Below are 72,089 nucleotides of genomic sequence, written 5' to 3' on the forward strand. Positions count from 1 at the left end.
CATTGTCAAAATGGCAATACTTCCCAAAGCACTGTATAAATTCAATGCAATCCCTATTAGGATACCCAGGACATTCTTCAAAGAAGTGGAGCAAACACTCCTGAAATTTATATGGAACAATAAGCCCCCACGAATAGCTAAAGCAATTCTTGGGGAAAAGAAAATGGGAGGAATCAACCTCCCTAATTTCAAACTGTACTACAAGGCAGTAATAATTAAAACAGCATGGTACTGGAACAAAGGCAGAGCTGTAGACCAATGGAACAGGGTTGAATATACTGACATCTCCCCCAAGCATACGAGCATCTAATCTTCGATAAGGGGGCAAGAAAAGTGAAGTGGAGCAGGGAAAGCCTCTTTAACAAATTATGCTGGCAAAACTGGACGGCTACATGCAAAAAAATGGGCTCAGATCTCTGCCTAACGCCATGTACAAAAGTAAGATCTAAGTGGATTAAAGACCTCAACATCAGACTGGAATCTATAAGGTACGTTGAGGAAAAAGTTGGCAAAACCCTCCATGACATAGAAGCTAATGGTGTCTTCAAAGATGTCACACCGCTGGCCAAGCAAGTGAGAACAGAGACAGACAAATGGGACTATCTTAAACTAAGAAGCTTCTGCACCTCAAAAGAAACGGTGACCAAAATACAAAGACAGTCTACAGAATGGGAAAGGATATTCGCCAACTACACATCTGATAAGGGGTTAATTTCAAGGATATACAAAGTACTGGTTGAACTCCACAGAAAGAAAACATTCAACCCCATCAAAAAATGGGGAGATGAAATGAATAGAAACTTTCACAAAGAAGAAATCCGAAGGGCTAAAAGACACATGAGAAAATGTTCCACATTATTAATCATCAGGGAGATGCAGATCAAAACCACAATGAGATATCACTTCACACCACAGAGACTGACCCATATCTACAAGAACAAAAGCAACCGGTGCTGGTGCGGATGTGGTGAGAAAGGGACACTCCTTCACTGTTGGTGGGAATGCCGACTGGGTTCAGCCCTTTTGGAAAACAGTATGGACGATTCTCAAAAAATTAGAAATTGAGACTTCAGTAGCCTAAAGTTGCAGCTACTTCTCCCATTTGATCCAGCAATACCACTCCTGGGAATATATCCCAGAGAGGCAAAAAAGTATAGTTGAAGAGACATCTGCAATTGCCTGTTTATTGCAGCACTCTTTTTTTTTTTGATTGTTTACATATTTTATTCTCTGCAATATTTCTTTCTTCGGTTTTTTTTTAATTTTTTTCTATTTTTTTTTTTAATTTTCCCTCCAGTGGTTTTTTTTTCCCTTTATTTTATTTTATTTTTTTTTAAGTTGTAGATTTACAATTTTTTGTGCTTTGATTTCAATTATACAATGATCATATACCCATCCCTCCACCAGTGCCCATTTTCCACCACCATGGATAATATCCCTCCCACCCCCATCCCCCCACCCCCCCTGTCTCTGTGGCAGGGCAATCCCCTGTGTTCTCTCTCTCCTTTTGGGTGTTGTGGTCTGCAAAAGAGGCATTGAGTGGCAAACATGTTCAGTCCATAGTCTACTTTCGACATGCATCTACCCTCCTGGGAGGATCCTCCAAACATCCTTTATTTGGTGCTCCCTTCTCTATCTGAACAGCCCTTTCCTCTAGGATACCCGGCTGGCCTCTAAGTTATGGAGTAATCCTCCTGGTGCTGATCTCAGCTATTCTTGGGTATTAATCTCATACTTTGTTACTTTATATCCCCCAGATGAATGCAATCTTTCTATGTCTATCCCTCTCTTTCTGACTCATTTCGCTTAGCATGATACTTTCCATATTGTACCACTTGTATGTAAATTTCATGACTTCATCTTTTCTAAGAGCTACATAGTACTCCATTGTGTAGATGTACCAAAGTTTCTTTAACCAGTCATCTGTTCTTGGGCACTCAGGTTTCTTCCAGTTTCTGGCTATTGTAAAGAGTGCTGCAATGAACAAACAAGTGCAGATGTCACTTCGACTATACATTTTTGCCTCTCTGGGATATATTCCCAGGAGTGGTATTGCTGGGTCAAATGGGAGCTCAATTTCTAATTTTTTGAGAATCGTCCATACTGTTTTCCAGAAGGGCTGAACCAGTGGACATTCCCACCAACAGTGAAGGAGTGTCCCTTTCTCGCCACATCCACGCCAGCATCGGTTGCTTTTGTTCTTTTGAATGTGGGCCAGTCTCTGAGGTGTGAGATGGTATCTCATTGTGGTTTTGATCTGCATCTCCCTGATGATTAATGATGTAGAGCATTTTCTCATGTGCTTTTTTGCCATTCGGATTTCTTCTTTGAGAAAGTTTCTGTTCATTTCATTGCCCCATTTTTGGATGGGGTTGGATGTTTTCTTCTTGTGGAGTTTAACCAGTATTTTGTATATCCTGGATATCAACCCCTTGTCAGATGTGTATTCGGTGAATATCCTTTCCCATTCTGTAGACTGTCTTTGTATTTTGGTCACTGTTTCTTTGGAGGTGCAGAAGCTTCTTAGTTTAAGATAGTCCCATTTATCTATCTCTGTTTTCACTTGCTCGGCCAGTGGCGTGGCATCTTTGAAGATACCATTAGCTTCAATGTCATGGAGGGTTTTGCCAACTTTATCTTCAATGTACCTTATGGTTTCTGGTCTGATGTTGAGGTCTTTAATCCATTTTGATCTTACTTTTGTACATGGTGTTAGGCAGAGTTCTGAGCCTATTTTTTGCATGTAGCCGTCCAGTGATGCCAACACAATTTATTAAAGAGGCTTTCCTTACTCCACTTCACATTACTTGCACCTTTATCAAAGATTAGATGAGCATATGATTGAGGAGAGATGTCAGTGTATTCAACCCTGTTCCATTGGTCTGCAGTTCTGCCTTTGTTCCAGTACCATGCTGTTTTAATTATTACTGCTTTGTAGTACAGTTTGAAGTTCGGGAGGTTGATTCCTCCCATTTTCTTTTTCCCAAGAATTGCTTTAGCTATTCGTGGGGGCTTATTGTTCCATATAAATTTCAAGAGTGTTTGCTCCATTTCTTTGAAGAATGTCATGGGTATCCTTATAGGGATTGCATTGAATTTATACAATGCTTTCGGTAGTATTGCCATTTTGACAATGTTAAGTCTCCCGACCCATGAGCAGGGGATATCTTTCCATTTCCTCATGTCCTCTTTTATTTCCTGAAGTAGCGTTTTGTAGTTTTCTTTGTACAGGTCCTTTACTTCCTTAGTTAAGCTGATTCCTAGGTACTTGATTTTCTGGGGCACAATTGTGAATGGGATTGTTTTTTTCATGTTGCTTTCTTCTCTCTCACTGTTTGTGTATAGGAAAGCCATGGACTTTTGGGTATTGATTTTATAACCTGCAACTTTACTATACGAGTCTATTGTTTCTAGGAGTTTTTTGGTGGAAGTTATTGGGTTCTCTAAGTAGAGTATCATATCATCTGCGAATAGTGAGAGCTTGATTTCTTCCTTTCCTACCTGAATGCCCTTAATATCTTTTTCCTGCCTAATCGCTATTGCAAGTACTTCCAGTACTATATTGAACAGCAGTGGAGAGAGTGGGCATCCCTGTCTCGTCCCTGATCTTAGAGGGAAGGCTCTCAGTTTTTCCCCATTGAGGATGATGCTTGCTGTAGGCTTGTGGTAGATGGCTTTAATTATGTTGAGGAAGGTCCCCTCTATACCCATTTTGGCTAGGGTTTTCATCATAAAGGGGTGCTGGATCTTATCAAATGCTTTCTCTGCATCTATTGATATGATCATATGCTTTTTATCTTTTCTTTTGTTGATATGGTGGATTATGTTGATTGATTTCCGAATGTTGAACCATCCTTGCATCCCTGGGATGAATCCTACTTGGTCATGGTGTATGATCTTTTTAATGAGTAGTTGGATTCTATTTGCTAGTAGTTTGTTGAGGATCTTTGCATCTGTGTTCATCAGGGATATCGGCCTGTAATTCTCTTTCTTTGTGGTATCTCTGTCTGCTTTTGGTATCAGTGTGATATTTGCTTCGTAGAAACTGTTTGGAAGTGTTTTTGATATTTCGATTTCGTGGAAAAGCTTAAAGAGCATTGGGAGTAAGTCCTCTTTAAAGATTTGGAAGAATTCACTAGTGAATCCATCCGGGCCAGGACTTTTGTGCTTGGGGAGACTTTTTATTACCATTTCAATTTCCTTGATGGTGATAGGTCTGTTCAGGTATTCCAGGTCTTCTTGGTTCAGCCTTGGGAGTCTGTAGGAGTCTAGGAATTTATCCATTTCCTCGAGGTTTTGATGTTCCGTGGCATAAAGCTTCTCAAAGTACTCCCTGAGGATCCTCTGAATTTCTGTGGTTTCTGTTGTAATGACCCCCTTTTCATTTCTGATTCGGTTTATTAGGGTTTTCTCTCTCCCTTTCTTTGTGAGTTTTGCTAGAGGCTTATCGATCTTGTTAATTTTCTCAAAGAACCAGCTCTTGGTTTCATTGATCTTTCGGATTGTTTTTTGGGTTTCCATCTCGTTAATCTCTGCTCTGAGTTTTATTATTTCCTTTCTCCTGTTCGGGTTGTGCTCCTTTTTTTGGTCCTTCTCCAAGCTCTTAAGCTGTGAGGTTAGGTTCCTTATGTGTGCTCGCTCCTCCTTCCTGAGGAATGCTTGTAGAGCTATAAACTTTCCTCTTAACACAGCCTTTGCTGTGTCCCATAAGTTTTGGTAACTCGTGTTCTCATTTTCATTCGTTTCTAGGAATCTTTTGATTTCCTCTTTGATTTCCTGTCTAAGCCACTCGTTGTTCAATAGTGCACTGTTTAATTTCCAGGTGTTTGATTTAGTTTTCTGTTTTTGTGTGTGATTTACTTCTAATTTCAGCGCATTATGGTCTGAGAAGATTGTTGATACAATCTCTACCTTCTTAATTTTATGGAGGCATGTTTTGTGGCTCAGCATGTGGTCTATCTTGGAGAATGTTCCATGTACGCTTGAGAAGAATGTGTATTCAGCTTTTTGTGGATGAAGCGTCCTGTATATATCTACTAAGTCCCTTTCTTCCATTGTTTCCCTCAAATGAAGTATGTCCTTGCTAAGCTTGAGTCTGGTTGATCTATCAAGAGGTGACAAAGCAGTGTTGAAGTCTCCCACTAGTATTGTGTTGCTATTGATGTCTTTTTCCAAATCTATGAGTAGTTGTTTTAAGTACTTTGCTGGTCTCTCATTAGGTGCATATACATTTATTATTGTAAGTTCTTCCTGTTGTATAGATCCTCTGATCAATAAGTAATGGCCTTCACTGTCTCTTATGACCTTCCTCACTCTGAAATCGATGTGGTCTGATATAAGGATGGCTACCCCAGCTTTTTTATGGGAGCTGTTTGCCTGTAGGATTGTTTTCCAGCCTTTGACTCTGAGTCTGTGTTTGCTTTGACTATTGAGATGCGTTTCTTGCAGGCAGCAGAATGTTGGGTTCAATTTTCTAATCCATCCTGCCACTCTATGTCTTTTAATTGGTGCGTTTAGCCCATTGACATTGAGAGAGATTATTGTTATGGGATTTTGTCCCATTGTTATGTTAAAATTGGGTGTATTTGAGGGGCCTTTCTTGCCTTAAAGTAGCCCATTTAGTTGTTCTTGTAACCATGGTTTTGAGTCTATGAAGTTCCTGAGCTGTTGTTTGTCTGTGAAACTGTGTGTTGTTCCTTCTATTATGAATGAGAGTCTTGCTGGGAAAAGTATTTTGGGGGAGGCATTTATTTCATTGAGTTTTTTCACTATGTCCCACCACTGTTTTCGGGCCATGAGGGTTTCATCAGAAAAATCAGCTGTGAATTTTAAGGATGCTCCTTTGTAAGAGATTTCTCTCTTCAATCTTGCTGCTTTCAGAATTTTGTCTCTGTCTAAGGTTTTGGTCATTTTGATCAGAATGTGTCTTGGGGCATTTTTATTCGGATTTCTTCTAGCTGGTACCCTTCGGGCCTCCTGAATGTGGTCACAAGTTTTCTTCAGCTCTGGAAATGTTGTAGCAATGATGTCTTTGACAGTTTCTTCTTCATCAATGTTTTCTTCCTGTCCCTCTGGGACTCCAATAATTCTTATGTTACCCCTCTTGGCTTCATCACGATCTTCTCTTGCCATCTGTTCCCGAATTGTGAGTCTCTTTTCCATTTTCTGCTCTTTTCTGGAGAGTCTCTGAACTTCATCTTCGAGCTCACTGATTCTGTTCTCAGCCGCTGTTACTCTGCTGCTGAGGCCTTCCACTGAGCTTTTCAATTCGCCTACGAGATTTTTCAGGTCTGACATTTCTGATTGCATTTTCCTCATTTCTGCCTTCAGATCCTCTTGTCTTCTATTGGCATTGCTTTCCATTGTTTCTTTTAATTCCCTAAGCATCCTAAGTAGCTCCCTTCTGAATTCCTTGTCAGAGAGGTTGTCTAACACTACAGTACTGTTGGTGTCATCTGGGCTAGACTCTTCAATGTGAATGTTTGGTGGGCTTTTGCGTTGCTTTACCATTGTGAGAGGTGTGGTTTAGTCCTTCACGTTCAGTGTTACTATTCTGCTTGATATGCAGTGTGAGTTAAGATAGGCTTATGAGTTATTGGCAACTGTGTTTCTAGTGGCTGAGGTAAAATAGAGAAGTTTTCATCTAAGAAGTTAGCTTATGGTTCCTATGGCATATGTAGTGGGAAAATATTTCGCGGCCGCGGCTCCGGAAAGAGTCCCTGGCACTGGGCGAGGAGTTGGGAATGTCTCCTGTTTGGAATTGGAGCCGTTCAGCTTTGTTGCCCAGAGCTGGGCCTCTGTGCCCGTCCCACGCAGATCAGGGGTTGAAAACTGGCTGTCTAGGGGCTGTTTCTAGCTGCGCGTGCCCAGAGAGGAACCCAGGCCCTTGGGGGCGGGCTGTACCTGTTGGAATTGGAGCCGTTCAGCTTTGTTGCCCAGAGCTGGGCCTCTGTGCCCGTCCCACGCAGATCAGGGGTTGAAAACCGGCTGTCTAGGGGCTGTTTCTAGCTGCGCGTGCCCAGAGAGGAACCCAGGCCCTTGGGGGCGGGCTGTACCTGTTGGAATTGGAGCCGTTCAGCTTTGTTGCCCAGAGCTGGGCCTCTGTGCCTGTCCCACGCAGATCAGGGGTTGAAAACCGGCTGTCTAGGGGCTGTTTCTAGCTGCGCGTGCCCAGAGAGGAACCCAGGCCCTTGGGGGCGGGCTGTACCTGTTGGAATTGGAGCCGTTCAGCTTTGTTGCCCAGAGCTGGGCCTCTGTGCCCGTCCCACGCAGATCAGGGGTTGAAAACCGGCTGTCTAGGGGCTGTTTTTAGCTGCGCGTGCCCAGAGAGGAACCCAGGCCCTTGGGGGCGGGCTGTACCTGTTGGAATTGGACTATTGCAGCACTCTTTACAATAGCCAGAATCTGGAAAAAACCTGAGTGCCTGAGAACAGATGACTGGTTAAAGAAACTTTGGTACATTTACACAATGAAGTACTATGTAGCTGTTAGAAAAGACAAAGTCACGAAATTTACATACAAGTGGTACTATGTGGAAAGTATCATGTTAAGCGAAATGACTCAGAAAGAAAGGACTAGACATAGAAAGATTGCATTCATCTGGGGAACATAAAGTAACAAAATGGAAACTAACACCCAAGAATGGCCGAGATTAGTACCAGGAATTTTACTCCATGACTTGGAGGCCAACCACACATATTAGGGGAAAAGGGAGCTCAGATAAAGAGGGGAACACCAAATAAAGGTGTTGGGAGGATCCTCCCAGGATGGGAGAAGCATGCTGAAAGTAGACTATAGACCAAACATGATTGCCATTCAATGTTTCTTTTGCAAACCACAACACCCAAAAGGAGAGAGAGAACAGAGGGGAATGCCCTGCCACAGAGGCAGGGTGGGATGAGGAGGATGGGGGGTGGGAGGGATACTGGGATCCATGGTGGTGGGAAATGGGCACCGGTGGAGGGATGGGTATTTGATCATTGTATAATTGAAACACAAGCACAAAAATGTGTAAGTCTGCAACTGTACCTCATGATGTCTCACTATTAAAAAAAAATTTTAATAAAAAAATCCTCCATATAAAATCTATTTATTTCACTGCTTGTCTACTCCTGAAATTCCTTTCTGCAAGGCGAGACAAGAACCCAGTAACCCTGGGTCCTGGGTGGCAGAGGGAGTTGGGGAGAAAGTGACCGTCTTTCTCCTCCCCACTTGACATAAGTCACCCGTGGGGCCCACTGACATCACTCTTTTATTAGTATAATTCAGGTTAATTGTTAATAATAGCTGTCACTGTCCTCCCGTTGTTCATCGATTTGCTCGAGCGGGTCTAGTAACATCTCCATTGTGACACTTGTTACGGTGTTTGGCATATCTGGAACCATATCACAGCTGTAGGGCATTTACCTAATGTGCAGTCAGGTTGGCCAAGCTGCGTTTGATTCCTCCGTCCCTCTTGAAGAGCCCGGCAAGCTACCGAGAGTATCTCACCCACACAGCAAAGCCTGGCAAGCTCCCTGGAACATATTCGATATGCCAAACACAGTAACAAGTCTCACAATGGAGACATTACTGGGCCTGCTCGAGCAACTCGATGACCAATGGGAGGACAATGCTACAGTTAATAATTGTTAATCTAATTAAAATATAGAAAATTCTCTGGGTATAAAAGAATGATTGATAAATCTTTATGCATTTTAAAGATTATAAGTAGTAATTTATAAACATGGAATAAGATTATCAGTGGTAATAGTAATAATACCAAAGCATTATTAATAGTAAATGAGGAAATTCAAGCAGTCTCCTATGTTTCTGTACCACCCAGGCATACCAGAGAGCAATTAGCAGGATGGATGCCATTGTTTAGCTTTTATTTTAGGATTTGGGGAGAAGGTTCTTGACCCACTGGTACAGTAGGCAGAACAAACACCTAGAAATAGCAATTGAATATTCTATCATAAACTCAAAGATAAAAAAAAAAAACAGAAAAAATTTGAATCCTGTCATCAAGGGCCCTCTGGAATAATAGGGTAAGGAACCCATAAACCATAGCCATAATCTCAAGGTAAAAGCCATAGCATTTTCTCAGAGAAAAATGTTTAAACCACATCTCTTCCATCTCTCATTCTCATTCTCTCTCACCTAGCTTATATGTCCTTTGTGTCCATTGTCACAATTCTATGTCTTTATCGTTTTAATTTTAAAATTATGTTTTTCACAGTACCCAAAAGAAGAGAGAGAGAACAAGGGGGAATGCCCTGCCACAGCGGCAGGGTGGGACAGGGGGGGGATGGGGGGTGGGAGGGATGCTAGGACCCGTGGTGGGGGAGGATGGGCACTGGTGGAGGGATGGGTACTTGATCATTGTATAACTGAAACCCAAGCACAAAAATTTATAAGTCTATAAATATACCTCATGGTGTTTCACTAATAAAAAATGATTAAATAAAAAAAATAAAATAAAAGTATGTTTTTAGTTCCTTAGCTGTCCCATCTCACTTGACAATAATTTCCTCAGGCTCAAGATCCCATCCACTCTTCTTACTACTAAATCCCAATGCTTAGCACAATGCCAAGTGCACAAGTACTTTAGAATAATTGTTCAAAAGGAGTTTCCTGCTGAGCAGCGTGAAGAAAGGAACACAGAAGAAGAACTGGGCTTCAGGGGCCTAGAATAGGATTTAATAGAGGAAATACTTAGTTTCACATCTAAAACTGATGGAGCTCTTTAGAACTAAACCACTTAACTTCTTACTACGTGGGCCCATAGTTTACCTAGAATGTGTCATTGTTTTGGAGAAATATTTACTAAGCAGGATAAGCTGATCACTATTTTTTAATATATTTTATTTTTACGAAGTTGTTCACAATAGTTCATTACAGATAACATTCAAACACCAATCCCACTACCATGCACCTTACTACCACCATAAGAAGAAAGTGTGTGAAGATTGTTGTATTTCATCCTGGAGACATTGAAGCCCTTATATATGAGAATATAAAGCATGCACGTTAAAACCAAACAAATGTGTGCTGCTTTTGATACATTTTTGGCTAGAGTATAAGAGGTTGCACAGCCGCAAATGCAGCCTCAAGCTCTAGAATGTTCTGTATTGCTCTCCTCCTGGAGCTTTATTTCATAGTCTCGCAATCTCAGCCATTGATGACATTATATGGTATGAGGGGCAGTTTGTAGGTGTGACTGCCAACCTACTGGAAAACTGGGGAACTTGGGGGAGAAGTCCAGTCCCATACCAGGCAAGTTTGGAGATCTCAGTCACGGGTCCCGCATACCTGGGTTTTTCTGCAGGTTCCCTTATAGGTGAGGCTCACCTGAGTTTGTGGAGAGCGGCCTTGATCATGGCTGCAGTTGGGTTCTGGAGGCTTTTGGCGGTTGGGGTTCTGCCTGGGGTGGGGGTGGAGAGGGAAACTCAACCTGCCCCTCTCTGAGGTACGCCAATAAAGACAGCCTGGAGTAGGGTCAGGACGTTCTGCTAATCACTATTACTGGGCCAGACATCTCAGTTTAAATCCTATTTATTTCCATTTTGATTTCGTTCCTTATTAGACGCTTTGCACATGTCACTTAGTGCATTCAAACCTCAGCTTCCACATCTATGTATGTGACAGTAACAGGGCATTCATCTCCCCTGAGCAACAGAGAAAATTGAGTCCTGAGGGGGAAACCTTTGTAAATTGCAAGCACTGACAAGATCTGAGTATGCTAAATAATAGCAGGCAAGGCCATTATTGTATCTGTAAAAGTAACACTAACACAATGACACAAAACAGCTCTCGCACTGCTGGTCAATAGAGGTAGCACAGAGGCTCCCGGAAAGGCAAATAGATGTGTTTCACAATCCTGTATTCTCTGTTCAGGAGAACCAGCATATCAACAAGACAGAAGCTTGTCAACCTTCCCTCCCTCTGAATCAGGGCCAGGTTCGTTGCCCAAATTTTATGTTAAGTATTAAAAGCACTGACATTAAATGTGTTGCCACGAATCAACAACCTATTCAGAGGAAGATATTGTGGCACAGCAGTCCCCGAGCAATGTGTGCTTTAAAAAATATGCTTAAAACTGCAAGTGCTTTATGTGACTGCTTTGCAAAAATCACTAGAGCTGAAGTATTTGTATTTTAATGTTTATCCCCAAACTGGCCTGCTGTTTTCAAATTGCCCAGGAAACGAAATGTTGGAAGTGGAAGGAAACCAGTGCAAGCTAGATTTAGAAATGCAGTGTTAGTAAAGCAAGCTGTGGGGTTCTGATACCTTAACAGTATCATAAAATGCTTATAATTAAATAACTGTTTTTCTTAACACAACTATTTCTATCTTTTCCCCAGCTACTTACATAAAAGCATTTAATGTTCATTCTTTCATTGCCAACCAGAGATTCTAGTAAAGAGGTAACTGGTCCCAGAATTGTAAAAAAAATATCCTAATAATGGGGCTCTTTACAAAAGGGGAAAATGTCTAAGAAAACAAAATCCGGCTGTAGATACTTCCTGTGGTTATTTTCATTGGCAGTTGGCCCACAAATAATGATTTATATGGAGGAATGTCATGCCATGGAGCTGCTTCATGAGCAGCAGTCATAAAAACAATAACAAAATGCATTCTGCTTATCAATGTCCCAGACACAATGGCAGGGCATGAGGCGACCGGCAGACGAAAAAAGAGACAAGTTTGCTGGGAACCATGACATGGAGCAGCCAGGCTTCCAAATAATTAAATGGGAGGAAAGACAAAAAAATAAAAAGCTCAGATTTATAGTTGACCTCCCTTATATCAGCATAATTTTAATATGTGAGGTATTTTGAAAGCTTCACACCAGCTGTGTGAGATGAAAACAACATAGCCTAAGATAACTTAAGTAATGATCTCAAGGTTGCACAGGAAGGAAGTAGCAGAGCTAGGACTGTGTGTCATGTATTATGTGATCTCTCTCATTCTATGAATACTGATGTGGCTAGTGAAGCTATAAGGAGAATAAAATGGGAATTATTCTAAAATGAACAAAATCCAAAGAAATTGGGAAAATTCTATACAATGGTGTATTTCCAAGAGACCCAAGGTTCTGGATCGTTTGTCTCAGGATCACCTCTAAAGCTTGACTTGTTAGGGGCTGAAGTGATAGCACAGCGGGTAGAGTGTTTACCTTGCACGTGGTCAGCCTGGGTTTGATTCCCAGCATCCCATATGGTCCCCTGAGCTACCACCAGGAGTAATTCCTGAGTGCAGAGCCAGGACTAGCCCCTGTGCATTCCCGGGTGTGACCCCAAAAGCCAAATAAAATAAATAAATAAATAAATAAAGCAAGCTTGGCTTGTTAAAAATGAAAAACCTCACACCTTTTTTCTTTAGACTATGGAGTCAGATTTTTTGAGATGAGGTTCAAGGATATTAAGATATTTATTTTCTTCCAACTACCTAAAATGATAATATGCACCCAAAATATTTCAGTTTATTCTCTGTATTTAATCTGATGGGAGTGTTGTCCAAGGAGATACCTCCCTAGGCACCTCTCTATAGTTCAGCAAAACACCTATTACGTTTTTTTGCACTTTGGGAGGGTCACACCTAGCGATGCTCAGGAGTTATTCCTGGCTCTGCACTCAGAAATTACTCCTGGCAGTGCTCAGGAGACCATAAGGGATGCCGAGGATTGAACCCAGGTTGGCCATGTGCATGGCAAACATCCTACCCACTGTACTATCACTACAGCCCCTTAACACACCATTTAGGAAATTTTGGCTTATATTTATATTTATAAACTATTCTGACTCATCCATAATGTGAGCAGTCAAGTCCTAGGAACAGGAGTTTGAGGTTATTATAAATTTATTTTCTGTCATTTGATGGACAGTTATAAGAAACATTCACTAAGTGCTAATATTCCTATACCCATGGGGAAAGCTGTTTTCAGTTCATAAGCTAATCAGGAAATGTTTTCTCCCATAAGAATGCTGTATTAGTTATCAATTGCTTTATAAAAAATCACTACAAAGCTTAGTGGCTGAGAACAAAGACCAGATTGATATCAAGGACATTGTACTGAATGAAAAGTCAATCTCAGAAGGTCTCACATCTCATGATTCACAGCATATAACTTTTTCAAAACAACACAATTCTAGATATAGAAAACAGATTAATGGTTGCCAGTGTGCCAAGGAATGGATAAAGGGAGTAGCACAAGGGAGCTCTTTGGGTGATATAGCCGTTCTATATCTTGATTACTATAGTGCAGACATGAATCTACACTGTGAGAAAGATGGAATAGAAATGTACATACATATGGTACCTGGCTTTATTTATTTTATTTTTTTGATATTGTACTATAGTTTTGTAAATAGAGTCATTGGAGGAAACCAGGTAAGTATGTATGATGCATCCTTGTATTGTTCCTGTAATTTCCTGTGAACCTATTATAATTTGAAATAAAAGGTAAAACATGTTTGAAAACTCATAGGCAGTTCTTATCTTTCTTAAAATCCTTGTGGGTCAGTAATACATTGCTACTACTTCTAACTCAAGGTGTTTCTTTAAGCTTCAGAGAAGCTTTGGATTGGGGGTCACAGAGTTATCTGAAGACTTAGCTGGAGGATAATCTGATTCTCATTTTATTCATGTGATTCTTGGCAGAATTCAAGAGAAACTGAATTGGATTGTTGTGTTGAAAACCTGAGTTCCTCGCTGGTTGTTGACAAGAGTCTCCCTCAATTCCTCAGTTCCATCATAAGTCACCTCAGAGCATGGCTGTCAGTAATGCTCAAAACAAATGAGAAAGAATAGACAAAACATCAAATAGCAGCCATGACTCATTATAAATTTGAACTTCAAAAAAGCAACCATTCTTTCTTCCACATTAATTAGAAGTGTGTCAAAAAAAATCCAGTTGACAATACTTGAGGGGAAGGGGTTTCTAATTCAGGAGGCAGGTTTCAGTGAGAGCTGCCTTTGAGGTTATCTACCACAAGAACATTGAAAAAGGGCTTCCTTGTAACACAATTCGAGGAAATGACAGACTTCACACTGATCACATAACTGTAACACTGAGTAATCATTCTGAGGTTAATAACTTAGACAAGCAACTGATATTTTTTAATTCATTAAAAAAAGCAAGATTACACTGAAGGGGACATGAGTTTATGCATAAGCAAATTCATAAGCAAATATCAAAGAATTTTTTGCAAATGCTATTATAAGCCCTGGTATGAAGAGTAAAGATTATAGATATTTATTTTAAGATATGACTGGATGTGACTTTGAAGATGGAGAAATCCAAAGCCAGGGTGAGAATAACCAGCAAACACTTTATCTCTGTGCCTTATTTGCTGGGCTCTTTCTCACAGGGACTAATCTTCCCAACAAGGACATGCCAGTTGCCCAATTTGATCAAGTTGAGAAACTTCTTAAGTTGTATAATCTAGAGATCTACTCCAGGTCCTGATGAAATATCAAAAGCAATTTGCCATAGCCAGGATGAAATATGTGTTGAGAATTCTAAGAAGGGTGCCACTGGTAGGTGACATAGATCTCTAGCATTTAACATGCTGCACCTTTGGGCTGTTAAATAGGGTATCTAAGACTATCTCCAGAAAGCCCAGAGTTGCAATGTGTCTATTCCCTTGGAAAAGTCCTTTACAATTCCTTATCCTACAAGATGCTGTACCAACAATGTGACAGTCTCAACTAGCTGTTACCTTAACTCTGAACAGCCTGCTGTGGAGTGATTACCTTTGAGGATTGGATAGTGAACTTTTTCAAAACCAAGCATTATCAGATGCAGTTGGTAGAGTATACTGGTCTTAATGGGGTTCTGGAGTCGATCTTTCCTTCATTCTGGTGGTGCTGCAGGTCACTGGTAGAAGGGACTTGCTGGACAAGATAGCCAGAGTCAGGGCCATTATGATGGCAATGTGATAACTTGATAAGTGATAACTTGAGCATATGTATGTAAATGTGCTTGTCCCATATTAGGCATTGTACACTATATAATAGGTGGTAAGTTGGAACACAACTCATAATTTAGCTCTTATAAACTCCCAATTATGCCTGGAAATTTCCTGTAAAAAATGCTTCTGTTTATCTGTCCAACCATATGAAATGCCCCTTTCACCTCACTTTGGTGCATTATTGCTTCAGTTACACAACACTGGACTTAGTGCATTGGACATGTCAAACTTTCTCTAGTCTACAGGCTTTTCCATACCATATTCGATTGTGTATTTTCATCATAGCCTTTATCACAAGATTTAGTGTTCTTGCTTGAGTGCTTACACTCATTGATATGTGTGTGGAAGGATAGGAGACACAATTACTCTTAGACTATGAACTCTGAGCTTTGGTTCATCATTGTGTTTTGGTATATAGTAGACATTTGGTAAATAATTGGTATATGTTCTTGGAAGTTTCATACAGTTTCCAGTCTCTTGACATGCAAGAACTGTAGTCAGGACCAGGTAGACCAAGCTAACTGTGCTAGTGAGAATAGGGAATGAGAGAGATGGAAGGAATAAAATTAAATGGGGGAGACTTAATGAAAGAGAAAGCTGTACCTCTATTGCCCGGGTGTTTCCTTAGCCAAAATGTAGGACACCAGCTTTAATTTCCTATAACAGCAGCTATAATTGGGACGGGGTTGTGCCATACCCAGTGGTGTTCATGGGCTATTTTTAGCTCTCTGCTCAGGAGTAACCCCTGCAGTGCTTCATAGACCATATTTCCAACCAGGGGATTCAAACTGGCGTTGTCAGCCTGTAATGTATGTAAGCCTTACCTTCTATAGTCTTTCTCTCTGTCCTCTGTGATGTGTACATCACATGGTTACATCACATGGAAAAGGAATGGCCAGAGCAAAAGAAATTGACAATTCAGGCAGAGATGCTTCCGGACCCTGCACCAGGCTCTGTCATCCAGGTCACCCAGTCACCATCTAGATAAAAATTTAATTCCAGTTGTATTACCTCATTCAAAGTTTTTGAATTCCTGGAGCACATGGCCACGTTTGCAGCCAGTGACATTTCAAACTCTACAGGTGACATTTCAAACTCTACATCACTGATGAACCAGGAGTAGTACACCACCTTGAATGGGATGTAAAATAGAAGGCAATCAATCCCAACTGAGAAAATATAAACACAAGAGTCTTAATTGGTAACAATATATTAATAATCTCTTCTACAAGACCTTAATGGCTCTATAGCGAAGTGCAACATTAACACACCTTCTTCTAAGTAAGTTTTGATCATATCTAGAGAATTATAACAAGCAATATAAAATATTCAGGACCTGATATAGGGGTAGGCTTGAGGGGTAGTTTTGGAATATCAATTATAGTAAATCATAAACAAATTTAAAAAATAAGAAATAAATAGAAATTGGCAGTTCCTTTCATTCAGACTGTTGCAAGCAGTAGTAACTTATTTTGTTTCAAACTGTGCTGAAACAAAGTACTGAAAATAGCAGATATAGAAGAGGTACACTTTCCTGTGTTGACATGTTGGCAGTTGTGAATGGTGTTTACTGATCCATTAACAACTATTATGATCAGTGGCACAAAAATATAATACACTTCAAAAGTTTGAGAGACTAATAGGTTACCTGTAGAATTTTGTTTCCAGAATACTGTGTGTTAGAAACACCAACTGCTGAGAAATGCTTGTCTTCATAAGAGGTGGTGAACTAGCTGCTGTGCATTGCCATGGAAAAGATAGTTGTGTATTTTGGAGAAGAAAGAATCCGTTTCCCTAGAGGTCCTTTCTTGAATGTATCTGGAGATGCAAAGAAGCAGAACACTGGAATGGAAATTTCACACTGGCAGATAGAGTGCATGCTAACTGATATCACTGCCTCTCCTTTTTTCCCCTGGCCACAGTGCTAAATGATGTTTCTCAGGCCCTTTTAATGTAGTGTGAATAGAAGTGGAGAATGCCATTTTCAACTCTAACCTATAAAATCGTCCATACACAGTCCTCCTCTGTGTGGTGAATGAGAAACAAACTGCTGAATACTAAGTCTGAGAGATTTGAGGACATTTGTGATGACAATTAGCTTTCCTGAATGATAAATACTTCGTTCCATAAAACAAAATCTGAAGCCCAGAATTTTCCCCACAATATCTTATGGTTCTGAGGACATACTTCATTTCTTTGAACATAGGAACACACTACAGGATGGACCCCAGCTTGTGTTTACAAACAGAAAACTGTTGAACATAAGTGAGTGGAAAAAAGACAATTCACACTTGAACACTGTCAAGTCACCCAGGGCTTCATTTGTGTGTATATGTGTTTGTTTGTGTGATGCCAAAACATTGGATTGATTAAAATGTACACATTTCAGAGTATTTGGTTACAGGCCTGTCAGCTATAATATTTAGTGTAAGAGATATTGTTTCTCTTCAAAATGTCCTTTCATCACTTCATGCTCTTGTTTCTATGACAAATACAAAGTTGCATTTAATCTAAAATGCAGGGATGTGGTGTGAAAATATAGGCTTAGTCATTGTATAAGAGGGAATGGACAATTGTTGAAAAACCCTTAGCAGTGAATGTTCTTGATAAATAGTTTTAGAGGCCCACAAGCATTGAGAGATGAATAACCTAGGTTAGGCAGATTTCATGAAACCTGAGTCTGAGGTAGAGATTCTTTTGCAAGTGAGCTCTAAGTCTTCTCTCTCAAAGAAACCTATGAGAAGTGAGAGAAGCAAGAGTAGGCTGAGGATGACGCTAAGAAAATATATGGTATCAGAAAAGATCTAGTCTCATCCTGATTTTCTTGAGTCCATGATAGTCTAAGTCATACTATAGAGTTATTCCATCTTGAAATATGAGCCAATCATTCCTTGTAGATGATTACCCAAGGTGAGATATACACACACACACATATATATATGTATATATATATATGTATATATAACTTCCCAGATATGGTATAAGATGACTTCTCGTGACCAGTGAAAAGCAATAGCCATTCTTCAGAGAAGGATATATCCAGGAAAAATCAGTAGCCATAATTTGCAGTTTCTGGGAGTCAGGAGCACTCTCCCTACTAAAGGGGTATCATTCACTCCACTTTCCTGCATTCGTAGCTTATATTTATATAATTACCACATTATATATAAATATATTCAATAATGCATACATCTTCCAGAATTCTGATCTATCATTGTTTCTAGGGGAAATTTACAAGACTGAGGATTAAGGATTAGTGAAGGTAATATCCCAAATTACCAATCCCAAAGTAATTGATATGCATTGTTACTCTTCCACTACCCTTTCTAGATTCTTCTCTCTCTCTCTCTCTTTCTCTCTCTCTCTCTCTCTCTCTCTCTCTCTCTCTCTCTCTCTCCTCCCTCCCCCCCCCCCCGAGAGGTCAACTATTCTGTCCACATTCTATGCTCTGTTTATCTACTGGTACAAGAAGTCCAAGTGATAGGACAGAATAAATACTTTTAAATTTAATGTGACTCTTGGGCTGGAGCGATAACACAGTGGGTAGGGCGTTTGCCTTGCAAGCAGCCAACATGGCCGACACGAGTTCGATTCCTCCACCCCTCTCGGAGAGCCCGGCAATCTACCAAGAGTGTCTCGCTGGCAAGGCAAAGCCTGGCAATCTACCCACGACATATGCGATATGCCAAACACAGTAACAACGAGTCTCACAATCGAGACGTTACTGGGATCACTCGAGCAAATCGATGAGCAATGGGAGGACAGTGACAGTGAATGTGACTCCATGTAATCTCAATGGAAACATCCTTTCTCTGGAAACTAGAATTTCTATAACCTCACACATTAAAATCTATGTCTAAAATTCCACATAGATAAGAATCACAGATCTTGACTTGGTCACTGAGAATGATGGAGAACAAGACCATTCCAATTTTATTTCTTGTGCCTTGGGCCTAGGTGAATACTACAGATATCTTTCTGTCCTTGCCCTGGGATTTTTATATTGTGCCTTAAATAACTACCTTGGTTGAAACTATTCTACCATTTGTAAAATATCTGTTCAGATTTTACATTTGAGAATAAGACAAATAACACTAAATGGCTTGATGTTTCTAAGTGTGAAATTTCTAACTGTGAAATTTCCGTATACTTAGAATGTACTTACTAGTGGTTCCTCATGAAAAGTTACTCTGCCGTGTAATCCACAAAAACACTTTTAGTCTTCAGGAATCAGTATAATTTTATGATCCCGGCACCCAACTACCATCAAAGGATCTGAATATTTTTCTTTTCTAGTACACTGTCACTCATGGAAATAAATCAGCCACTTTGAGTAAGGACAGTGTATATTAGTTCTGGTGTTATAGAGTCCCTCCTCTTTCATTTTTGGAGTCTAAGTTTAGGAAGTGGCCCAGCTCTAGAAACTGAGAAAAGAATTGCAATTTTCCTGTGGGGCAACTGACCTCAACCTTCTGCTCTCTGCTCTTGATTTATTTTGATGATTTATAATAAGCAATATCCTTGTTAGTTGTCCATCTATCTTGCCCTTAGTAACATCACATACTTTTAGCTATGTCTGTAGGTTATTGTGGTTCACAGCTTCCTGGCAGCAATTCCTAGTTGAATGCCAATTAAGGTAATTATGCCCACCTTCTTTCTGATAGGTAAATGCTGCCACCTGGCCTCTGTCATTCTGGACCCTTATCATCCCCACTGCCACCATGGATCCGGTTCTATAAGAGCATAACCTACTGTCAGTTCTGATCTAAACAGGAAAGATACTAATGAGCTTCTCAAAAATACCAGTATCCTTATCCTTAGAGCCTTGGAAAAACAAATGATTCCCTGAATCCTCCAGAGGAAATTGACTGATGTGTCCCTGGTTATAGGTTATATGTATTCTTGTATGTTCACTTCTCTGCACCTTTTCATCCTTTTCCCTCTGCTAGTCTGCTGAAATTCTGGCATCGTTTTTGCATTTAATGTGGCCATAACTTTCCTCAAGTTTCTGAAAGCCATTGAGCAGTGCATCAAGGACAGGGTTGGTTCTCACTGAGATGCTAAGTCCTATGTCATGAGAGGCATCCTGAAAGTAATAAATCGTTCCTTATCTAGATTTATATATCACCTTTCATGACAACTTTCTTTCTTTCTTTCTTTCTTTCTTTCTTTCTTTCTTTCTTTCTTTCTTTCTTTCTTTCTCCTTCCTTCCTTCCTTCCTTCCTTCCTTCCTTCCTTCCTTCCTTCCTTCCTTCCTTCCTTCCTTCCTTCCTTTCTTTTCATTTTAGATTTTGGGTCACACCTGGCAATGCTCAGGTGTTAGTCCTGACTCTGCACTAAGGAATCACTCCTGAGAATGCTCAGGGGACCATATGGGATACCAGGGATTAAACCCAAGTTGGTGTGCAGGGCAAATACCCTGCCCACTATACTATCTCTCTGGCCCCTAACTGAGAAATTTTCAACCCTTCATGTCAGATGAATATTTTTCATTTGTCAGCGACAAGAACAAATGAAATATTTCCTCCAAACGTAGGGTTTAGCAGGTCCTTCCCCACCACCACCCCTTTCCCACATGAGTGATGGTAGGCCGGAAGGAACTGGTATCTTCTAGGAATTTCCATCCCCCACCCTCCCCCACCCCACCCCAGTCTAAGTTAACAATCATGTCAGATAATGCTAACTTTGTTTTCCTATATTGTTTTTTTTTAAGAACTCTTTTAGTTTCACAGCAAAATTGAGCAGAAAACAAAGACTCTCACCTAGCCTCTGTCTCCACATACCCACCATCATTCTGCACAAATAAAGTATATTTGTTCTAATCAGTGAAGCACTATTGTTTCCCAAAGTTTGCAGTTTATATTAGGGTTCTTCCTTTGTGTTCTACATTCTAGGAGTTTGGATAAATGTATAATGACGTATGTCTTCTATGATAGTAGCATATATAATATTTCCACTGCTCTAAAAATTCCCGAGCTTCCCGAGTTAATCTCTTTGCTTCAAATCAGCTCTGGCAAGCACTGAAGTTTTTTCTGCATTCCTACTTTTGCTGTTTTCAGAATATCATAAGGTTGAAATCAGATAGTGGCTAGATTTTTTTGAATGGACCTCATTCACTTGGTCATTTGCATTTACCTCCTTCCACTATTTTTCCTTTTTTTCTTTCCTTTTTTTTTTTTAATTTTTGAGTCACACCCGGCGATGCACAGGGGTTACTCCTGGCTCTGCACTCAGGAGTTACTCCTGGTGGTGCTCAGGGGACCATATGGGATGCTGGGAATTGAACCCAGGTCGGCCATATGCAAGGCAAATGCCCTCCCCGCTGTGCTATCGCTCCAGCCCCTCCTTCCACTATTTTTTCAAGTGCTGAATACTATTCCATTGCATGACTCTACCAGCTTATTTATCCATTTACTTAACTGAAGAACATCTTGGTTGCTTCCAAGTTTGGGCAATTATGAATAAACTTGTTATAAGTAATCTACATGCAGGTTTTTATGGGAACATAAGTTTTAGTTCATTTAGTAAATAGAAAAGGGCATGGCTATGATAAAAATCATATGGCAAAAAAAGTGTGTTTAGTTTTATAAGAAACAGCCAATTTTCTTCTCCCCTGCCCCAATGAGACCCCGAGTTGCTGCCCACAAATGGCTCCTTCGACTACTTATTGAGCTCCTTAACAGCCATAATCCCAGAGGCACACAAACCATTCTCAAAACCCAGCGACTTTTGGCAGAAATCCCTCAGCTTTTTGCAGAAATGCATCTGGACTCGGCATTAAGCCATAGCACCAGGCCACTCCCCGTGGGAAAAGGTATTGTCCTTTCCACCTATTCCCCCCAGCGACACAGTGGCCACCATCTTTCAGAGCCTATTGGACAGTCAGGTAGGAGCCCACAATGACAAGAAACAAGGGGCCTCAAAGGATGGGGGGTGGAACCAGCCCTTCTCTACCACCCCGATGAGACCCCGAGTTGCTACCAATGAATGGCTCCTCTGGCTACTTATTGAGCTCCTTAACGGCCATGATCCCAGAGGCACACAAACCAATCTTGGAACCCAGCGACTTTTGGCAGAAATCCTTCCAGGCTTGGGCTGGAGTGATAGCACAGTGGTAGGACGTTTGCCTTGCACGCAGACAATATGGCCGACCCAAGTTCGATTCCTCCGCCCCTCTCGGAGAGCCTGGCAAGCTACCGAGAGTATTCTATATGCCAAACACAGTAACAACAAAGTCTCCAATGGAGATGTTACTGGGCCTGCTCGAGCAAATCGATGAACAACGGGAGGACGGTGACTGACGGTGACGGTGACTTTCATGACAACACCCTGAGGGCTATTTCTCTGACTTAAATTCAGTATCAGGATCTAACTTTTCCCTTACTGATGTTCTAACTATGGTTTAGGAGACTTGTCAAAACAAATTATCCAAATCCCTTTGAAGATTTCCAACTTTTACAATTAGATTCTGTGCTTGCTTTTCAGTACAGTTCATCTTTTATCCACAGGAATTGAGGATTTATTTATTTTATTTATTTACTTATTCAATGGGGGGGAGCCACACCCACTGGTGCTCAGGGCTTACTCCTGTCCCTGTGTTCACTACTAGCAGTATGGGGATCAAATGCTGGACCATATGGCGTGCTGGAGTTCAAACCTGGGTTGGCCCTGTGCAACGCAGGTACCGTACTCACTGTACTATCTCTCCAGACCCTGACAGTCACCTTGATTTAAATGACGGATCAATCTATCTAAAGCTGAATTTTCCCCCCTTAAGAGGCAACTACTCATTTCCATGGTTCTTATAATTATAATGATAAATATTCAATAATTATATTTATAATTATTCAATACCTCTAAATTTCCAGAGCTCTTAGAGGCCAGTGCATTCTCTTCATCTACCCCACCACCCAATTCACTTTAAGCAAAAAAAATGTCACTACATATCACATGTGCCAGAGATGCTCAATAATCCACCTACCTCTGGGGATGAAGCTTTCATTACAATTTGGACCTGAAGATGGGATTCTTGTGCAATTAATTTATTAAGAGTGCTCTCAGGAGAAACTTTTAAATAGTAATGATGCAGTATGTGACAGGGCACGAAGTCGAGTGAAGATGAAAATTCAGCTTAAATCCAGTCTATGCCTGTCCCATAGGGTGATATGGTGCCAAATGAAGACACAGAATAATCCCCCCATAAGTCAAGGAGACCAGGTTTCTGTGTCCTTGAATCATGCTGTCATTTATTGTCATTGTCCCGGAGGGAAGAGTTATGTAACCTCCAGATATCTACAGATGAGAGATCTCTCTTGTCAGCTGAGGACAGGTTTTCAGGCAATGCACAGCTATGTACCTTTACAGATTGATAGTCACAAAAGCTAGAGGTTGGATACACCAGTCTTGTATATTTATTGGGCATTGATGTCAATAGATAATCTTTTAAATGCGAGGGAGATTTTTATAAACTGATAATCTAGAAAATTTTCGTAAACATGGAAAGACCTTAATTACATCTCAGAAGAGTTAATATTATAAACATGATCCTTGGTGTACTAGTTTGGTGACACATGAACTTACACATAAATTCACACGTGAGTTCGCTTATGCATATATTCAACAAATATGTATTGCCTGCCTATTTATAGTAGACTCTGTCCTTTTAGACACTCAATATACAGCAGTAAAACAGGAGGTGGTCCCTGAAGCCTAGCGAAGATCTACTATTACAATAGAACTTGTCCTATGTGTGCACTCACAGTCACTCTTTGAATTATGTTTGCTCTAAAATAAAAAGAATGAGTCATTTGAATGGGATGGACTTTTAATTTTGCCCTGAATGTATTCAGTGAATACATTCCTTGACTTTAGTAGGAAATAAGAAATGTGAAATAGTCATTTTCCCAGTCAGAACTTAGCCCAAAGAGATTCTAACTTAGGTTGCATTATACTTTGCTGTAGCTCATTTCAATTTTTTTTTCAGTTTAGATTTTTAAGTTGATTCAATACCCATACTATTTTTAAAACATTAGAGTACAGATTGTGAATGGGAATGTAACAATTTATGGAAATTTCTGGAAGGTCTAATGTATATAGTTGTATATAAAAATTAAGCTTTGTCTTAATTTCCTAAATCTAAGTTAGCAAATTTTCACAGGTGACAACTGTCCTCAGAACAAGATTACATTGACCTGCCCCTTTTTTTAGTGTGCTCTTTAGAACAACTTGAACCCTCAAGTGAGAAGACTTTAGGGTATAATAAATGCTGCTTCTTTAAGAGACAACATATGGGGGCTGGTGTGATAGCACAGCAGGTAGGGCGTTTGCCTTGCACGCGGCCAACCCATGTTCAATTCCCAGCATCCCATATGGTTCCCTGAGCACCACCAGGGATAATTCCTCAGTGCAGAGCCAGGAGTGACCCCTGTGCATTGCTGGGTGTGACCCAAAAAGTAAAAAAAAAAAGAGAGAGCGAGAGAGACGACATATGAATAAGCCCTATTAAGTTTCAGTCTGTTGAAGCCCAGACCAATTTGTTGTTTCTCTGCCTCTTTCACTGGAGGGAGAGAACTCAGTCTTTATATTGATTAAAGGCAAATTTGAGTCAGCTGATATATTGCAATGGCAGTATTGAGTTGTTGGATTATATTTGTGGCTTGCCTAAATATGAAAGCTTTTATTGGATTATTGTGAGGATCGGTAATGAAAGCAAGTAGTCATTGAAGTTATTGATAGCTTTATGTTTGAAATCAGTAACTAGAGCATACAGGGCTAGATGATTTGTCAGATTTGGCCATAAAGTGTGAATGAGAATTAATTGGTGGAATGCTTATTAAAAGATCTTCATAATGCATTTTTTCCTTGTCTATTGGAGAAAATTTCAGTCTTTGTAAAGGAATATAGAAAGATCAATATACTGTTTGAAGAATTTTTTTTTTAGAAAAGCTATCAGGGTCAGAGAAACTATGGAGTTACATGACATCTACTGACGGTGGGGAGTATCACAATTCAGTCGCTGCTGAGAAATGATGGTCCCTATCTATAAATATTTGTAACAAATATCTGCATGTAAAAATAGTGTAGTTCTAGTCCATAGAACCAGAAATCTAGTGCCAAAGTTCCCTAGTCAGCTCTTACTCTTGCCAGGGATTGGATGGGAAGTGGTTGGACCCAGGAGCTAGTATTCGATTTAGTTTCTTTCAGGATGAAGGATGATGCTAGCAGTCTGCTTCTAGCACTGCCAGAGAGCAGCCTGCAAGAGATTTGTGAGCTCTTTTGTACACAGGAGCAAAACACATCACTGTCCTTCTACCAGAGGGGTGCTGCTCACTTCCAGAAGCTCAATAATTCAAATAAAGCTCCAGATTTTCTGTATTCTCTGCAAAGAAATCAGTTCCCCAACTTGAGGATGAGAATAAGGTATTCTCTATTGTGATTTTTCCAATCTAGTATTGCCATAAACCTGCTGCATATAAACACAGAGCCTGAGTGTTACATTATTAAACATGTATTTCTGTTCACTCATTCATGGATGGATGTTGTGGTATTGCTCATCTGGTCAAGCTTACTCACCACCCTGCTGGGCTCTTTCACATGGTTGTAATCAGCTGTCAGGACAGTGGCTGTATATATGGAAACGACTTTAGTTTTGCTCCAACTGATCTCTCATCTATCAATAGATTAACCCAGGTTTTCTCACCAAGTTAGATAGTATTTGAAGCAGTAAACAACAAAACTCAAATCCTTTTGAGACATAGGCTTGGAACTGGCAGACTTGCATTCTATTGGCCAATGCAAATCACATGGATGTCCCAGATTCAAAAGGACAAGAAATGTTTCAATATCCCATGTAAAGAATGTACATGAATAGCTTTAGGAAAGAATAGAGAATTGAGTCATCTTTGCCATCCATGTACTATATCCAGGAGAACATAAAAGCTCCAGGGGAAGGTAATTTATTGCTAACTGATTCCTGAAATTCAAATCAAAATAGACATACATAACCTGTACATCTAAATCACAGTCCTTCCTGAACTGAATTTGTGACTGGATGCATACTGACATGGCAGAATTTGTCTTTAGTATTCATTCACCTGACATTGAGTCATCCTTTAGTTACTTTCCACTTTTCAAATCCACTCTTCAGCAGTGTTTAGGAAGAAGCTTTCATGTTATTTCCCGTTGGGATTTCAATGACTAACAAAAGTCTCACAAAGGTTTCACTGTACCTTTTCATGGAGTGATCCAAAGAGACTGGAGTTTCCAGGTACAGGAATTAGACATTGGACAGTAAGTTGATGCTGTGCAGAAAGTCTCCTGGAATTGCATCTCTGAGGATGAGCAGTACTCTGCTTTCAGAGGTTCCAATGGAATTATGCTGCTCAAAAGATGCACAAGAAGGGCTGGAGTGATAATACAGTGGGTAGAGCTTTCCTTGCTCGTGGCTGACCTGGGTTCTACCCCTGGCATCCCATATAATTCCCTGTGCACTGCCAGGAGTAATTCTGAATGCAGAGCCAAGAGTAATCCTGAACAACCCAAAAAGACAAAAGAAAAAAAATTATAAAATTTTAAAGATGCACAAGATTTGGCAACTTCCTTGAGATTTCTAAGTCCTTTTACTTTAATCAAAAAATATAAAATTATATAAAATAATATAATGATTATTATGTATAATATATTATATATAATAATACTATATAATAATATAAACTTTAACAAGGAGATATAGTGAATTCTTTGCTATGCCTGTTGTTATTGTTTTTAAAGTGGATTAATGGTTAAATTCATTCTTCATTGCCCCATTGCATATGCCACTCTTATCTTTGGTTCAAAGTGAAGTCTGATTTTACTGTTCTTGCTGAGAATCATTGACAGGGCCAGAGGAAGCAGCCTAAATTGACTATCTCTCAATGGGTGAGCACTGTGCTTATTGATCAGTAAAGATTATGATGGTCTATGATGAGTTTCTGCCAAGAAGGAATTTATAATGTTTTGATGCTTAGGAGTTTGAGAATTTAGAGCCCTACAGAGCTATATCTACTTTTTATATCACACTTTTCCATGATATAACTAAGAATCATATTTTCTAGAGAATAAAATATATCATATTGAGAACTGGTCAAGCTAGTTAATGGGTTCAGCAATAAGCAAGGTCATCCAGTTGGAAGAGATTTGTTAGATAAAAATGAGTCAATATGATAGAGCTACTAACAAAATACCAAGTATATAGTAAGTGATCAAATGCTAGTTTGTTTTTTCACTTTTTCCTTGTAGTCTTTCAGCTGAGTCTTGGGAATGTTAACATAAGCTTCAAAGTAAATAGCTCAAAGTTTATAGGCTAGAAAAATAGCTCAGAAGGCTGAACACATGATTTCATGTGGCAGGCCCCGAGTTCCATCCCCATAGATCCCCAAGCATTCCAGGAGTAGCCCCTAGCACTGCAGAATGTGCACCATCTCTCAAAACATAATTCAATGTTTAAAAAGTACACCCAATTATTGTAGCACTCCCCTTGTTCATAGATTTACTCGAGCGGGCACCAGTAACATGTTCATTGTGAGACCTGTTGTTACTGTTTTTGGTATATCGAATATGGCCACAGGGAGCTTGCCAGGCTCTGCTGTGTGGGCTGGATATTCTCGGTAGCTTGCCGGGCTCTCCGAGAGGGATGGAGGAATTGAACCCGGGTTGGCACCGTGCAAGGTAAACGCTCTCCCCACTGTGCTATTGCTCCACTATACCCAATTATTAAAATAACTAAACTGTGATTTCTTTTTTGGTGCAGGCACATCAAGCAGTGCTCAGGGAATACTCCTGGCTCTGTGCTCAGGAATTATATCTGGTAATGCTCAGGGGACCATATGCAGTGACAGGAATCAAACTGGAGTTGGATGCATGCATGCAAGGCAAGTATCTCAACTGGAGACTCAGGGTCTCCAGTATGGCAGTGTTGGGAAAGACAAGTAAGAGGTTTCTAAAATCTTAAGGCTGGGATGAATGGAGATGTTACTGGCGCCTGCTCGAGTAAATCCATGATCAATGGGATGACAGTGATACAGTGACATAGAGATGTTTACTTTCATATATATATATATATGAAAATGTGTAGGGAATGTCTCACGATGTGTTGTGGCTTTCGTGGCTGCGAGGTCCAGGAATATGTTCCTCATATGTGAGGCTCGACCCGAGCATGTGGAAAGCGGCCTGGAACATGGTGGTGGTGGAGGTAGTGGAGGTCGGCTGCTGGGGCTGGGTCCCTTGGGGCAGGGAGGGTTCTCACCCGCCCACCTCTGGGGCTCCCCGAGGTGAAAGCAGCCAGCAGCGTGGAGGCAGTTGTTACATAAAGTAAACATAGAGATGATAAAATAGCACAGGTCATGCATGACCTAAACAGATGAGGGTATGTAAAAATTGGTGCAATCTGATAAGTTCTATAGATTATAATAATGTCAACATTTTGATAATGTGTCATAGTTATTTAAGATATTACTATTAGGGAAAGCTGGGAAAAAGTTACCCTGGATGTATCTGTACCATTTAAAAGAGAATTTCTATGAGTCTAATTATTTCAGAGTGTAAAGCAATTTTTCAATGTTGTATTATATTATCTATGTATTATTACAGTAACTATTAATACTCATTCAGTACGACTTAGTCTATTGTTTCCGTATCTTTTCCTTAGAGGATAGGAGCCAGTCTTGCTTACTATTGTACCTCCAGGTCTTACTCGCCACTTAGTAAATAGTTATTAAGTTATTGAGTGGGCATTAGCATGAATGAATGGCTCTCCCTGTACGAGATATCTAAAACTTGACTGAATTAGCTAAGACCAATTAAGTAAAGTTAGTTAAGACTTCTTGACTACATTCACATAATTAGTGGAAGGTTTGAGCGTTCCCTGACTTTGTGGTCTTCCACTGTCCAGGAAATGACTATGTTGGGAAGGTAGGTCAGGCACACAATGTGTAATGACAGTGTATTAAAGTGGAATGAGTGCCCATCCTGACTGCTCTCCATGGGAGACACTTATCTGAGATTAAAGTGAAGCAAATTGAGCCTTGCTCAAGCTGTAGACTTTCTCTCTCCTGGAACATCTGAGCTTCTCTGTGGCAGCAGGGTCAGGTGATCTGATGTGGAGAGAACCACAGAAGAAAAGCTTGCCCTGAGGCTCCCACTGCCTGCTTCAACTCATGCAGATCATTTTAATATTTTCCTGCATAAAACACTTTGCATCTGTTAACCAATTTCCCTGATCTGAGTCGATAGATGTCCAGTGCACTGCCTTTAAATATTTAACAATGCTCAGAAAGGAACAACAAATTCTACAGAATGCTAAGCACAGGACATCATCAAATGCCAGCTAGCACTTTCCATTTTCCTTTAACCAGGAAAATGATGCTTTGGAGAGCAATAGGAGAGGAGATGCTAAAAGAAGCAGAGAAATAATGATCATGCCACTCTCAGATTAAAACCTAGATCTTCCTTTTTACGATGCCTTCCTTAGGTTTTTGGATCACACCTGGCAATGCTCAGGATTACTCCTGGCTCCGTGCTCAGGGACTACTCCTGGCAGGCTCACGGGACCATGTGGAGTGCTGCAGAGCAACCAAGTCAGACATGAGCAAAGCAAACATCCTACCATTGTACGTTTGCTCCAGTCCCTGTTCTTTCTGCATTTCTAACCAACAATCACAAGTCATAAGTTACACAGTCTTTGCCTTCAAAGCCAAGTTTTTCTTGAAGTTAGCTCCCAGTTGCTTTTCCACATTCAGCCACATTCTGACACCCCACATACACTGCATCCTGTCCCGCATCTGGTGCCTTTCCCTGAGATGCTTTGCTGCCTCTTTTTTTACTCACTGACTTTTCAGGCTTTGCATTCTAGCTTACGCAGGTTAAGTTTTCCAGAGAAACTTTTCTGGCTCATCTGGTTAGATGAGCATATTCTACTTCTACTCTCAAAGTACTGGGTACTTATTTTTATAGCCATGAATGTAATTAATATTTAAACAAAACTTAATTATATAATTATCAATTGTAAAATAATTGTTGAAGAAAATGAATCAAAGAATAGACTAGTGAATTCATATCAGGGTTAAGAAACAGGGTAGGTAATGACCTTAAAGTAATACTTATATATCCTCTTAGGCTGCTGAGTCAGCTACTTATAGAAAGGTCAAACCGATTCCCTAGTGAGTGACCAAAGAAAGTAGAATACCTGAGTGTCCAACAACAGATGACTGACTAAAGAAACTTTGGTACATCAATAAAATTGAATACTATGCAGATGTTAGAAAAGATGAAGTCATGAAATTTGCTTATAAATGAATGGTCATGGAGAGTATCTTGCTAAGTGAAATGAGCCAGAAAGAGAGGGACAGACATAGAAGGACTGCACTTATTTGTGGAATATAAAATAATATAATATGAGACCATCATCCAAGGACAGTAGAGACAGAACCAGAAATATTGTTCCATAGTTGGAACCTGCCTTCTGAGCTGGGGGAGAAGGCAGTTGGGATAGTGAAAGGATCACTAAGCCGATAATAGTGGGATCCCTAGGGATCCCTCGAGATGGGAGATGTGTGCTGAAAGTAGATAAAGGACTAAACATGATAGCCTCTCATTATCTGTATTACAAACTAAAATGCCCATAAGTAGAGAGAGAGAGTAAAAGGGAAACTGCCATAAGGCACGAGGAGGGATGGGATGTGCAGGGGGGCGTAGGGAGGGATACTGAGGACATTGGTGGTGGAAAATGTACTCTGGTGGAGGGATGGGTGTTTGATTATTGTATTACTGAAACTGGGATGGAGCAATAGCACAGAGGTAGGGCGTTTGCCTTACAAGCGGCCAACATGGCCTACCCGAGTTCGATTCCTCCGCCTCTCTCGGAGAGCCTGGCAAGCTACCGAGAGTATCTCGCCCGCACAGCAGAGCCTGGCAAGCTGCCCGTGACATATTTGATATGCCAAACACAGTAACAACAAGTCTCATGATGGAGACGTTACTGGGCCCACTCGAGCAAATCAATGAACAATGGGAGGCCCGTGATTACCGAAACTAAAACATGAAAGCTTTGTGTTTCTCACAGTGATCAATTAAAAAAAAAGAAATATAATATGTGATGGAACAGGAAATAATACCAGTAAAAAAAAAAAAGAACGTAGAACACCAAAAGTAAACTGCAGGGGCTGGAGCAATAGCACAGCAGGTAGGGCATTTGCCTTGCACGTGGCTGACCCAGGTTTGATTCCCAGCATCCCAAATGGTCCCCTGAGCACTGCCATGGGTAATTCCTGAGTGCAGAGCCAGGAGTAAACCTTGTGCATTGCTGGGTGTGACCCAAAAAACCAAAAAAAGAAAAAAAAAAGTAACTGCAATGGAAACTATGACTTGGGTAACTGTGATGTATACTATATATGTATTACTTTTAACACTGTCACTGTCACTCACTGTTACTGTCCTCCCATTGTTCATCGATTTGCTCCAGCAGGCCAGTAATGTTTCCATTGTGGAACTTGTTGTTACTGTGTTTGGCATATCGAATACATAACGGGTAGCTTGCCAGGCTTTGCTGTGCGGGCAAGATACTCTCAGTAGCTTGCTGGGCTCTCAGAGAGGGGCAGAGAAATAGAAGCCAGGTCGGTTGGGTCAGCTGCATGCAAGACAAATGCCCTACTGCTGTGCTAGTGGGAATATTTTTAAGGGGGCAGGATACTTATGATAATTTTTTATAATACTTCTATGCATAGACAAGAATAGGAGATAGGATATCTCCATCTTTCTCGATATTTTGTTTTAAACAAAAGACTACTTAATAATGTCTTAGTCGGTTCCTCCAAACCGTGGGGAAGAATGGAGAGTACCTGTGAGCAGATATGGAGTCGACTTTGGTAATGCTGAAAAAGTTCTGTTAGGGGGTATGGTGCCGCCAGCAGGTCATTCTGTACCTGTGAGGCGAGTGCATCAGCAGCCTAATGGCACCGTCAGACTTTCAGATACCCAAAATTGCTGCTGTGCCTTTGGCCAGACCCCAAAAACTTGGGGCAAAGTTTACCAAGAAAGTAAACGGCCAAAAGTTAGGTATGTGGGAGACACACCCACAAACCACCTCCAGCTCAGCTATATAATTGGAGGCATGGCCTCTCTGGTTCCTGATCGAACTGCTTAACGGCATGATCCCAGAGACTCAGAAACGAATCTCAGACCCAAAGGCTTTTGGCAGAAATGAGTCCTGTTCCTGCAGTAGGTTACTGGCACTGGGCCAATCCAGGTGGGAATAGGGTTTATGCCTTGGCCTGTTCCCCCTGGTGGCCCGGTGACTGCCATCCTCCAGAGGCCACAGGACAATCAGGTTTGAGCCTGCAGTGACGATACACTTGGGGCCTCACCAGATGGGGATGGTACCGGCCCTTTCCTCCCCATCCCAACGAGACCCCGAGTTGCCGCCTACAAACGGCCTCTCTGGCTCATGATCAAGCAGATTACTGGCCATGATCCCAGAGACTCAGAAACAAATCTCGAAACCGAGTGGCTTTTGGCAGAAATGCATCTGGACTGCATACAAGGTGGCCGCTGCCTCAGAGCTTATTGGGAAGCCAGGTATGAGCCAGCAGTGATGGGTTAACTGCAGTCTCATGGGAAGGAGGATGATACAGGCTTGTCCTTCATGCCCTACCAAGGTCACGAGTTGCCCCCCACGAGCAGCTGTCCAGCACAACCATGGCTCCAGAGGCAAAAGAACTTAATCCAGAGCCTGGCAGCTTGCCATAGAAAAGTGAATGGACCATGTGTAAAACTACGGCACCATGCCTCCCTGGGAGGGATAGGGTGTTGCTGCCTTCCACCTCCCCTCCCCCTACCCCCAGCAGCAAGGTGGCCACCACCTCAGAGCTTATAGGAAAGCCAGGTATGAGCCGGCAGTGACGGGGCAACTACAGTCTCATGTGAGGGGGGCGGTATCATCCATCTTTCATGTCCTACCAAGATCACGAGTTGACCCCCACAAGCGGCTTTCTGGCATGGCCATGGCTTCAGAGGCAAAAGGACTTAAACCAGAGCCTGACAGCTGGCAGCAGAAAAGTGAATGGACCATGCGTTAAACTACGGTGCCATGCCTCCCCAGGAGGGAAAGGGTGTTGCTCCTTTCTGCCTCCCCCCACCCCCCTGGCAGCAAGGTGGTCGCCACCTCAGAGCTTATAGGAAAGCCAGGTAGGAGCCGGCGGTGACGGGGCAACTGCAGTCTCATGGGAAGGGGGGCAGTACTGGCTTGTCCTTCACGCCCTACCGAGGTCACGAGTTGCCCCCAAGAGTGGCTTTTTGGCACAGCCACAACACCAGATGCACAGAAACCAATCTCGTAATGATCTGGCTCTTTGCAGAAATCCCAAATCATTATATAACATTATATGATTCTCATAACAGCTATAGAAAACAAAGTATTTCACAATGCCTTTTCAGCAATTCTGATTGTTGGGGGGGGGGGGAAATTCTAAACAATAATGGTGCATCTTTTGTCGAAATAATGAATCTAATCAATGTAGAGAAGAGCTAAGTAGAAAGCATCTGCCTCACAGGCATTGGGAGGGGTGGGAAGGGGGTATATTGGGGTTCTTGGTGGTGAAAAATGAGTACTGGTGAAGGGAAAGGTGTTTGATCATTGTATGACTGAGACTTAAACCTGAAAGCTTTGTAACTTTTCCCACAGTGATTCAATAAATAAATATAGGAAGAAAAAAATAAATAAAATTATGAAAAAAAAAGTAAGGTGGAGTTCATGCCCAATTCAATCAGCTAATCACTGGCTGAATAAATAGCAGTACTCCTACATAAAACAAAAAAAAATAAAGAAAAAGTTCTGTTAATGGAGGTGATGCTTGCACAACATAGTGGACAATCTAAATGCTATGAAATTGTGCACTCTGCAATGGATAAGTTTCTATTTATGCTACATGAATTTTACCTTTATTGTACTACCAATGCTGTTGGTAACTACCACTTCTACAACTACTATTCCTACTAACTGCTGGTATTACCACTCATACTGCTACTTTTTCCCCCCTTTTTTGGGTCACACCTGGCAATGCACAGGGATTACTCCTGGCTCATTTACTCAGGAATTACTCCTGGCAGTGCTTGGGGGACCATATGGGATGCTGGGAATCAAACCCAGGTCAGCTGAGTGCAAGGCAAACGCCCTACCCACTGTTCTATTGCTCCAGCATCCATCCTGCTACTTTTAACTACAGCTGCTATTACTAGTACATGTCTGCTACTGCTACCACTACCATCACTTTCCCCAGAATCCTTCCCGACAAAACTTACCTATGATAACCCAAGTTGACACATGCTATTGTATACATAGAAATGAGGTTAACTGAAAAATGTTAATCAAGTCCTCTGTGGTTCCAGAGCTTCTGGTCTCTTGTCCAAGGACCAACCAATATTCTCACAATTTTCTACTCAGTAAAATAGATATTCTTAGGTGTAGGAATATAATTTTAGCTTATCAGTTATCATTTAAATATCAGTTATTTTTATTTTGAACCAGAAAATGCAAAGCATATAAATTTTTATTTCTCTTGGATTTTTCTTGAATGCAAACAAGATTGATTGAAAACTGTACCTTCTTATTAGTTAGTTTCCTCCTGATTGTTTTCCTTTGTTCCAGCCTCACTTTGTAGCATGTAAACCTTTTACTGAGTTCTCTACAGGGTGCTTCATGTCACCAAAGGCATATTCTCTGTTTTTCTCTGTCTCCCTCTCTCCCTCTCTGTCTCTCTGTCTCTCTCTGTCTCTCTGCCTCTCTTCTGTCTCTCTTTCTTTCTGTCTCATCTAAGCATCTGTTGTGTTTTTTTTGTAACTTATTTTTTGCTTGGGGGCCACACCCAGCAGTGCTCAGGAGTTACTCCTGGCTCCTTGCTCAAGAATCACTCCTGGTGGTGCTTGAACAACCCTAATGGACGCCAGGGATCAAACCCAGGTCAACTGTGTGCAAAGAAAACACCCTCCCCACTGTGCTATCTCTCCGGCCCCTCATCTATGCATCTGTAACTCAAAAATGACTTTACTCCGAAAGACAATTTTTATAGCAAGTTCAGCTTCCTTCTCATGGTTAACCAGCTTTTATTTCTGAATGCCCTTCATCAACTGTAAATATATAAATAGAAGTATGGATAATATTAACATATATGGAAATCTTAGTCAGCACAGACTGACAGCAAAACAGCACAGACTGGATTGCTGAGACAATAAACATTTATTTTTGCATAGTTCAGGCAACTGGAGTTCAAGATCAGGGTGTTGGCAAGCTTGGGTTCTGGTAAGAGCTCTCTTGTTGGCTTACTTTTTGTCCTGTCCTCATATGGCCTTTCTTCGGTGCTTATGATTTCTCTCTAAGTTTCCTTAGAGGAAAGTGTGTGAAAATTGTTGCATTTCATCCTGGGGCCATTAAGCCCTTGCATAAGAGATTCCTAACATGTTTGCTAAAGGTTGAGTCTTGTGTGCACATATATATATATTCTCTTCTCTTTCTTCTCTCTCTCTTTCTTTCTCTCTCCCCTCTCTCTCTTCTTCATGGCCCAGTTCCATAGGATGAGAACCCAATTCTGACTTTTTCTCCTAACCTTAATTACCTACTAAAAACCTATCTCCCTACCTAGTCACAATGGTTGTTACTGTTTCAACATATGAATCTAGGAAATAGAACTGAATTCCTACAGTGTATAAATAAAGCTTCTTAATGAATTCTTAATGTATTATTGTTATTATTATTATTATTATTATTTGTTGACATTTCTCTGTGGTAGAAGTTCTTTCTTTAAAAAATTATTTTTGTAAAGTTAATTCACAATAATTTATTATATTTAATATTCAAACATCAATCCCACCACCATTGCACCTTCCCACCACCTATTTCAAATGTTTCCATCCCAAATCCCAAACCGTCCCCCCCAAAGCAGAACCAAAACATTGAATTTGTATTGCTTATTATGAATAATCTGCTAAAAATGGTCCAATAAAGTTTCCTTAGAGGAAAGTGTGTAAGAATTGTTGCATTTCATCCTGGAGACATTAAACCCTTGTATAAGAGATTCCTAACATGTTTGTTAAAGGCTGAGTCTTGTGTATATATATATATGTATATATATGTATATATATATATGTATATGTATATATTCCTCATGAGATCAGTTGCCTTCAACTTTAAACCCCATTAAATGTTGTGTGCTACTCTTGGTACATCAGTGGTATAGAGTATGAGAGGTCACGTGGCCATGAATGTAGCCTCATGCTCCAGGAATTCTAAAATTTAGAATACAATTGAGGCTTGTCTGAGCCTGTGGAGAGCAGCTGTGAGCATGGAGGCAGTTGAGTTCTGGAGGTTTTTGGTTGCCCGGCTCTATTGGGGTGGGGAGGAAAATTCACCTGGCCCTCTCCAAGTGGCCCCCTGTTAAGACTGCCTGGTGCAGGGTCTGGGGGCATATCTGTGGCATGTTGTTCTATGTTGCTCCCTACCAGGAGCTTTATTTCTGAGTCTCAGTATATTATTTAAATGATTTTGCTTCATGATGTATTTTCAAAGCCTATACATGCATTATCCCATTTAATTAATGATTAATGTTTATGCCTTTCACATTTCAAAATAAGAAGAACTGAGTTAAAAGCAACAAATAAATGGCAAGCTAGGGACTCAGGTTCAGATTTTCTGATTTCTTACCCACAATTCCTCCTAGTGCAGCCCTGTCTTCCAATCTTATTTGACCATGGAACCATTTTTATTGAAATAGCAATTAATGTCCTGAAGAATATGCTTAGGAAAATATGTATCTAATTCCAGAGCTGTGAAACTTAATGGAAAGAGACTCAACTAGGATCCATCCAGGAAAATGAACACATGAGAAGCATTGATCACTTGGGAACTAACTATGTTGTCATTACAAGAAACAGGCAAATCTGTTATCCAAATCCCTAGTATATGTGACAGTTGTTATTATTAGTAGGAAGGTCGTTTATAAAATAGAGAAGATATTTCTTTGTTCAAATTTCATTCTTTTTAGTTAGGCATGCTGACAGATATTCATCCCGTTAAAAAGATTTCATCCAGGGATCAGAAAGATATTACAGGCTAACCTGGGTTCAATCCCTGTAACCCCATTCCTGAGCACTTCAAGGAATAATCCCTGAGCAAAGAATCAGTAGTAATTCCCCCTCTACCCCAACAAAAGATTCCATCATATTCTGGAACTTCATACACAGGGTTTCTGCTCCTGAAATTTTACCACTTTCCTTCAACACAGCCCTTTCCAGCTGATGTCCCTATCCCATCCATATCCCCACCCCCCCCACCCCCACCACACATGTTACACTCATATATCTTAGCTTTCACAGTCTTCTAGAGCTTGATTGAATCCCAACATTTCCTTCCAGTGTTAAATATCTCCACAATCATCTCATCCAAGACACCCATCTTTATTCAGGGTACATATTTCTCTATGAGAATCACTCAGGTCTCATTAGTGTCTAAAACTCCCACTTTTCCTAAGGCCTTTTGTTCACTTCAGTAGTTATCACCCCCATCCCTCTTCTGGCACATCCATTGCTCAGTGTTGAAAAGAACCTTCCTCTTGTCATTTCAGTGGCTGTTGGTGAACTTGATTCAACACCCCCCATTGTATATTCAGAGCGGAGAGCACAGTGGAGTCCTGGGGCCTAAGCAATACTCATCTGATCACTAGTGGCATCGAATTCAGCTTTCTCTGGAGGTATGAGGTTCTATAAACCTAACCTTCCCATATACCAAAAATAAATTAATATGTACATCTATGCACTAGAATAAATGGAAAATAGTTTCATGCACTAGAATAAATGGAAAAATAAACACAGTCCCTTTATTTAAAGAGATCAGCTGCTTAGCAGTTGATACTGACCTGGAGACAATACATTTATTTTTTACTCTGCTGCAGGCAGAACAATGCTCTTCCTGAGTGAGTGAGATTGTTGATACTTAAGTCAGACTTATTAGCAGCTATTTCATCTATTAATCAAATACCTCATTTCTTATGCCAAACATTCTGTTGTCTTTTTCTGGGGGGAGGGGTGATATCCAGCTGCTCTCAGAGTTTATTCCTGGCTGTGCTCAGGTATCACTCCTGGGAGGGCTTTGGGTACAATATGCAACACCAGAGATGGAAGCTGGGTCAATTATCTGCAAGGCCTTACCCACTGCACTATTTCTCTGACCCATACCAAACGGTTGTTAGGCTATACCAACTCAGATATAAGTAGAACAAAGGCTTCCTCTTCCAAATTAAGAGTTGGATTTTTGTTTTTATTTCTTTGAAGCTGAGATAAGTCATGGTGCCTGGCATGAATGACACTTATATAGATGAATAAAGTACTCTAATATATAGTTTTAGATTATGAATGTAAAAGTAATGCCTCTCGTGTCATTTGCAACCTTGCTCAAGGACACAATGGTATCTTTATAAGACACTGCAGAGTAATTGTTTACGATCACTTCTGCACTAGTCTGGTTACCAGGTGTGGCTTCACTGCTATGTGATCTTTGGCATGTGCTGTGTGATTTTCCTATGCCTCAGTATGTCCACCTGTAAAATGAAGATAATAGTAACAATGCTTGGTATAAAGTGTCTTTGGGAAATGATAGATTTTGCTATTAATATTAAATTATGCTTGTATAACTTTTCCTATTAATAAGAATCTCTCCAGTAGATCTGGAAAGATTCCAATGCCGATGTCTTATTTGACCCATATCCACTGATATTTTTTCCTTTCTCAATTCCAGAAAATTTGCTAACAGGACTGTTGAATTTTGCCCTGTTTTAACTATTGGCTTAAAAAAAATCAATGACTGAATTCTGGATTGCTTTTCTCAGCATCTACTATCTATATCCTTAAGCACTTTAGTTAAAAAATGTTGATTGGCCTCAGTTTCCTCTAAACACAGATAAAATAGCAGGTCTTCCTGTGAGATCAAAATAATGCTGAACATCAAGGTAGATCTGCCTGTTTTGGCGTGGGGGTCCCAGTAGTAAAGTAGGGGTATAGGGAGAACCTCTTCATCTCACCAGTGGAGGTGACATGCCAGGTTCCCATATATAGAGGTCCCTTTGCTCTTTGCTTTGCCTTGAACTAGAAACTTACAAGCAGCACAAAACACCTTCTCCCAAATAAAATGTGTTCTGTGATGAATAATTGGTGAATAATTGATTCTGTCTTATAACACTGATTATCCAAATAACTAGATATGTAAATTAAGCATTAGGATTGGTGACAGAATCCTAAGGACTCCTTTTTTGGGCTCCCAGTTGTATCTTTCCTGGTCTGGGACTCAACCTTGTTCTTGTTATTTAATGATCTTGAGTTGTTTTTCTTTTTCGTTTGTTTTCAGTTTGGGGGACTACATCCAGCTATTCTCAGGGAGTACGCCTGACGCTGTGCTCAAGGGTCACTCCTGGCAGTGCTTGGGGGACTCTGTGTGGTGTCAGGGGTTGAACTAGGGTTGGTTACCTGTAAGTCATTAACTCTTATATTATCTGTACATCGCTTTCTTGTTCAATCAAATGTTATTGATTTGGTATTGGTTTATAATAATATACCATTTTAATGGCACAACTTCTGCTGCTATAGATATAAATCTCACTGCACCTACACAAAAGTTCTAGAACTCTCTCATTGACAAAAAGTTCCCTCTACCCACTCCTCCATGCCTGCCACTGTAGATCACCACCATATCTATCCATCGAATCTGTTACTTTAGTTGTGATTTTCTATTTCATTTGCTCTGATCATTTATACCCCACATCATTGAAACTACCCAGTCATGTCTTTCATTTGCTGACTTACTTCCCTTACATAATCGCCTTCAGTTCCACCCAGGTTGTCACAAAAGGCCCAAGGTAAGCATTGTAGATAACTGAGTGTACTGCCTTAAAGATGTGTGATGTGTGTATAGACCATGGTGAGATGGTGAGTTGCTTTTACATTTGCCTCACATGTATATTTCAGGAGACTTCTACCCTCCCTCTGGATTTAACTCGGACACAAGATTTGTTCTTGCCATCTATTCTGAAATGCTCACTTTTCTTTTGCCTCTCTTTTTTCCCCCTCTATCTGTGGCCTCCTCAGTGTTCTACCTCCCTGTCATCCAAGCCCTGTACATACATTGTATTGTCCATTATTTTACGTGACCTGCAGTAGCTGAATTTTTAGCCTTTTTTTCTACTTGACTCCTCATTTTCTTCTGGCCTTCTAAATTCTATGCTCTTAAATCACAAGTCACTTTTTCTAGACAATATCCTGAACCTGTTACCTCCAATCTTCTGAATTAATTTTTTCCATGGCTCTGAACATGATCGAAATAAGCTTTATTTATTGACTGACTTCCTCCATTAACATGTAAATCCCTCTGAGGGGTGGATTTTGTTCTTTTCTTTGCAGCTGCAGCACCAGCTCTTGAAAAGGATTTGGCATGTAGACAATGCTCAATAAATACATGTGTGAGGTTGAATACAATCACCTACCTCTGGCATTGACCTAGGAGGTAGTAACTGCTCTTTTCTTTTATTTTCTTTCCTTTCTTTTTCTTGGCGAGGTTTATTGATACTCAGGGTCTATTGATCGATACACAGCACATCACTTATTTTTACTGACTCCTGGCACTGTGCTCAGTGATCACTGCTTGCAGTTCTTGGGGGACCATATGTGGTGCTATGTATCAAACTAGGGGTGAAGTTGGTTGCTTATGGGCAAGGACCATAACTACTGTACTCTCTGGCTCATCACACTTAATTTTCAGTAAAAAATAGAAATGATTTCATTTTACTTTTTAAACTGATATACAAAAAAATATAATCTAGGGAATCCAGAGAAATAGTTCAACAGGCTGAACACATGCTTTGCATGCTGTAGGTCTGGGTTTGATCCCCAGCATCACATGGTCCCCCAAACACTACCAGGAGTGACCCCTGAATGCAGGCTTGGGAATAGCCTCTAAGCCTCACCAGGTATATTCGCAAAATCCAGAAATATAAGTAATTAAAACCTAAAGATTGTCCTCCCGTTGTTCATCGATTTGCTCAAGCAGGCCCAGTAACATCTCCATTGGAGACTTTGTTGTTACTGTGTTTGGCATATCAAATACGTCACGGGTAGCTTGCCAGGCTCTGCCATGCGGGCGAGATACTCTTGGTAGCTTGCCAGGCTATTTAATGTATATTTATAATTTGATGAGTTTGGACATATTTGTGTACCCATGAGAATTATGAGAGGGAAGGGGAAAGAGTAAGATGCAGAGACATAGAGAAAATATTTGAAAAGAAAAATTTAAACATTCTTTATTTGACTCTTAGCTCAAAAATAGAATTCCTCAGTTTTGGAGAAAGTATCTAATATCCTGACTTTACATTCTTTCAAATGCTAGAAAGATAAAGTGTCCTCAGTTTCATTAAAAGAAAAGAATGAGTAAAGTAAAACAACAACTAACAACATTGACTAACAATGTGCTTGCAACATACTATGTAACTGGTGGTGTCACTGAGACTTACCTTCTTCTGGCTGTTACTTGAGCTGAAACTTGAGCTGAAACTCGAATCCTCTTACATGGCAGTAACTCTGGGAAACTTGATCCTGATAGCAGGCAGAAGCTGTCTGTGCCGCTTTGCTGCCTCCAGACTGGGGAAGGGGCTGGCTGAATTGGCCTCCATGTTCTGGTTAGGTCTGGTCATCACCTGAGGTGCACTGTCACACAGCACAAAACTTGGAGAGCAAAAACAGAAGTTCAAGTCCCAAGTTTCCAATGTCCTGGCTTCCAACCCTGTGCCGGAGATTTCAAATCAAGAGAAAGTGACTCTGTGATTGGAAGAGACTTCCCGAGACTGAGGTGGGTCCCGGAGACTGACACTAATCCACAGGCAGCTGTAGGCAGCTATTTTGGATTTGATGCAAATGTGAATCACTGGCTGTCAGGCATTCTCTGATTGTGATTGACATATTTACTGTTGACAATCCAAGGTGAACCCTGCGGTCCTCTTACATACGTGGTCCTTTGCTTCAAGACAGCATTCAGGGTGAGAGTGGAATGTGGGATTTTGTTCCAGATGCACATCTGCCTGGGTACTTAAAAAAAGAAAGGAAAAGAAACTCTCTTGAGAATTTTCTAGGCTTCTCTTAAGTGACAGCTAGCACAGAAGTCTTGCCATCTACACATGTAAATCTTCTGGAAACCGCTACATGTGTTGTTTATAGAAAAGGGCTTAAGATCTCCAGTGTGATGGCCTTTTCTTCCTGCTGCTTCCTTATACCATTAAGATTCTTTGTCAGTCTGGGCTTTCCTTTGTCTGGACCATACTGGGGACAGAGCTGATGAGAAGGGAATAGTTATAAGTCATGTTCCCAAGCCATGGCAACAACAGTGATCTGGAAAGGGTTTCTTTCTTTCTTCCTTCTTTCATTTTTTTCTTTCTTTCCCATCTTTGGCAAGGACAAGCATTCAGGTCAATCTAGAAATTTCCAGCATTGCATTCCTCAGATCAAATAGCATGCAAAAAGCTAACAGACATACAAAAGAGAGAGAGAAAGAGAGAGAGAGAGAGAGAGAGAGAAGGAAGGAAGGAAGGAAGGAAGGAAGGAAGGAAGGAAGGAAGGAAACATAAACCTCTGTTGTCAAATAAATCATAAATACTACCCATACACCTTTCTCTTGCAGTGTCTTGATGGAGAATAAATTTCTGAGTAACTTTGCAAACAAGATGTTACAATAACTTCAGCCACATCATCCCAAGCAAAGCCTTGCAGGATACTTTCCAATAGTAGTTATTTATGTCCTTTAACACCTTTTAGTGTTACATAAGTGTCATTCTGGAAAATATTCACTTAGGAAAAAGGTTCTCATTCAAAAACATGGTTTTCCAAAGGTGACCCACCAGCCACTCTGGAAAAACAGAAGAGGGATGTAGGGGCTTGCATGGAAAATGCAGACCAGTGAGTAAGTGAGAGAACAGTTTGTGCACTCACCTACAAGGCTCAGCTCATAATATCTCCTTTGGGGATGGTACGCCAGGGTCAGTTGTACTTCCTCCTCATATCACTTGTCTGCTTGAGTGTGTTACACTGAATCCTTGAGCACTTAAGCCTGCAAAACCATTTTAAGAATCAAAATCCAACCCTTAGTGTTTTAAGTGATAGAGAAACAGAGTAGACACTATTTAAGCCACTTCTTACTCCCACAGATCACTTCACTACATTTTTAGCCATATATGGATTTGCTGGTGGAGGGGGTTGTTAATTCTGACATTTGTGAAGACGTTTGATTGCCTTTACCCAAATTACCTTCCAGAAAAGTTTTATCAATTTATATTTCTATTGATTCTTTATAAGAGTGGTTTTCTAGTGGATGGACTATAACTTATGCTCCTGTTTTATTGTTTTTTAATTTGATTTTCGGACCACTTCTGGTGGTGCTCAGGGCTTACTCCCTACTCTGGCTGTGCACATGGAATACCCCTGGTGAGGCTTGCAGTGCTGAGGATTGAGCCTGGGTCAGCTGTGTGCAAGGCAAGTGACTTATCCACTATCTCTCTGGTTCACTATCTTTCTTTTTTAATTCATATTTCATTATTTTCTGAGAACAGGGAGTAACAAATATGCATCCAACATGTACTAGAGTCTGCCATCCCCACATAATTCTGGGGCTTTTGGATTTGGGGAAGGAGGGTTGCTTAGTAATTGCAGACTGTCCCCAGCTGCTTTGGAATAACCTTGGTTAGCATAGAAGAGTCTCTCACATTTCCAGAAAAGTGTTTTCCTGGCCAGTTCCTGCCTACATACTTTATCTGGGAAGCTCGCCAACAACCTAATATTAACCTGTGTGACCGCCTCACCCTGCAAATCCAGCTTGTGCTGTGGTAGGGAGTACTTACCCAGCAGCCAGATCGGTCTGATCCTAGTATCCAAGTGGGCAGCCCATCTGTCATGGCTATGCCAACCTTCTCATAAGACAATATTCATCACACTCTGTTGTCCTGCTGGTCTTGATATGCCCCAGACTCTGTAAAGCCAAAACATATAAATATATAAATATAATAATAAAAATAAATTTAATATGGCATAAAGAGATTACATAAAGATAATAAATATGCAAATAGATATAACAGAAATATATAAGTATATCATAGTAACTGGGACTGGAGTGATAGAACAGTGGGTAGGGTGTTTGCCTTGCACATGGCTGAGCCAGGTTCGATTCCTCTGTTCCTCTCGGAGAGCCCAGCAAGCTACCGAGAATATGCCGCCCACACAGCAGAGCCTCACAACCTCCCCATGGTGTATTCGATATGCCAAAACAGTAACAACAAAGTCTCACAATGGAGACATTACTGGTGACCACTCGAGCAAATCGATGAACAATGGGAGGACAGTGCTACAGTGCTATCATAGTATCTAACATTTCTGGAGAACCATGCCCTGTGTGAAGCCCTGTGTTAATCACATTATGCATTATTCAGCAGCCTAAGGGTTTCTCTTACAACATAAGATTTTGTCAGTCCATTTTCAAATACTTCATTAATATACTGTATACTTTAAAATAATACAAGTCAAAGTCCCTTCTTTGAATGTCTAAGGCCCTGTGTAGTCCCCCAAGCAGTCCTCTCACCCACCCCTCTATAATCTATATGACCTCAATCTCTTGCACTGCTCCTTCCTTTGCCCTGAACACCCAGGGCACTCTCCTGCCTTAGGACCTTTGCCGGCCTGTGCAGGGCCCTCTGCCTAGAATCTTTTGACAATATCTTTATATCATCTTTTTTTTCTGTTCTTTACTTAAAAGTCGTCTTCATAGTGATGCATTCTCCAGTCCATCAACCATTACCTCTAATTTCTCTTGACTTCCTTTTCCTTCATAGAACTGAACATGATTTAGTGGTTGATGGGAGAACTCTTCTGTCATCCTCAGGAAAAGACTTTTCATTTTTTTGTTGCAGCTTTAATACCAGCTCTTGGAAGCATCAGGCACATAGGTGATGCTCAATACCTCACTGTATTACTGTATCACTGTCATCCTGTTGTTCATCAATTTGCTCAAGTGGGTGCCAGTAATGTCTCTATTTGTCCTAGCCCTGAGATCCTAGAAGCCTCTCTTTACTCATCCTTCCCTATGGTGCCACATTGGAGGCTCTTTCAGGGTCAGGGGAACGAGACCCATTATTGTTTCTATTTTTGGCATATCAAATATGCCATGGGGAGCTTGCCAGGCTCTGCCATGTGGGTCAGTAGACTGTCAGGTTCTCTGAGAGGGAGAACTAGATTATAAGAGTTCCCGCTTCCAGGAGCTTTGTTTTATATAGTCTCTAGATCTTGGCATTTGATGGGATTACATGACACCGGGGTCAGTTCGTGGGTGTGACTGCCACAGCCATGGTCAAGGCTCAATACATATTGGTATACAAATAAATAAAATCACCTAAATCTCACATCAACTCTAAGAGAAAGGAAATATTATTTATGGTTTTGTAGGTAAAACATTAAATTTCAAGAGACTGAGTTTTTAAGTAATAAGCTCAGGAAGTAGTAGCACTGAGGTTTGACTTCATGTTCTAAACCTGTCTGTCTGTCTGTCTGTCTGTCTGTCTCTCTCTCTCTCTCTCTCTCTCTCTCTCACACACACACACACACACACACACACACACATTCCTGTCTCCCTTCATCCCCCAAGTCTCTCAAAAAAGTAAAAATCAAAATTCTCTGTGGATACCTCAGGAACTTGAGATTCCAAGTGAGACATCCAACATCCTCAAGCTGGCTCCAGCCTAACTTTCCAAACACAAAACCTGCTCTCTGTTATCACAGCTTAGTCTTTGGTTAAACAGACCTTCATGTGGCCACATCTGTGAGCTTGCACTCTCTGTTTCCTTTCCTTCGACCTATTCAAATCCTGTTGGTATACTTCTGACTCAAATGCCACATCTCTCTGAAGTCCTCTGAGAGTCCTTTCATCTGCTGCTCTTGTGCATAAGGATCCTCTTATACAGTTCTGAAGGTTGAGGTTCCACGATTGTTGGTTCCAACACCTTCTGTAGATCTTTAACAGCTCTAATTAGAGCCAAAAAGCTAATACAGAGAGGAGGCAAGGTATTTGTTTTGCATGTGACCATCGTGGGTTTGATCCTGGGACTAGGCATGGTCTCAAAAGAGTGATTCCTGAGTACAGAACCAGGAGTATATCTTGAGTACAGCTGGATATGGTCCACCCCTCAAAATGTTGATAAATGAGGTAGAGGAGATAGTACAGTGGTTAGGGGGCAAATGATTGGCATATTTGAGTACTGCAGTTCAGTCTTTGGCACTTAACTTCCTGAGTACCATCAGGTATTCTGGAAGTCCGAGGTACCATAGGCCCAGAGCATCACTCAAGCTATTATTTTGAAATACCCTGTCTGGTTGGCCCAGCCTCACTGGGTGTAGTCCCTGGCCCCACTAAGGATCTCCTTCAAAAAAACTGACTAATACACAAAGATACCTCTGTTACCATGTGGGGGATATTTCATTGTGTGAACATCGAATGGTGAAAATAGAATTTGATGCAAAGAATAAAGCAACATTCAGGGGAGGAAAGAAGGATAAAGTGGCACGTCATTTATATACAAACCACCAGTCCACTCAATCAGCACAATTTAGAAAATCAATCAAAGCAGGTGTTGGGTTGTTTGACATTTGTCGACAAAACAAGTAGATTAAATTTCTTCTGCTTCGTGTGGTGGTTTTGCTGTTATATAAAATGCCTTTGAACATCAAAGGTGGTGTATAGACCGCAATCTATTATTTCTCCCACAACTGCATAATCACTGAACACTTTGCTGTGGAAATGAGAAATGGGAGATAGAGATGTGCAACTGTAGTATCTCACATAGCAGTCAGTAAGAATATGCTTCAAAACCTTGGGTATGGTTTTGTTTGCACATAGCAACAGAGATTAGTTCATTGGGGAAAAAAAAAGATATTGGGAGGCTCATCCTCAGTGGTTCCCTTTGTAGCTATGGGCAGCTTACTCACTGACTGTGTTCTCAGTTTCCAAATGAAGATGTGAATGCCCACACACAAATAGCACAGGCTCTTTTAACACTAAAATATATTTATTTTGTTATTTATATATTCTTTTATTGAATCACCATGAAATACACAGTTAAGAAGTTGTGCATGATTGGGTTTTGGTCATACAATGTTTCAACACCCATCTTTCCACTAGTGTACATGTAAATGTACACCAAAGTCCCCAGATTCCCCCCCCAAACACTCCAGGCTGCTTCTGTGGCAACTACTTCTCTCTCTCTCCCTGTAAAATATATTTTTATGGAGTGGGGAGATAATACAAGAGGTAAGGTACTTGCTTTGCATGTGACTGACCCTGGTTCAAATCCCTGGAGCCACATATGGTCCCTTGAACACCGCCAGGGATCACTCATGAGCACGAGGCTGGAACAGCCCCTGAGCATGGCTGAGTATGCCACCACCACCCCCACCCACCTCTTAAGACAAGAATATAATGTGTTGATGTGTTATTTTGATAATGAGAATGATATCGAATAAAATATTCTTAAAATCACTTAAGATGTATTAGTGTATGATTTCATTTTCTTTCTCAGCTATCATTTATACCATTCATTTATTAGATTAATTAATTAAGTTGGGGTCAGAGCAACATAATAGTGGGTAGGGCATTTGCTTTACATGTGGCCAAACCGAATTTGGTCCTTAGCATTTCATATGGTGCCTCAAGCACTGCCAGGAGTAATTCCTGAGTGCAAATCCAGGAGTAATCCTTGAGCATCACCTGTGTGACCCAAAAAGACAAAAAAAAAATTAAGTTGTCGGTAACATCTTAAGTCCATCCCTGACCCATAAGTCACCCCACAATCATTTCTCAAATGCCATCTTTCCTGCCTTTCTGGAATTTACTTGCTGCCTACTTGATATTCCTTCAAAGGCACATATTGATGGGAATAGAAGGAAGAAGAAGGGGGACCTGCCTGGCCTGGAAGATGGATATCATAGTTACTCTTAGGAATGCAGAAAAATCCTGCCAAGAGGAAGGAGAAGATTGAAAGTAAAAACTTTCATGAACTACGTTACTATTTATGCTGCCATCATTATTATTTTTAAATGTTATTAAGGCACCATGATTTATTAAATTTTTCATGATGGAAATTAAGGCATACAGTGTTCCAACACGAACCCCATCGTCGTTGTCAACTTCCCTTCACTAGATTCCATCCCAATTGCCCACCTGCTTCCTTGACAGGCGCATTTTAAAGTTTTGTTATTGCTATCTGGGTCTCATGCTTACAGTGTTTAGATATATGCATATGACTCTGTGGTTTTTATATATTTACATATAACTCACATCTACACTACCAATGTGTCCAAGGCCTTTGAATCCTACCTCTATTTCCCTCCATTCACCTTGGATTTCTTCCCTCCGTGATTTGTTTCTTTACTATACTCTAAGTTCTAGGGTAATAAGACTCACGGTATCAAGGTAATCCCTTTTGCAACCTTGCATTCCCTGGTCCTATTTATTCTATATACAACAGATAAGAGAAATCATCTGATACTTGTCCTTCTCCTTCTGATTTACTTCACTGAATATTATATACTCTAGTTCTTACTTCACATAACACGATATCTTCTAGTTCTATCCAAGTTGAACTTCACGATTTCATCATTCCTTGTAGCTTTATGGTATACCATACCTTTATTATTCACTCATCTGTTGTTGGACACCTGGGTTGATTACATACCCTAGTTCTTGTGCTAAGTACTGAAAAGAATAATTGCCATCACTGTTTAAAAAGACAATGTTGTTTGGGGCTGGAGAGATAGCACAGTGGATAGGGTGTTTGCCTTGCATGCGGCCAACCCGGGTTCGATTCCCAGCATCCCATATGATTCCCTGAGTACCGCCAAGAGTAACTCCTGAGTGCAGAGCCAGGAGTAACCCCTGTGCATAGCCGGGTGTGACCCAAAAACCAAATAAATAAATAAAAAGACAATGTTGTTTAAAAAATTAAATTATGCAGTTTTAAATGTTTTTCATTTTTTATTTTGAGTTTTCATGCTGGGGACTGAACCTAGGATCTGCACCTGAAGCATGTGCCCGACCATTGTGCTACATCCTCAACCCTAAAAATATCATAACAAAGGTTTGTACCATAAAGCAGGAAATTATGATACTCAGTCATTTTATCTATTTTCTTCCTTTTTAATTTTTTGATTTTGGACCATACTGTTGGTGATCAGAGCCACTCCTTGAGATACACGGAAAGTATATGTAGCATCAGAATTCAGGCCAGGGTCATGGCTACATCCCCAGCTAGTGCCTTAACCTGTGTACGGTCTCTCCAGCTCTTAATCAGTCATTTTCTATCTGGAAACAACTCTGAATAAAGTTAAGGGCCTTAATTAGACCATTGCAGTCTTATCTTAAGCAAAAAAAGCATCTATTGACAAATTGATTTGTGAAGAACTGGATGAAATCATTTAAATAGTATTTTTTTTTACAAGACATCTCTGAACTGTTAGCATGCTATGCCAAGAATTGGTAATTTTGGAGGGAAGGACATAGCATGGAAGGGTTTCTAAAAATGTTTGATTACGGAACTCCCACCGATTTTTTTTCTATAAAACTATTTTTTTCTTGGCAACACACAACTTTGGATGGTAGCCCTGTGAAAGCCAAGGAAAGAGATATGACTTTCCTCACAATTTAGAAGAGATTGGTCATTGGGTTCAATTTAAGGAAATCATAACTAACATAACTAACAAGGAGTATATTCTGGCTAAGAAGGATTTGACTGTGAGGAAGAGAATATATTTATAATTGTCACATTATCAGAATAGAATAAAATCTCTTAATTCTCATCTTTCCTGAAGAAATTTTCTAACCACCATTCATTTGTTGTGGGGAGTTTACATGATAACAGTCTACAATATGCAATTTGAGATTCTCTTGTGATGGAACTGAGACGGATGTCATTTGGGCATCCATCTTTTGGGTCTGCATCCATTTTCCCCTGGTCAGAGGGACTCAGCAGGAGGGTGATCTGTTCTGAGCAGTTCCCACTTCCACTCAGACAATTCAGCATGAATCACAGATGAACTTTGGTCTATAGCTTCTCCATTCCTAAACCAGTGATTCCACACTTTTCCTTTCAGTAACTGAACTAACTTCTTAAATGATCTTTTGGCAAATAGGTTTATTTATTAGCTTAATGGCTAGGATACATTCTTTGCAAATTCAACCCTGAGGGCCCAATCAGAAGATGAAATATGTCTGGCTTGGCCACTGCAGGAATTGATTAAAGGAGGCTTATGTTTGCATCCTGAATCTCTACTGCACAGAAATTAAAATGCAAACAAGATGTTGTCTTTCTCTTTAGTGATTTGGACAGAGAAGATCTACTCCCATTAAGGTGCAAGGAGCTGAGGCCAGTTCAAAAGGAATATTTTCATTCAAGCAATCAAACAAAAGCTTTGGAATGAGGTTATTTTTAATAAACCATGTGTTCACTAATATGTCAGCTTTGCAGGAACTGGAATCAAAAGAATACAATGGGAATTAGCCAGGCAAAGTTGGGGAAAGCTACTCTAGTTCTTCTTTCTCTTTTAAACTTGGAAGATTGCATTGTAAGATTTTCTAGAAAGGATACCAACCACAGGCTTCTGATGGAAACTGTGAAGATGAATCTTCCATTCTCAGGCCATTTATTTGGATCAGAGAAAGGTGTGCTGTCATAGTTTCTTCTGAAGCAAAGCTCTGAAGACCCCACCCTGTACCCCCCACCTCCTTTTTCTTCTACATCCTATCCCATTTCTCCTGGGATTGTGTTCTCTTTTCTGAATCTCAATTTCATCAAAGCCAATGGCCTCAAGCACAGCAATAATAAAGGAAGGCCACTGATAATCACAGTGATTTTTAGAATAAACACAAATATAACAATAGTCAGAAGAGACTGATTTATCTGCAGAAAAACCCAGATATGCAGGACCTGTGTCTGAAATCTCCAAGGTCACTCAGAGCAGGAATGGGCCTCCTCTCCCCATCTCCCAAGTTTACCATAGCTTGGCATTCACACCAACAAACTGTCCCTAGCTCCATAAAATCTCATCAATGACAATGATTCAGAGACTCAGAAATAAAGCTCCTGGAAGAGAGAGACATAGGCTTCACCATGAATGAATCTGCTATATAATCATATTCTAAATTTTAGAATTCTTGGAGGACTCAGCCATGAACGATCTCTCACATTCTACACCACCGATGTACCAAGAGTCGCACGAAACATTCTACTGGGTTTAACAAATATGTTTGTAATCTCTTACAAAAGGGCTTAATGGCTCCAGGATGAACATCAACAATTTTCACACACTTTTCTTCAAGGAAACATTATTTTGCCATTTTTAGCAGATTATTCATAACAAGCAATGCAAAATTAATTGTTTTGATTCTGCTTTGGGGGGGTCACAATTTGTGATTTGGGGTGGAAACCTTTGAATTACGGTGGTGGGAAGGTACAATGGTAGTCGGATTGGTGATTGAATATTAAATTTAATGAATTATTGTGAATAACTTTATAAAAATAAAATTTTTAAAAAAGAGACTGATTTATTTTCCTATTTTTGCCTAAAAAATACTTTCCTTCAGGCATAGCTGTATCCAAATGTTAAACTATTTTCTGTATCCTTTTTTTGTGGTTGTTGTTGACTCTGTTTTTTAGTTTCACTCCATTCTTAAGCAGTCTCTTTCTTCTAGGAAGTAACATAGTAAAGATTTATATTCCATCAGACAGAAACCCCAGTGGAAAGGAATTTTTTTTTCTTCTTCTTAAGTATCAAAACTCAGTTAACATTCCTCAAAACAAGTGCAGGAGACACAGCAGTAGGCAAGACAGATGCAGAGCCTGTGCTTCTTGGGTGGCCTTTTCTTGGACTCACTGAATCAATAGCTTGTTTTGGGGACTGAGGAATGCCACAGAGCCAGGCTGAGTCTTGGTGATTTGTGCAGTCATACAGTTCACATATGGGTGGAGAGCTTGCTGTCACCCTTATCTCTTAAGGACTTTCTTCATCATTAAGGTTAGAGATGTATGGCGCAATGTAATTTCCTTCTCCACATAAAACTGATTAGAATAATGATGATGATAGTAAATCAAGGCATCGAAAATCAGATGGGTTGGGCACGTAATGAGATTTGGAGACGACTGCTGGACTAGAGCCGTTACCAACTGGATTCCACAGGACGTCAAAAGATCACATGGCCACCCACCTACGAAATGGTCAGACTTGTTCGTCAAGACCCTGAATGATTGGTTTGAGGCTCTTCGTGTTCCTAGTATGAGCAGATGCCATTGGGCTACACTAGCACGCGAAAGGGACGGATGGAGACGTTACTGACCCCTGCTCAAGCAAATCAACGGGTAACGGAATGTCAAGTGATCAAGTGATAGTAAATACCTACTGAGTGGATTTCACTTCACTTAATCACTTAATCCCCGTTATTCATCGATTTATTCGAGCAGGTGCCAGTAACGTCTCCATTCATCCCGGTTGCGTGCTAGCGTAGCCCAATGGTATCTGTTCGTTTTAGGAACATGTAGAGCCTCAAACCGATCATTTAGGGTCTTGACGAAGAAGTCTGACCATCTTTTTTTTTTTTTTTTTTTTTTCTGATCTTTTTTTTTTTTTTTCCCTTTATTTTATTTTATTTTTTTTAAAGTTGTAGATTTACAATTTTTTGTGCTTTGGTTTCAATTATACAATGATCAGATACCCATCCCTCCACCAGTGCCCATTTTCCACCACCATGGATAATATCCCTCCCACCCCCATCCCCCATCCCCCCGTCTCTGTGGCAGGGCAATCCCCTGTGTTCTCTCTCTCCTTTTGGGTGTTGTGGAAAGTCTGACCATCTTATAGGTGGGCGTCCACGTGATCTTTTGATGTCTCGTGGAATCCAATCAGTAATGGCTCTAGTCCAGCGGTTGTCTGTAAACCTCATTACATGTCCAGCCCATCTGATTTTTGATGTCTTGGCAAATGAGACAGCATCCCTGATTCTTGAGCGTTGACGAAGATCAGAACTCCGGATTCTATCTCTCATTTGAGTGAATCGTGATATTCCAAGCATAGTTCTTTCGATTCCTCTTTGAGAGACCCGAATAGTGTTCTCATCCTGTTTTCGTAGGGTCCAGGTCTCTGAGGCATATGTTAATGCAGGAAGAATAGTGGAATCAAAGAGATGTGCTCGTAGCTGGAGGTTCTTTGTCCTTTTAGTTATTTCTTCAATGCTCTTGAAGGCATTCCAAGCTGCTCTCTTCCTCCTGCGTAACTCAGGTGCCAGGTCATTCATCATGTTGATTTCTCGACCTAAGTATATATAACTGTTGCATTCGGAGATGGTGGTTCTGTTGAGAGCGAATGGAGCGTCAGGAACAAGGCTGTTTCTCATAAACATTGTCTTCGTAAGATTCAGCTGTAGTCCGACCTTTCCACACTCACGGTCAAAGTCCGCAAGCATTTGTGCCGCTTGGCTGATGTTTGGTGTTATTAGAACGATGTCATCAGCAAAGCGGAGGTGGTGTAGTTGCCGACCATCTATCTTCACTCCCATGTTTTCCCATTCTAGTCGTCGCATGATGTTCTCGAGAGTGGCACTGAAGAGTTTTGGTGAAATGGTATCACCCTGCCGAACCCCTCTCTTGATATGGATGATTACTTCTTTGTAGAATGGTGAGATCTTGGTAGTGAATCCGCAATAGAGCTCACGAAGGATCCTGATGTATTGAGTTTGTACGCCCTGATTGGCCAGGGCTTCCATGACCGCTTCCGTCTCAACAGAATCAAAGGCCTTCTTTAAATCAATGAACGTTAGACAGAGCGGCATCTTGAACTCCCGAGATACCTCAATGAGCTTGGTTATTGTGTGGATATGGTCAATGGTACTGAATCCTTTTCGGAATCCAGCTTGTTCACATGGTTGTCCTTCATCTAGTGTTCTGCTAATCCTATTCAGGATGACTCGAGTGAATAGTTTGTAGATGACAGACAATAGGCAGATTGGGTGATAGTTGCCAATGTCGTGGATGTCTCCTTTCTTGTATAGTAGTACAGTCTTGCTGGTTTTCCATTGGGATGGAACCTTGCATTCAGACAGGTAGCGTGTGAAGAGTCGAGCTAATGTATTGATGAGTACTGATGGTAAGTTCTTCAGGTGTTCAGGTCTGATCTTGTCTGGGCCAGGTGCTTTTTGTTTCTTTACCGACGAGATGGCATGTTGGATTTCGGAAGGGAGAACATCGGGAACGACATATCCATCATGTGGTATGTGGTATGTGGGCAAGTGGATGTGGCTATTAAAGAGATCTGAGTAGAAGTCATGAATAATCTTCTCCATTGCCCTTCTGGAAGATGTGATAGATCCATCATGATGTCGGAGGGCAGTCATCTTGGTTTTGTAGTTGGTGAAGGACAGGCGGGCATTACGAATGTTTTTCCCAGCTTCTGCTGCATCTACCAGTACTGCTGCTCTCCTGTTTTTGAGGTCATCCTTGATGGCTTCTCTGCACTGTTTTGCCAGTTCGGACGTTCGCTTGTGGTTGCCTGAGGCACGTGCCAAGCCACGTTGGCGAATAAGTTCAAGAGTGTTCGAAGAAAGACGGTTTTTTGTGGTTATCTCTCTCTTGGCATTCCTTGCACAATCATGGAGGTGCTGAATCATTCGATCGTATTCCTCATCAATGTTGTCAATGATGGCATCTTCCCATGTTGCTGCAACAGAGCCAAAGAGTTCCCAGTTGGTGGTTGTTCTGGGAGTCTTCTTCTTAAACCTTGCATTCTTTTCTCCTCGTTCTGTGAGGTAGAATTTTGCACGAAGAAGACGGTGGTCTGATCCCGTTTGGAATTTTGGGACAACAGCAACATCGGTTAGGCAAAACTGCCGATTGAATATGATGTGGTCTATTTCATTGTGGAACCGTCCATCGGGAGACTCCCATGTCCAACGTTTAGATTCAGCCTTTTGGAATTGTGAGTTACCATGGAAGGTTTTGGTTGACATGATGAACTCAGACAGTCTGTCACCCTGTTCGTTCCATTCCAGGCCATGGGTTCCGATGTGGAGTTCATCGACTGATCTTCTTGGTCCTATCTTGGCATTAAAATCACCGACAATGATCTTGTAGAAGGTGTGATCTTCTTTATAGAATTTCTCCAGCTCCATGTAGAATTTCTCAGTTTCTTTTTCACCATAACTGGATGTTGGTGCATAGACAACAAAGATAGAAACTGCCGGTAGTGAGCCACATTTATTCAAGTGTAATCGTCCGATTCGGGTTGTTAGGCATTCAAATGAATCAATGCTTGTGACTAAGTTTGTGTTGACAAGGATACCGACACCACCGACGCCTCTTTTATAACATGTTCCAAGGAACAGTTCTTCTCCAGTGTCGAAAACAGCATGATGGGATTGATGTCTTCTCGTTTCGGTCAGACCAATGATGTCGTACTTGATCTTTCGTGCTTGTACCATAAGGTCTTCAATGGATGCAGCAGATGCCAGTGTACGAGCATTAAAAGTACAGACAATCATTTTTGTTTTTCTGCGTTTTGGCAGCCCATGTCTGCCTTGGTGTTTTATCAGCTTCTCCTTCCATATCCTTCTCGACTCTGCATAATCAGGGTTAGGGAAATGAGATCCATTTATTACTGGATTTGAGTGGATTTACATCCATTAATTCTTGTGATTTCTACCTCTGCCATAAGGTTATATACCACCTTATGCCCATGTTAAGGAGAAATAAACTGAGGTATAGAGAGGTAGGCAATATTGCTATTGAGCCCAGGCTACCCAGTGTGGTGAAGTTGGCACTTACTGAAGATAACCTGGCCCCAATCCCCTTTTGATTCCTTTATGAAAACCAGGGAAGAAGGTCATCTCAAGAGACTTCAGGAGAAAGAGAGGGTGGAGCTTTCTCAGAAGCAACCCTACAAGATATGTTTCACCTGATGTAAAAGGCATATTTTAAACTATGTTTGAAAAGTTCCCTGTACAAATAAGTTCCCTTTTCTCCCTTTTTTCTCTTTTATGAAACACCTGTTGAGTACCATAGACTTTTTCACTCTAGTAGACTTCTCTTAAGTGGATAATGACTTAAAATAATTGGGCACTGACTGGGGCTTGGGAGCCTTTTTATGAGTTGGTAGTTTTGTTCCAATGGGCACTTGTTAAAAATAGTTCTCACCTATAAGCCATCTAACTCAGCCTAATTGAGAAGTTGACTCCATCTTTTATCATTAATGTGCTTGTGTTCTTACAGAGTTGTCTGCCCTCTAATTTAATCCAAAGAAAGAGTATTGCTTTGCAGCAATTTTTTGGAGCATTTTTTAAAAATGATTTTCTTCAACTAGGAAATATACCAGTTTCTTTCTATTCTATCTATAAAGGTCACTTATAATATTTTTTGTATTGGTTTTTCTAGGATGAACTTGAACTAGAGATTAATGAAATTCCCAGTTAGGTTTTGTGACGAGGGTGACAGCTTTGTTTTGAAGTAGCCAATTACTGAACATCTCTCCTAGCAAGCAATGGATGGAATGGATGGAAGTGGACTGTTAGATATTCCCTGAATTTGACCTAATCTTTGAGATAATGCTTGGAATGAAAGGTAGGAAAGAAATACTAGACTGGAGGTGACATAGGAGCGGAGTGGGGTGAATCAGGGGTAACTTTGCTGGCAGGAGTGAGCACTACAACTTTATATATCAATACCAGAGACTTGAATATTAAAGTTACCTTATTACCTAGCTTAACTTATTACTTACCTTATAACCTGAATTTTTTTCATTGAAAATTTTTTTCCAAAAATGATTTTCATTTGGCTATTATAAAGCAGACTGCTCAGATGTGTAGTAAGCCAATCACCAAATGCAAAGTTAGAACCTAAATGAGCAATCACTTGGGATGAACACAAAAAATTATTTTTCTTTTGTAAGATTTTTAGAGGAAGCAAACAAAAGATTATCAAGAAAAACTCAAACTTTCCAATTGCTTAGAAAAAATGTAGATCTGTTCACTCCTCTAAAAGAGTTGATGTTCCTTGGAGTTTTGGAAGCAGAAGATAAAATGCCCTTGACCAATTTCAGAGGCTGTCGTTTTCTGGGTAGTTAGAGTTCAAGAAGTGTTATGTTTGATGATCATTTGCAGCTCCTTTCTGAGTAGAATAGATTTCCAAATCACAAACCACCAGGCAAGCATCAAACTGAATGTGAAAATCAATGACCCATCATAGTTACAAGCATGTAGATGGCCCTGCCCTGGTGAGCAGACCACTGCAGACAAGGACATGCTTGAAAAAGAAGAGAAAAGGGCAGCTTTATTTACCCACTTTCTGCCTTCTGCTTCCTCCACCCTGATCTGCCATTGAAATGTGTCAGCGAATTTAAGTCAAGTAATAACCTGTGACTAATCTATAAGCAGCTTCTAACCATTTCCTCATTTCAATTTATCAGAGGCTTCTGCCTTAGCAACTTGCCTTCCTCTGTGGGCATCCCTCCAACCATCCTTATTTGCATAGAACTTGCCTTCTCCCCTCTCATACCCCCAGCAGCTTTCTGTGCCCCTGATGCTCTCTTGGCAAGAAAACAACAGCCTTCTTTAAAATATTCTGCTGGAAATCTGTGGCTGCAATAGGAAAATCCAAATTGCTTTTATTACGATTTGTCACAACAGCTACTGTTTTTATGAATACTTTTTATTTGGAGCACTACAGTAGTATTTTTTAAAACTTGGTCTCAAGAGATTCTGTGAAGATAGCTGTAAGGAGGCAGTGTTTCAAAGAAATTAGGAAACTTATCCAATGTGATTTAAGGCCAGGACTATACTCTTAGTCACAGTCCAAATATTCATGAAACAGTTTTCACCCAGAATTGAAGGTCCCTCTCAGAAGCAAATTGAAAATTCTCTCTTGAAGGGATTGCCTTTTAAAATTTGTTAATTAAATGAGTTTGTTTTGTTTTATTTTGTTTTGGGCAGTCACACTTGGCAGTTCTCAAAGCTTGCTCCTAGCTCTGTGCTCAGATATTACTTCTAGTGATGCTCATGGGACCATATGTAGATAGAACCTGGGTTGGCTGTGTACAAGGCAAGTTACTTGACACCTGTACCATCTCTCTCACACCTATTGAGTTTTTTAAAAATTTCAGAGTAGTTTTAGATTTTAGATAAAGTTTCAAAGATAGTACAGTGTCTTTTATTGTCAACATTTGATCTTAATATGACATATTTATCATAATAAATGATAGTCTTTTTAATTATATAACTATTATTGACTACATTTTTATCATTTATTTGCATTCTTTAGTTTTTGTTTCATGCTTTTTTCCTGTCTAGAATACCACATTTTATTTAGTTATCATTTCTTTCTTTTTAGTGTAGAGTTTGCCACCAAAGGAGTAATCTCTGGCTGTGCTCAGGGCTTATTCCTGGCTCTGCATTTAGGGCTCACTCCTGGAGGGATTTGGGAGACCATATGGGTCTCCAGGGATTGAAGTTGGGTTGTATTTGTGCAAGGCAAGCACCTTATCTGCTGTACTATGTTTGGCCCACTATCATCTGAGATTCTTGGGCTTTGACAGTTTCTGAGAACTTTCCTTGTTTTCAATGACCTTGATCGTTTTGAGCAGTCCTGATGAGATATTTTGTAGAATACCTCTTTATAAAGATTTGTAGGATGAATTTCTTGGAGTTTTCTTTTAAGTGTTAAACAAATGCCATGATAGTGATGCTGGTGGATCCCTGATGACTTATGTGAAATGGGGAGGATAGAAGCGACATCTTTGAGAAGAGAAGCTGCTTTCTCTCAATCTATCTCTGCCACCAGGAATGGCTGGAGAAATCTAGAGCTGTGAGCATTGCTCTATGCAGGAAAGAAAAGTCAGCCCTAGACCTTACCCAGGCCTTTCGGGTTCTTGCCTTTGTCGAAGATGAGCAGTGAAGTATAACAAATTTCATTTGAAATGGGAGGTGGGGAGAGAGAGAGAGAGAGAGAGAGAGAGAGAGAGAGAGAGAGAGAGAGAGAGAGAGTAATGCATGTAAGAAAGAACAAGGGCTGGGTCTGGATCAATAGCACAGCAGGTAGGGCATTTGCCTTGCACACGGCCAGCTGGGTTTGATTCCCAGCATCCCATATGGTTCCCAGAGCACCGCCAGAAGTAACTCCTGAGTGCAGAGCCAGGAGTAACCCCTGTGCATCACCGGGTGTGACCCAAAAAGCAAAGGAAAAAAAGAGAGTGAACAAAGTCTTCTCCAGAGTGCAGAGGGAGCCCCAGCACATATCTCAGCATTAGATATGAAAGTATATATCTCAGGAGGAGAGATGTAGGAGACACATCTGAGGGCATGCTCTCGGGTGTGACATGCCCTCAGCAGCAACAAATGGGCACAAGCAATACATGGGCTGGCGCAGCATATGCACATTTCCTTTGTTCAAGTTGGTTTTTATAAGATTTCTCCCAAGCTACCCTCCTCCCTCTAAACATGAGGCTTTCTGCTTAGGTAAGAGTCTGTTGCTAGGGTGGTTACCAAGCGGGTAGAGTTGGGAGTAGTTGATGGTCTTTGATATTTCTTTCCTGCTGGAATTTCTCTCAGAAGGGGAGGGGGGTCAACCTTCTCTGGGACTGTGCTGTTGTCAGATAAAGGTCTTATCAGATCTTAGTTCTTGTGTCCACAAGGTGGGTTTTTGCAGCCTTGGGACTATTACATTTATTACTTCCCAGGAATTAATTGTCATACAGGGCCCTTCCCTATCTACCTTCCTGACAGCTTCCATAGCTTCATCAGAACAAAAAGTTTTGCTGTGGAATATCACCATGCAAATGAGAACCGCGATCCACGGCTACTTCAGAGCTACTCGCAAAAGAGCCATTTGGGAAAAAAAAATATATATATATATATGTATAGAAAGGACGTATCTTTTTTAATTGTGTGAATGAATAGGACATATTTTATAAGAAGCCCCTCATCTGATAAGTATCACAAACGCAGCCCTCCAGGTATTTGTTTAAAAGTTGGAAATTTACAAAATGACATAGAGGATGTAATCATGATTTCAGTTAATGATAAAATTGTCATTGTAAGTAGCATGTTCATGGCCAACAAAAACAGATGTCCATATGACCATTTGGAGTCATCCAATGCATAAAAGCAATTTGTAGATAATCTCCTAAGCAGATATAGTATCAAAATGTATTCATTGTCAATTAGATGTACATCCTGGCTGTATGTCTAATTGACCAACTAATTTCCAGGCTGTCTCAGGAGCTGCTAAACACGGTGTAAAATAGAGCCCTTGGTACTGCACCTCAGAATGACCTAATGTTGATCAACAAAACAACAGATTTCTCTGCTGGTTGGAAGAAGAGAGTTCAATGGGCTGCGTTCTGTATGCAAAATCAGGCTCCTCATCAAGCTGCTGCTGACTCCTTCTGAATTGGTAATGTTGCAGACTGATAGGTGGAGGAGCTCTGACAATGAGCTTTGGGGAAAGAATAAAACTTAAGAAGAAATTGCCCAGCCCTGAAGGAGCCCAAAGGCATGAAGACCACATCCCTTTGAGATGCAAATCCTGAGTTCTTTGGAGACAAAGAAATTCAGGCACCAGCCAGAAGCAGAAACCCTAGGTCCTTCCCAAAGAAGCATGGATCCCTCTGGAAGCAAGAGGAAGCAAACATGAATATGAGACCCCAAGATTGTATCAGATTGGAAAAAAATTTCATTAGTGATGCTTTTTGTGATATCAATTGTGCAAAATACACTTGATTATACCATTTAAAGTGGGAGATAGTTTCCCTTCTTTTTGGCCCTAACCCCTGGCTTTGAGGAGGTTCTGTCTCCTTTCTTGATGTTCGGTTTATATGTCCCATCACTGGACCATACCCCTTGTTTCCCACATTGATAAATGCAAAGGAAAAATCAAAAACAAAGAATGACTCTAATTTCTTTTCAAAAGATAAAAGAATGACATTAAAAGAAATAGATGAGCTTCATGCCATTTGGAATATGATACGTGTAGGCAGCAGTTAAGGTAATCTTTTCCCAACACCCTGTTGACTTCCAGGGCTGCTGTTCATATTTCTCTGTCACTGCTCCCTAGCTGCCCTTGTCTGCAGGGGAGTCTCTGCTATCCTGCAATGCATCCAGAGAAAGCCTGGAAAGAGGTGGGGACCGCTGAGGGTGGTAGAGCAACACAAGGGCTTTATCCACAGTCAAGACCTCTAAATTTTCTTTCTAGGACTTGGTTTTTGAAGTCTCTCTTTGTCTGGAAGCCTGCAGTGCATCAGAAGTTGGAAACTCACTGCAATCGATTGCAGCTGCGTCCTTGTTTGGTAGAGGAAGAGGGTGTAGAAAGCAAATGTAGTCCCTTCCGCAGGAACACAATCCAGGTGAACAACAGTCAGGAAAGATGCCTTCCGGCAAGGTTACAAACCACACACCGAACCCACAGTTCAAAGACAGAGAATAAGTGTCTTGTCTTTTTAAAGGGAACTTGCCTTTGTAAGAAGTCCTGAAAATAAAACCAGCATCCTGTACCTATTTTCTACTAATTTAAACTAGGGGGGAATGTTCACACATTTATTGTGTCTTATTAACACACTTGCCTGACCTACAACCATACTTGTGTTGCTAAGGTTCAATGTATTTCACATTTATCACCAAATGCTTCTCAAGTGACATAATCAAAACAAGGATGATGTTTCTGCACCTCCACTTCCAAACTAGCACTGTAAAACAGCATCCCCATCACAGAACCTCAAAATTTTCCTGATGTGATGATCTGTCCTTTTGCTGAGGCACAAATTTGATTTTTTTTTTTCTTGCAAGAACCAGTTATTTATTTACTGAGGGAATGTATCTGTAAATTCAACAAGCACCTCACAGTACTATTTTTAGAAGTATAGTTGCTCTTAAGATAGAGTAATGACTTGATTTCTTTGAAATGTATGCTCTTTGCTGGGCTGAGTAAAAGTGAAAATGAGTAAGTAATAAAGCCAGAGAACTTCAGGTTCAACATGGAAGATTCTATCTGTACTTTTCTTTTGTTTGAAATGTTACTTGACACAAATAAGAGAACGGATAATGTAGAAACTAATAAGAATCATGAGAACAAAAGAAGAGGCTGTTGAAGGACCAGAATGTAATGGATTTTTTTGAAGATTGAACAAAGGAATAATAAGAAATTACAGTTTCATGTCCACAAATGCAGGTGCTGCATGACTTTGACACCTAGTTCCATGGGATATGGAAGGGAGAAATAGGATTTAAAACATCTTGATAGAAAACGCTGTTTTTTCAGCAAAAAAAAAAATGGAGGTAAATTGAGGTAACCTCAATTGTTGGAGATTGAGTTTAGTTAAGACCAGGAGAATTACTATTCAGGATACACAAGCTAGAGATGAGTCTATTAAGGGTTTGGAAACAATTGTATTTAAAGCCAGGAGTGCAAAGGGGGCATCCAGACAGAATCCGGTCTTAAGTGTGGAGAGAACCTTGATGGTGGATCACTGAATAAGACTTGATCATCTGGATGGAAATCTGCTGTTTAGGGAAAAATCTATCTCTCAGTTTTTCAGTTTTGTTTTCCAGACAGGGATGGGAATAAAATTCTCCCTGGGTCCCAGGTCATTTTTTCGATCATGGACAGCCTGGTATTGTTTCCCTATCTGCCTCCAACACACGCAAGATATACCCTAGAACAGAAACAAGCAGAACAGAACTGAGCCAAGTATAGCAGGAAAAGTGGGTGGAGGTGAGACTGGTGAAGCAGTTGCCAAGTGATGCAAAGTGAAAGTCAGCAAAATTGAAAACCTCCAACTCTCTTTACAAGCATAAAATCACACATAGAGAAGCAAGGATTCAATGTTAAAGAAACCAAAAAGCTCCAGAGGAAAGCTTGACACAGACGGATAGACTGCCGTGTTTTACTCAGTCACCCTGTGAGAAAAGTCAATAGGCCCCACCAGCTCACACAAAATGGAAAATTGAGTACATCATTTAATAAAAAATTGAGACCCTGTGGGAAAGTCTTCTACATAAAGACTGAGACTTATTATTATTTCTTGAATAATCATCAGGAAAAAAGAGAATGAGATTAGAGGAATGTAAGTAATGAAATGGAAGGAGCTGAAGAAAATACAAACTTCCTATGTGTGCATACACACACACACACACACATACACAAACACATAAACATATTTACTTTCAGGAGATACAAGAATATGTTGATCCCTACTTGGTAGAATAGGGAAAATGGAGAAAATCATGGAAAGGAAAACCAAGATTGCTACAGTTAAATTGAATCCAAAATTTTGAAAATAAAGTGGAGAAAACATTAGAAGACAGAATAAGAATGACTATGAGAATAAAATCCAAGAAAAGAAGGATATAGGAAACTTAACGATCCATTCTAACATTTGAAAAAAAGTCCAAGATGCTGGAATTCCAGAAAAAAAAGATGGAAGGTTTTTGTTTTTGATCAATTATTAAAGGATTAATTATTTTTGATTCCCCAAACTTAATGCCCTGTGTCCAGATCCTAATGAATGCCCCATGCAGTGAAAACATGCAACAAATACATTAGGATGAGGCTTTAGACACCAAAAATATAAAGAAGATCCTGGAAGCAGAATGAAATTGGTTTCTTCAGAGAAACACTAGAAATACTCCAAAAGACAATGATAGAACATTGCAAAGGTTCTGAGGAGGACAGGGAAATAGCTCATATAATAGTAGTAATGGGTAGGGCATTCGCCTTGCACATGGCTGAACAAGATTCAATTCCTAGCACCCCATGTGGTCCCTTGAGCCTGCCAGGAGTGATTCCTGAGTGCAGAGACAGGAGTAAGCCCTGAGCACCTCCAGGTGTGGCACAAAACCCCCACAAAATTAAAAAATAAAAATAAAATACCATTGAAGTCTCCAAGAAATAACAAAGTTGTGCAAGAAATCTTATGCAGCAGAGGGCAACACTCATGTAGTCATAAAATATAAACACATACTATGATTTAACCCCAAACATGGGAAGAGAGATATTTGTAAATACAGCCACATGAATGACACTGTGTATCCATGTCTTTACCTAGCACTGTAAGTAGCCAATGACTCAAAATTAGGTAAAGGTAAAGGTAAAGGCCCTCCCGTTGATCGTTGATTTGCTCGAGCGGGCCCAGTAACGTCTCCATTGGAGACTTTGTTGTTACTGTGTCTGGCATATCGAATACTCTCGGTAACTTGCCGGGCTCTCCGAGAGGGGCGGAGGAATCGAACTCGGGTCGGCCATGTTGGCCGCTTGTAAGGCGAACGCCCTACCTCTGTGCTATCGCTCCAGACTCAAAATTATACCTAAAAAATAAATAGATACCTTATAAAAGTGTGGAGTTGTGTTCTAGATGAAACAAGTAACAGTGCCAAAAGTGGTTGCTACCGGAAAACTACTGTTCTCTTGTATTAATGTTTCTTTCAATAATATTTCCATATTACTATGATAGAAGGGCTGGAGCGATAGCACAGCATTAGGATGTTTGCCTTGCATGTGGCCGAGCTGGGTTTGATTCCTCCGTCCCTCTCAGAGAGCAAGCAAACTACCGAGAGTACCTAGCCCACATGGCAAAGTCTGGCAAGCTACCCATATTCGATATGCCAAACACAGTAACAAGTCTCACAATGGAGACGTTACTGGGCCCGCTCGAGCAAATTGATGAACAATGGGAGGACAGTGCTACAGTGCAGTGTTACTATAATAGAAGTCAAAATTAATTTTAAGAGTGCACTGATATTCATTTCTGAGAAGGAATTAAGCAGGCACATTCAATAGTTGCCTTGTTCTATTCCCTAAAATACAAGTCTGAGATGAAGTCAAAAGTGGAATATGCTGAGGGTTTTTTTTTTCAATAAGCGCCATCAAAGATACCCAACTGTACTTTTAGTTTTACTGGAGTGGCATGCAACATGCTCTGATCACCCTTTTACATTTGGAAATTCTTCAGGAGGTTGACTATATCACAATGAATGTCAAAGATTCCTAGAACTAAATCCAAACTAACAAAGCAGGTAAGCTCTGAAGAGAATTTTGTCACCAGGAAAGACTTCCTTAGTCTCTTGAAGTGTTTCTGAGGATTCCATTCAACGGCAGCTTTCCTGGGCTCATGAAGCATTAGTAAATACCACCCTCTAGATCAAAAAAAAAAAAAAGAGAGAGAGAGAGAGAGAGAGAGAAACTTCCAGCTAAAGGTTACCCTGTACTTCGCTCCTTGATTTCTAAGGAGGGAAGATAAAGGGTTTCTGGCTCTGCAGTGCCACTGAACAGGAAAGAACTTTCCTCCACAAGGCTGACATTGCTGCTCCTTTTGAGGAGTCGACCTACTGCTTTATTAAGCCTGATGCATATTTACAGTGACTGAATGCAGTGACCACATGCATGAACTTTCTCTGCTTGACTTGGAAACTGCTGAGATTAAGAAACTCCTCAATCACCGGAAAAAAACCTTTCTTTCAAGAAAGAAAAAATCAATCTTCTTGAATGAAGTTAAAGGTAAATTTATGTTGCTTTTGAAAAATTTCTGACCAGTCTTGTTGAAAAAATAATGTAACCACGAGAGCTGGCCCGATGGCAGGAATGTCACATTAGACAGTGAATCTTAAGGGAGGAAGCAAAGGGTAGGGCATCCTGAAGCCTCATTAGGCAAAGCTTGCTGAGATGAAGTCTGGAGGGCTCTTTCAACAGACTGACATACAATCTTTTTTCTATCCTCCAACTTGTAAAATGGCCGAGAGGCTTAAAGAGCAAGACTGAGACCAGCTCCATTTGGATGCATTTCCCTATCTTTTCTGGTGTCCAGAAAGCCACTACCTCTTGTCAGTGCCTCTAATGCATCCTAATGACGATTCAAGGCTTCCCTACTGAGTGAGGTGCACCCAGATGCTTCTAAGATTGCCCAGTGTGTTTAAGAAAAAGAAGGTCCAGGGAATGGAATTCTGAAATTCCAGAGCAGAAGGGCATTACCATATCCAGAGAGAGAAGATTCCAGGCAGAAGACTAGCAATGTTCTCCAGTATACAGACTTAGGCAGAGCTGGTAAAAAAGGCAGCTGGTGGCTGTAGCCAGTGCTGGAAGGGCACAGGGACTCTGGGTAGCAGCTGGGCCACCTCTTCTAATGGGGACTATAAGGAGACACCTTCCTGTGGAAACTGGAGATTTCCCTGCTTTCCTTGACAACTGCAAAGCTCCTTAGAGAGTCGAGGCCAGCAGGCCCAGATTTCTGGGAAACTTTAGTCAGAGAAGGGCTCAAATGATTAAGACACCCTCTCTTTTATTTTTTTTTATTTTTTTTTAAAATTTGAAATATGAAATTTTATTAGGTAGTTTTTTTAATTATATTTATTTATTTTTTAATAGTGAGGCACCATGAGGTACAGTTGTAGACTTACACATTTTTGTGCTTGGGTTTCGATTATACAATGATCAAACACCCATCCCTCCACCAATGCGCATTTCCCACCACCACAGATCCCAGCATCCCCTCCCCCCCCAGCCCCCATCCCACCCTGCCTCTGTGGCAGGGCATTTCCCTCTCTCTCCTTTTGAGTGCCATGGTCTGCAAAAGAGGCATTGAGTGGCAATCATGCTGGTCGATAGTCTACCCTCAGCATGCTCTCCCATCGAAGACACCCTCTCTTTTAAAAAAAAATTATTTATTGAATCACCTTGAGAACAGTTACAAAGCTTTCATGTTTGAGTCTCGGTAATACAATGATCAAACACCAATCCCTTCACCAGTGCACATTCTCCACCACCAAAACCCCCCAGTATACCCCCCATCCCACCCTTACCCCTGCCTGTGTGGCAGAAAATTTTTCATTTTTCTGGAAAAACTGTTTAGGTTTTTGTTGGATTCCTTTTTTTTTTATTGGGGGGGGGGGAGGTCACACCTGGTGGTGCTCAGGTTTTACTCCGGGCTCTGTACTCAGGGGTCACTTCAGGTGGGGATGGAGGGACTAAACAGGTCCTATCCACTGTACTATTGCTCTGACCCCAACTGTCATGCATTTTCATAGCGGGCAGAGCAGCTGCATCCCAGATAGGAGTCTGGGCTAGATGGACCTAAATGAGGATGAGGATGATGATGGCAAAGATGATGATGATGATGAAGCAGTGAAATGGTTATGAGGTAGAACTCTGATTCAAATCTCTACTTTCAGATTTATTCTTAGGCAAGTTTTCTAGATGCTTTAAGCTTTGACTTCCTTATACATGTAAATCCCAGTTAATGAGAGGACCTGCCTCATAGAATTTTGAGGATTAAGGGTCAAATCCATAAGGTAAGAACCAAGGTAACAGCTCAATAAAAGTTACCTCCTAAGAGGATGCAGACCAATTTCTGAGATATGCAAATCATCTTTTCAGAACAGAGCTTGGAACAAAAGGGTCTCAAACCTCATCTCCAAGTAGCTCCAAACTCTCTAATAGACAACTTCACGGCAAGAGAAAGAGGTATCAGGAAATAAATAGTTGTCACTCTCATTTCCAGGCACCGCTCAAAGGCTCATGTTAGAGTCCAAACAAAGAGAGTAGGGCTGTAGCCATAGGACAGAGGGTAGACTGTCCTGCACCCACCTGACCCAGGTCAGATTCACCCTGAGAACAAAGCCAAAAATAAGCCCTGGGCACTACCAGGTGTGGCCCCCAAACAAAAACAAACAAACCCCCAAAACATTCACAAATCACAAATCATCCTGTTATTCGTCGATTGCCTCAAGCAGGCCCCAGTAACGTCTCCTTCATCCTAGCCCTGAGATTATATTCAAGGCTCTTTAGGAGAATGAGACCCATCATTGTTACTGGTATTTGGCATATTGGGTATGCCACGGGGAGTTTACCAGACTCTACCGTGTGGGCAGGCTACATTCGGTAGCCTGCCAGTTTGTCAAAATAGGAATGAGATGTCATAATAAGATGTTGCGCGGCCGCAAATGCGGCCGCGCGGTTCCGGTAGCTGGTTTTTATACTCTCTGAGTCTTGGCCGCTGATGGGATTACATGGCGCCAGGGAGCCAGTTGGTGGGTATGACCCCCAGCTACTGGAATGTGGAGGATCTGGGTGGAGGATGCTCGACTCCAATCCGAGTAGGCTTGGAGATCTCAGCCCCGAAACCCATGTGGCTTTGTCCCTCTGCCGGTACCTTCAGGTGTGCCAATGTTTTCCCCAAAACACTAAAAAAGTAAAATTCTAAGCTTGGAGCTGCCCTTGGAGCTAAGACATTAAACACATTGCCAAGTCTCGGGACCCCTTCTGGACTGGGACCCTGAAATGCAACCATTCTCCTACTCAGTGCTCTTGGAGCCTAAGGGAGAAGCTCAGAATGAGATTGGAACAGGGATGTTGGGAAAAAAAAAAAGAGGAACTTTCCCCTAGGCTTCTAGCTAGATGTCCCAGGCAGAAATTTAGCATATGAGAGTCACAGTCCCTTTTTTTCCCCTTTTTGGATCACATCTGGCTAAGCACAGTGGGGTTACTCTTGGCTCCTGCATTCAGAAATTACTTCTGGCGGTGCTGGGAGACCATATGGGATGCTGGGGATCGAACCCAGGTCGGCCGCGAGCAGGACAAATGCCCTACCCTCTGTGCTATTGCTCCAGTCCCCGAAAGTCCCAGTCTTGGTCTGTTTGGTTAAAGTCCTCTTTTGTCAAGGATGAGTAGGTGACACATGGCGGCTGAAGAAACAGCAGCACACCCAGGCCCCCATAGCAACGGCTGCAGAACCAGGGCCGTAGAGAGGTGAAAGAAATCTTCAAGTGCAAGGAAGCGATTACATTCTAGGAACAGTTAGAATCAGAAACTTCTGTGCCGTTCTGGAGATTAGTGCCCCTCCCCCACCCAAACTAGGCATTCATTAGTCACTAAATACTACCAGGTGTCACCTAAATAAAGTTCTAGGTGCTGGTGTTTTGGCAGTATTTTTTTTGTTTGAAATTTGTTTTCTAGTGGTGTAACTGGTTTACAGGACTGTAAATGTTGATGATATGTTGTAAAGATACAGTGTAACTGCATTGCACTTCATCCACCATCTGAATGCCAGTCTTCTTTAACCAGTTTCCTTTGGGACTTTTCAGCCTGTTCTTCACCACTCCTTAATGTAACCTAAGATCTCTGGGTAAGAGAAGCAAAGGGTTTCTTTGTGTTTGACATTGTGCTGTGCTCAGAGGACCATATGGGATGCGGGGAATCATACCCGGGTCAGCTGAGTGCGAGGCAAACGCCCTACCCGCTGTGCTATCGCTCCAGCCCAAGATTCACTATTTGTATCTGTTTTTCTCCTTATTTTGTATAGCAAGACCTTAAGTATTATCATGTAGAAAAAGGCAATAGATCCTCTTTTTATAGCTGAGAATTATTCCATTGTTAAATATTCTCCATACTTCATCCACTCAGCTGTCATTGGGCACTTGGCTCGTTCCTCCTTTGCTGAAGACTATTAATTAAGACCAGGAACAATCCCAGTATTTGATTATTTTTTAATGTGCATCACTTGCATCACTTGTCATCCTGTTGATTGTCAGTTTGCTCAAGGGGCGCCAGTTGCGTGCTAATGTAGACCAGTGGCATCTGGTTGCTCCAGGAATATGAAGAACCTCAAACCGTTTGTTCAGGGTTTTGATGAGGAAGTCTGACCATCTTGTAGGTGGGCAGCCATGCATCCTTTTGACGTCCCGTGGAATCCAGTCAGTAACAGCTCTTGTCCAGCGGTCATCTCTAAATCGCATTACATGTCTAGCCAGCACATCTGATTTTCGACGCCTTGGCACACAAGACAGCATTCCTGATTAAATTATATATACATATATGCATATATATGAAATAAGCAAGGTAAGAAATAAAAATAAAAAGTTGCAGACAAATATTGGGAACTGGTTAGCAGAAAGGAACTTTTTGATGGTGACATTAAGTGGAGAATTATGGAGCTACCTAGCAAATGAGAATTCCAGACAGAGGAAGGAAGAACTACAGCAAAAGTGTTAAGGAAGATGTACCCCTGCCAGTGATGGGGTCAGCAGGCAGCCTCAGAGAGTCAAAACTCAGAAGACAAGTGAGGAGGTGGGGAGCTCAGATCAGACTGATAGATAAAGCAAACAAGACCCCTCAGATGTGAAGAGTCATGTCTTAGGTATGTCTTAATGGCTTTGTTTCATCCAAGATAAAGCCACAATCCTTTGTTTTTAACTGTTCCCAAGTGAAGTCTGTCAGTGCTGGAAAGGATTATAGGAGAAACGGTGTCAAATTTCTTCACGTTGTAAATGAACACAATTTCTCCAGGACAGCTATCTGATTTGAAACAAAGAGAGGGGTTGGTGAACTAGTACAGCAGGTAGGGCACTTGCCTTATAAGCAGTTGACTTGACTGGATCCCCAGCACTGCCTATGTTTCCTGAAGTTCCACTAGGAACTATCTCTGAGCATAGAGCAAGGGGTAAGCCCTCAGCAGGATAGGAGTGGCCTCAAAACAAAAACAAAAAAAAAATGTCTTTACAGAAATGGCTCCCAAGGTAGATAATCCGAATGTGAGAGGACAGAGTGAGATGAAAACAACCTCTAGAGTTCATGAAGTGATCGTTGGGGGCCCTTCCCAGTGGGACTTAGCTGCCACCAGGGCCATACTTGATGGTGCTGGGGACAAAATTCAGGGACTACTACATGCCAAGGATGCTGCCAGCCCTTTGAGTCCCTGGCTTCTGAAGTGACTGTCATGCTCTTGGGAGGCTCACACAGCTGGCTGTAGTCTTTCCTTTCTCTTTCCTCACCCTGCTATAAAAAATTAGTTGCTGGGTGCTTGATGTGGAACAGTTTCGCACTTCACAGCTCAGACATCTCCCTCACCTGGGCCTTCATAGGGAGGAACACCTGGGATCATGATACCCTTAATCTTCAGATATCAGAGCCCCTGATGTATGCCATCCTAACTCACCAACCCCTCTCCTGGGGCATTCCCAGCCCTAAAACTATGTCTGTAGTACTCTTGAATTCAACTGCTCCTAGCCAGCATTAAGTACAGGGTCCTGATTCCACTGCTACTGGGGCTTAGTGTGTCTAAAATTTCTCACTCATAAAATAAAGGAAAGTAATAGAAGCATGTATGAGCTCAGTTTAAACACACAAACACACACGATGGAGCCAGGCATAAAGAATCATATAAGTAATAATAACTTCCAGTTTTCTTATTTTTCTTCCATTCCTGTTTCTACTTTTTTTTCCCCTTTGGCTTCTTGGGTCACACCCAGCGATGCTCAGGGGTTACTCCTGGCTCTGCACTCAGGAATTACTCCTGGAGGTGCTCAGGGGACCGTATGGGATGCCGGGGATTGAACCTGGATCGGCTGTGTGCAGTGCAAACACCCTACCTGCTGTACTATAGCTCCGGCCCTCCTCTCGCTTCTTCTTAAGATGTCTTTCTTTCACTTCTCAAGATCATCATTCATCCTTATCATGGCATTTTTATAACTCTATCCCCCAGACAGGCTATAGACTCACTTGATTTTGGTGAATGATGTAACACTGCAGGTGGGAGTCAATGTGAGGACTTTAGTGTTGGGGTATTAGGCAGGAATCCTCCATCCCTCTGGGATCTTCTTAGGCTAGTAAAATCTTCAAAACAACAAGAAGGAAAAGGACTGCTTTAATAACATGCATGAGAGGCATGAGCCTAAATCACGTGGAATTTTCTCTCAGATGGAGGAGCACGAGGTTTAACTCCTGAATGAAGAAACAACGTGGAGGTGGGGTTCCAGGAAGAGATGAGGGGGACTTCAAGTGGGGGAAAAGAGGGCCCTCAATTTTCAAATAAAGGTGAGTCTTTCAGAGAGAGGACTTTCCTACACCATGTCCCATGACCTGAAATTAATTTTACATAACCCATCCCAAACTTTATTCTTTTAGGTAGTTCAGGGATTGGCGAAAACTTTTCAATTAGTGGAAGGACAAAAGCTTCTCCCTAGCTTTCACAATCTCAGCC

This window comes from Sorex fumeus, unplaced genomic scaffold, assembly GCF_029834395.1.
Source record: "Sorex fumeus unplaced genomic scaffold, SorFum_2.1 ptg000002l, whole genome shotgun sequence".
Taxonomy (NCBI): domain Eukaryota; kingdom Metazoa; phylum Chordata; class Mammalia; order Eulipotyphla; family Soricidae; genus Sorex; species Sorex fumeus.